The sequence below is a fragment of the Sciurus vulgaris genome, assembly GCF_902686455.1.
Source record: "Sciurus vulgaris genome assembly, chromosome: 5".
NCBI lineage: Eukaryota > Metazoa > Chordata > Mammalia > Rodentia > Sciuridae > Sciurus > Sciurus vulgaris.
The window spans coordinates 16,481,307-16,542,254 of record NC_136465.1 but is presented as its reverse complement, the minus strand read 5'-3'; the positions used below and the strand labels follow the sequence as shown (position 1 = coordinate 16,542,254).

Sequence of the window (60,948 nt, the reverse complement as noted above, 5' to 3'; positions counted from 1 at the left end):
GAGTCATGTGCCCCTCACCATAATGTAATTTTAGAACATTTTCATCACCCCCAGCCAAGCTTCCCAAAACTCTTAGGTTTTCTTTAGCCCCAGGCAACCACCAATCTACTTTCTGTCTCTGTAGATTTGGAACCACAAACTCGCTTCTTTCACTTGTAACTCAGTATAGTTTTAAATGATCTGATCTTGAGATTCTGCCTCTGAAGGTAAATGTTATTCTTGCATCCTTTGATGAATTTGAGGATTGAGTATAATTTGCATGTGGTAAAAAAAATCAGAAACTAGTTACAGCAAGTGGGCTTTTTCTCCACCACATAAACTAATCTATACTGCCAAAGTTAAAATGCCAGATTGTAGAAGCGCAAGCTGGCGAGCAGTGTGTGTCCCCGGGGGCCCTACATTGACTCTCTTTGGGAGGCAGGCAGAACCGGACATTAACAAACAGAGGATTCACACACACAACACACACACACACACACACACACACACACACACACACACACACACACACACAGGAGTAAGCTGTTGCCCCAACGTAGTTTAAAAGCAAAACTTCCTTTCCTTGGAAAACTGGGGATCACTGAATATTTAACGTGTTCAGTGGCTATACAGGAGCCCTGGAGAGCAAACCCCTCGGGGTAGGCAAACGGAGAGCCTAACAAGCAAAATTTCCCTTCTGCCCTTTCCCCCTTTTCTCGCTGGCAGGGTTGATCCTCATTACAGTTTGCTTAAATATTTGGAAGTGAATTCAGGGCCCTCCCCCCAACTTATGATTTTATAGCCAATAGGTGATGAGGTTTATTTGCATATTTCCAGTCACATAAGCAGCCGTGGAGTGGAAACAGTGTCAGACTCAATTCCGCCTCCTCTTTCTCCTCCTCAGAGGAAATCTGCCACTTTCAGCTGCCCTGCCCTCCCCTTTAAAGGGCGACTTGCTCTGAGCTCCACCGCGGACCCAGGCTTCTCCCGCCTGCTGCTCAGCCCGTGCATCTGCCGGTCCGTGCACCAGCCCGCGCCGAGCAGCTTCTACAGAAAGACGTCCGAAGATGGAGAGCAAAGCACTGCTCCTGGTGGTCCTGGGCTTGTGGCTCCAGAGTCTGACCGCCTCCCGCGGAGGGGTGGCCGCCGCCGCCGGTATGTTTTGCGCTCAAATGCCTGTCCACCTGCAGACCCCGCCAGTGGCCACTTCCACACGATCTAAGGATGGGAAGGAGAAAGTTGAAAAGGGATGCGGATGCGCACCGGGGACCTGGGAAGGGTCACCAGAGTGGGATCTAGGAGGGGCAAGGAGGGAATTAGCTTCCTATTACGCTGCAGCGGTTCCTAGTTCCCGCTTTCTCTCTCTCTCTCTCTCTCTCTCTCTCTCTCTCTCTCTCTCTCTCTCTCTCTCTCTCTCTCTCTCTCTCTCTCTCTCTCTCTCTCTCTCTCTCTCTCTCTCTCTCTCTCTCTCTCTCGGGTTCCCGCGCTGTCCCTCCCTCTCTGGCTGCAACCGCGTTCCCGGGCACTGGGACTAAACCGGAGAGGTCGGGGGTGTGACGCTCAGGACGAACGAGGTGGGGAGAAAGGGCACTGTGGCGGTGACCTGCAATCACCTCTCGACAGGGGAGGGACTGGCATGAAAGGCACGCGGGCCAAGGTGACCCCGGCTTGGCTGGGAACGCGTTGGGCCCCAGCTTGTGAAAGCGCGGGCAGGCAGTGACCCATTCTGGGAGAGCGGGCCAGGGGCGGGCGCATTGTCCGAATGTTGGCTGCACAGGGCACTTTGGCTCTCCGAGTAATCTGGGCTGGGTTATCTGGGTGAGAGTGCGGGAGAACGCGGAGCGGGGACGCGTGGCGCGGAGTGCTGGGGACGCAGCGTCCTGCACGCGTTGGGGCGACGGGAAGCGCTCCAGCTTCCTCGCTTGCACGCTCCGCTTTTCTTAGTGTCCAGAAAACGTGGCGCAGTGATCAGTAATCTGTGGCCACCGACTAGGGGATTGTCAGGTCTATACTTGGCCACCCCTCCTGTCCTCGGATCTGAAGCTAGTTGGGGTCGCCCAGCCGCTCCGCGTGGCTGGGAGCACGTGGGGGTTGAGGACGCCTTTTGGAGGGCGCGGGCTGAACCTCGGTCACCGCCCGGGCGCCGCCGGCTCTCCAAGCTTTGGTGAAGGCGTCTGGAGCCAGAAGCGAATTTCTTTATTGCAGGGAAGAGGAAAGCCCAGCCCGAGACCCGCCCACAGTTGAGAATCCGTGTAACTTGAACCTTGGTTCAGCTAACACACAGCATAGCTTTAAAAGCACTGAAGCAAGTCATAAAAAGAGGCGACGTTTCCTTTTCTCTCGGGTGGTGGAGTTACCACTAAGGATGTGCTTTCAGGTCGCCTGTCCGCAGCAGTCCGCATTATAGTCCAGGCTTTCGGGGATCAGCGCTGAAGCTTGTTTTATGTCTGCATTAAGTTATGCAAGAATATTTCTCTTGGGTTACAAAGGAGGAGATTCCATCAAAGCAGAATTGGATAAAAAAGACAACTTTTTTTTTTTTTTTTTTAATCATATTAGCTTGAAGGTACTGGAATTCAGGCTTAAACTCTTTAAGTGCAGGGTATGTACTCTCCATAGTGTTTGACACCGGCCAAGAAGATGGTAGGAACAAAGGCCAAATTCTTATTCCAGAAACCACGCCCTCATATAATGCTACCTTCACAGTAAGACATGCACAGAATTGTATCATTCACATTTTAACTTTTTGCTGGGCCCCCTTAGAGGTCCAGGACCCTAAATTCTTGAGCCAGTCAGTGTCATCTCTCTGGGTTTAAATTCTTCAACTCTAAAATCAGGAGTTGACAAGACTGAAAGTTCTCTCAGGCCCCTCTCATTCTTACTCTGATTTTATTAGACACTTAGTGATTACTTCAATTGGATTTACCCAACATGCGCTTATCCTGGATGTAAAACGTATTAGGGAAGATAATTTCTAAGTAGACTTTGAAAGATTCCCTCTCATCCTCCACTTTCACCCCACCCATCCTTTAGGTGTCCCTGATCACAGCAACTTTCCAGTCCTTTCTCCTCTGGGTAAATTCATCCAGGAGTGGAAGAGCAAGGTGGAGCCTGGGGAGTGATTGGCAGCTCCTCTTTCTGGGCTCTGAGTTTTCTTGTTCATTCTCCATTTCTAAGAACAAGACCAGGACAAGAAGCACTCACTGCCCACAGGTCTTTTATTCTTGGAACCAATGAGCTTTTCCCATGGCCCCAGTCAGGAAACTTGACCCGCTGAGAGAGGGGAACCTGTGGAGTCCTGCTCAGTGGCTGCTGCTCTATATGAGTTTCCAGGCTAACACTGAGTTAAATATAATGGGGGATGAGAGCAAAATAGCAAATGTCACGGGAGCAGAGCTCTGGCAAGGGAGTGATTGATTAATCGCTGTATTGAAAGGTGGGAGTCAGGTAGGGGAAAAGAGTTGCAGAGGAAAATGTTCACTTTTTTTAAAGCAGTGTATTTTTAGCTCAGCCCTCCATTCTTGCTTTATTAAGAAGTTGGACTGTACAGATTCTGCACAATGTACTGCCTGTTTTTTTGAACAGATCGTTCAAAAACGTGCCTTGAAACATGCCACATTTTGCTGTTCATTTCTTTTACCACCACCTAGTCCCACTTCATTACCACCAAGATTGTATTGCCTTAAATGTGCAGGTGTTTTGGCCATCAAAGTGATGGCTGAACATGACTTTGAGTCATGAGGTAGAGGGAAAGTAGTCAAGACATGAATATCATTTGTCAGGTCTGGATGGAGGTATCATTTGAATTTATATATAATGTACTTTCCAACCATAACAAAAAAAATCACCATCATAAAGTATTAAGGTGGTCTGTTCACAAATATAGTTTGTCATCACAGTGAGCTAAATATTTTTTGGTAATAGAGACTTTTTAACCTGTAAGTAAATCTTTGTCAGGAGTGGTTCTTGTCACATTCTCTCTTTGCACAAGTCAAAGGCTTTGCTAATTTCTGAAGGAATTATATAACAGAGTTCTAGTTTACTCAGAGACTAAGACTTTGAAATTTATTGTGTACAGTCTGTCCACTGAATGGACGGAAGTAACATTGCTTCTTGTGGTCCCTTTTGAGAATGTCTCTTTCTGTTGAGTGACACCTTTTGGATGTGAACAAATGTCAGTCCATTCTAATGGAGGAAATGTGTATCTACTGGGAAGGAATGCGTGGGTTACCTTAGGACACACACACACACACACACACACACACACACACACACACAGATGTACAAACATAAAGTTCTATGGAAACACGCCTATTAAACTTGTGCCAACTTTCTTTTCTTTTCCCAGTCTGTTCTCTCAGAAGGATCAAATTGTAACCTAGGTGATTTAGTGATTTTTGACTTTTGAAGGAATAGAAGAAAATGTACTCATTGCTAACTAGCAGCAGAATATGACAAAGATGGCTCAATTGGCATGACCACACTTGGTCTATCCAGTTGCTATGTTCATGGCACATACTCCTTTGCTGTGTGTGTTCATCTATGTGTCTTTCTTGGGTGATGAAGTCTGTTTCTATGTTTTCTTAGCCATTGTGGCTAAGATTAATTTAAGTTTGGTCTATAAGTTTACAGAAGCTTTTAAACAGTATGGAAAGTCAGATTCCTTTGGGGAGATGGTAGTAGTGTAGGTGAAAGGCTCTGAATCTAGCATTTCTCAGTTGCCCTTTATCCAAGCTGTTGCTATTTTGAAATTGGTAACTTACTTTTGAAAAAAAAAATAGTTACAAAGTTAATTATGGTGGAAAACAGCGTAACACTTGCATTTTAATTAATAGAGTTCCTCTCTTTAGCCCACCTTCCTTCAAATATAAGAATTATTAACAAAGTCACCTGTGACTTTCATTGTGTTAGTTTGAAGCATTTGAATAGTTCTATTTGCTATCTCTATCAACAAGGAAAAGGTAACTTAAGATTAACAAGAATTTTGTATATCAATTAAAAAATCTTAATTTAAACATGCCTGCATGATGACACTCAACCAAAATATTTTGTCAATCAGTCCACAAGATCCCTAGAGTCATGATGGTTTGTACCTGTTCAGCTTTGATGGTCTAATTCAAGTGGGCAGTTGTAACACACATCTCAGAACCGTTCTGTAGATCTGCTTTTTGGTAGTGTTAAGGTAGTGTTTGGTAGTGTTTTGGGTAGTGTTTATTTTTGAACCTATTTTTGGAGAAAATTCAACACAAAAGTCAGGTAATAAGTACAGGCTTTCTTTTTACTACCCAATGAATAAAACAGTTTTTTTTCTTTCTTTTTTTTTTTTTTTCTGTAACAAGGAAAAGTAATTCTGTTGGTTAGATAAGTTGAGCATTGTGTACTTTGGAATATTCAACTGTACTACTTACTTTAGTCAAATGGCAATATTGATGTTTCCTCTCTCCAAACTGACCAGTTTGGTAATTGAACGTGTTTTCTTTGGCATCCTTCAGATGCTGTTTGTGTACAGATGAAATCCTATAGGTGTGTGTGTATGTGTGTGTGTGTGTGTGTGTGTGTGTGTGTGTGTGGTGTGAGAGAGAGAATTTCAAAGATTATTGCTCAGTAATGGGGCTCTTCTATCTCCTGTCTCCATCCACCACTCACCTGATGACTGGGATCTGCCTTCAGTGTCACCCGTTAATTCCTAGGATGTTCCATACTCCTTCTTTTCTAGCAACACTAATATCCCCTCTGTAAAAAATTTCTCTTGGTGCATCAACTTTGCCTAATTTTATCTCTGTGAGTTATTAATCACATTAAGATAAACATCTTCTCTTTTGTTTACACATTCAGATTTTGGTGTATTTAGGAACTTTGGAATAAAGATTATGTAGGAAATGCATTAAGTTGTAACATGCTTGGTTCCCAAAAATCTCGCCGTGGTGCTCAATGAGGCCACATCTGGGGGCCCTGGCCAATAGGATGATGCTGAGTCTAAGTCAAATTCAGGAGGGATCCGTCCCAGGCTTATTCTCTTGGCTCCTTTGTTTGTTCATTCATTTGTTCCTTTTCTCCTCTAGTCCTCAAGGGACTGCAAACACAGGTAGAGTGAAAATTCCCATTAGCAACACCAAAGAGAAGCATAGCCTGACTCGGTGATGGTAAGATTTATGATTTCATATCTTCCACAGTATTGACACCATCACATAGCGCAGAGTGGCGCTGTTTTTCTGTCAAACTTGAAATGAAAAATCTTTTAAAAGTGAAGTGAAAATCTCCAAAATGAAAATTTGAGAATGTATGAGTTTTCTGTTATTTTTTTCTACAAGCAATGGACCCAATAGCAATATTGGCTGTAGGAAATTGAAGCTGTCAATGAGCCATATGTATAATCTAATGCAGGATCTGTGGATTGAATAAACCTTTTTTTTTTTTTTTCGTGGAAATATACAAAGCCAGTCTTAGTAATTTCAGAGAATATTCTTGGCCATTTCAAAACCACCAGCAATACCGGGGCCATCAAGTTGCATAATTCTAGGGAACTGGCCTCTCTGGAGCTGTACAAGGCAATAGTCTTAAATGGCAATGTGACAAATAGATGGTAAGCCAGATAGATCTGTCTGCCAGGTTATTCAGATCATCTCTCCTTAAAAAAAAATCTGATAATGAAGCATGTTAAAATAAGAAATAAGATTGTTCAAGAGGAGGTATGAGTTATATGAGGTGGAGAGATGTGGGAGCAAGTGAAATTAGTTTTACAGTTTCTAAAACACTTTCTAAAAATAAAAGAACTCCATGGGCACTGAAAATGGAATTATATTAAAAAGATGCATTCTTCTCTTAACCAATAAAGCTAGCAGCATTTTCTGATTAGGAAGGAGCAAGGAGAACTGTATCTTCAAATAAGATGAGAGATGCAGTAGATTCTTGATGGATGAATAGATCTGGTGAAATTTTACAATGTGGAAATGAAAACAGATTTGAAGATCAGTAGTTTAGTACAGACTCTTATTTGAATAAATGATCTTAGAGTGAGTAGCAACTGTAACAAAACTCACTCCTTTCTAATAAATATGAGAAATGCCTCATACATTTTGTTATAGGTGAGAGAGAGAGAGAGAGAGAGAGAGAGAGAGAGAGAGAGAGAGAGATCAACTTGTTGCATATAAGAAGTCACTTAGCAAGTAACCACAATATGGTACAAGGGATTTTGAAATATAATAAAAAGGACAATGTTTGCCAGTCCTCAGATAATGACAAAATGAGCCTGATCCCAGTGTCTGTACTTTCACTTTACTGTCTCATTCTTATTTTTACTCTAGCCCTGACTCTTGCAAGGTTATTTTGAAATTAGAGACTTCAGATTTCAAGTTGTGAGAAAAAGGATAAACTTAGATTAAGAAATTAGATATATTCCTAGTAACTTATTTATGTAGCTCCTAAAAGTCTTAAATTGTGAAGTCTAAAATATACAAATCATTGCCTTCTTATAGTAAATAAGTAGGGTTTTTTTTCCCTTTACAAGGAATTAAATCATTTCCTGAAATACAGTTTCCCTTTGTGCTCTGTTTTGTGAAGAGCCTGATTGTTTTTGCGGTATGTCACTTCAGGTGTCCCTGTGATGTTACGTGTACTGTCTATAATACCCAGGAAGATTTAGCAACTCTCAGATTTCTTGTCCATATTTTGAAAAGTTAGGTTGTCTTTCTGTCTTTATCCAGTTTGGGATACACTATGAAAAACCCAAGTGGACTCTGTACAACTAACTTTGCTGTTATTTTTAAGTTTTGACTTTGTGTGGGAGAAAAGAATGACAGAAGAAGAGTCATTTGGGGAAAGTATTTGCCATGGCTCAGATGCTGGGCAGCCTTTCTGAACAGTCCACTAATGATTTATCCAAACATTTGAGCCCATCTCTCTTGCCATGGGAGTACAAGCAAGTCCATATAAAAGCTTCCTCATAATCCAAACTTTTCTGTTGCTAACATACTCTTTTAATTATGCAAGTGAAAAGAAAATAATCTCTACAACAAGCCCAACTGCATATCATGGGAAAACTTTTTACTGTAATCAGACATGTAAAGAGGGGGAAGTCGTATGTATAATAAAGAGTCAGGAGCTGGTGTTCTCCAGGAGAAGGAACTTTGACCCAGAACCAAAAGACCTGGGTTCTGGCCCTCACTCTCTTTCCCACTTTAACTGAGCCACTTAAATTTGGGTCTTGAGAAAAGACTGAGTTATCTAAGGACTCCTCAAACAGCAGTTCACTTAGGTGGAACTGCGTGTGCATACACATGCACCCTAATGGGCCGAGAACTGGAGGAGCAAGCGGTGGGGAGACCCAGGAGAGATCAGCACGGCTTACCTCATGGTTAAGGTCATCTCCATCCACTCGCCACCGTCGAGTGTCTGTCATTCTTTTGAAATTCACATTTGATCTTTAGAAAGCACTTCAGAAACAAAAATAGCGTTGGCAGTGGTGGCTAGTTCACCTACACCGTGCCATTCCAGAAGATAAAGCAAGCAATCCTCCAGGTAACCTCCTATCTGATTTTTCCCCTTCCTATAGGAAGAGAGTTTAAGGACATTGAAAGTAAATTTGCCCTAAGGACTCCTGAAGACACAGCCGAGGACACTTGCCACATCGTTCCTGGAGTGTCAGAGTCTGTGGCCCACTGCCACTTCAACCACAGCAGCAAGACTTTCGTGGTGATCCATGGCTGGACGGTGAGAGTGGCTCTCAGGAGCGGGTGGACTGGGGTTGACCCGGCCCTGGGTCTCGGGGACTCACCCCACACTTCTGCCTACTCTCCAGTGCCTTTCCTTTAAAACTTGAAGAAAGGCAATTTTGGCTTGGGGTGGATTCTAAAGCCAAGGGTTGGCAAATGCTTCCTCTGGACAGTGCCCACCCTCCCTTTAACACAGTACCTGGCTGGTGACCTTGAGCCAGCCATTCCTATCAGGTGAGAAAAGGCGGCTCTGCTCACAGACAGAGCAGGGCGTGTTATTGTTGCGGGGAGCTGGGGGGGAAGTCTGGAGTGATCCTTCTTCATCCAGGATGGTGCCAAAGACCCTTCCCTGAAGAAGGACATCTGTCAGAGCGAGGAGAGGCTGAGGTGGAGGGAGAGGTGTGATTCCCCGTGCTGGCTTGGCCAGTCCATGCTCTGTGATGTGCTCAAGTCACTTTGTTGTCTTTGGGCTTCAGTTTTCTGATCTGTAAGACGAAGCGGTGGGACTAGACTTCTTCCCCAAGGTCCCTCCACTTCCATCGCCCCTCACCTGTAAACTTCAGGGAGCTTGTCTAGAGACAAAAGGGGACTTCCACGCAAGATAGTTAGAGAAGTGCGACTGTGGTTAAATCTATTTATTTAAAACATGAACAAAGTAGTCCTCTCGAAATATGTCAGAAAGTCACTTTGCCTGATGTTGTTCTTGCCCACAAACTTAAGTTTGTTTTTTAATTTTCAAACCCTAGTGACCGGGTAGTGTTATGGTAAAGAATTTATATGAAATGGATTGTCAAAGATAAATTATCTTTCCATTATGTCCAGTCTTGTTAATATTCTAATAGCTATGAAATTCTAATGAGAAGGATTAGCTACAAAATGATGTACATCTAGTCCTGATTTCTTTTGCTACAAAACTTAAGTGCCTTTTTTATTGGCAAGATAGGACAGTTGCCATAATTTTTATGAAAAAGAAGGCAACCGTTAAAAGAATTTACATGGATGTTTATTTTGATAGGGTTCTTTTTTTTTTGTGTGTGTGTGTGTGTTTCGGTACTGGGGATGGAACCCAGGGCCCTGTGCTTACAAGGCAAGCACTCTACCAACTGAGCTATCTCCCCAGCCCTTTTTTGGTGTTTTTAGAGGCATTTTGGGTGTATATGCAATGTGGCTTTCAATACTTTTCAAAAAAGTTGAAGCTTAATGAAAAACATTTCTCTAATAGGAATAAACTGGATATTCCAGGCAACTCAGTCTTATCCCTAAGGAATTTTGTGCTTAGAAGTTTAAAAAAAAAAAAAGTTTTCCTTTTCTTACTAAGACGACATGATTAACCCACTATACATGTCATTGACCGGACACCCCACTGAGCCCACGGGTATTCTTCACATTGTGGCCTGACATTTTGAGATCATGGCCTCAGAGGCTGGGTCACCAGCCATAGGACGGAATTTCCTATCGCACATAGCTGTTTGGTCTGCAATGATAAGCTGGCCAGACACGCTGATCTTGGCTTATCTCATGAACTCGCTGGTGAGTTCAGTGGAGCCACCTGGTACAGGTAGCAGACAGTCTCAGCTCAGCTTTGTGTCTGACTATCAAAGATTTCTAAAAGTAGTACTGATTGGAGGAGTCTCAAAAGAGAAATCTAGAAAATAAGAACTGATTTGAGGGAAGTAGGTACCTGGGTTTTTCATCCCCTTTGTTCAGGGTTACGTTTATCTATATTTTATGTTGAACCAGAAAGAAAAGGATTAGATTAGTTGTTACCTAATTAATAAAAATATCAGCCTCCATAAGAGTTAAATCAAATTACTGCCCTTTTACAGATTGACTAACTTGGAAACATTGATAGTATAGAAAAACTTAAAATAGAGACCAGAAGCAAACACAAGTTTCTCATCTTATCTGAGATAAGCAGCTAGGCCACAGACCAAGAGAAGTGAGGACACTCCCCACCTCTCAGGAGAGACCCCAATGATGCTCGGCATTAAGCACACATATAGCGCGTCCCAGGAGGCAGCTTAGAGGCAACTAGATGGGAACCTCGCCCCTCGCTTGGATTTACTAATTTTAAGTACAGAGTTCTCTTTGTGAGGCAGGAGGCCCTCAGTGCTGGCTGGAATAAGGAACCATCAACGCTGCATTCTGAAGAAGTGACATCATCCTCCCCTGATCTTAGGCGGCTACAGAGAGGGCCCCAGCCAGGAAGGGAGGCCAAGGGGTTGGACTGATCAGTTGCTCAGCAGTGTCCAGCTGGTTCCTTCAAAGACCCATTCTGCACCTGGACTTGAAGCAGCCCCCCTGGGACATGTACAGAGGAATTTTAAATAAGCTCCTAATGGAACCTTTGTGTCTTTTCTCCTTTGTTTTCTATGTTAAAACACCTGCAGAGCTGGCATTTCATCACTGAAGTAGATTGGGAACCAGAATCGTCACAGTAGAAGTGTGTGGGGTGGAGGGGAGCGTGGAGGTCACATGAGCCCAACCCCTTGTTGCATTGGTGGCCTGGAAGGTTGAAGTTGTTTACAGGAGTGTTTAGTAGATGAGGTGGAACCTGAATCAGTATCTCCTGAGTCTTGGATTGGCTTTTTCCACCACAGACCACAGCAACTTGGTGAAAAATTGTGCCATTTATTTAGTGTCAGAAGTGGAAGGTGGAGCTTGTGTTTTGATCATTTTAGTCTAGCAAATAAGTAAATGAAAGAAGTGTAAATCTGAAAGAACCCACCCTATAGAATCAAAGTCCCTTGGTTTGAGAAACCAACACTTCTGTTTTTCTAATGGAATTACACTAAGTATAATCTGGTTTTGCCAGGTTTCCCATTAAAAGATGCCTTTAACTTGAATTTCAGAATCTTCTTTGTCTTTTCAGTACTCCATTGATTAGCTTTTATTTGGCTATGATATGACCCCTCTTGGTGTCATTAGCACTTCGGTGCATGTAAATGATTTCTTATAAGAGAAAAAGGAAGCATTTATATACCCTAAAGCGGTTTTGTTGGAAAACATTGACTAGCCAAACTGCAAGCAATTAAGCTATATTTCTTTAAAAATAGCCTGTAATTCTGTAGAAATCTTAATTTACTCAGGCTGATCTTCCCACAGTATAAGTTACTGAAGTTTTACAGAGTTTATAAAACGTGCTTTTAAAATTGAAAGTGTGATAAACCTCAATCTCCCCTTCCTTTGCACTCTTGAATTTGCCTCAGAAGGGGCAGCACAAGTTTCTAATCAGTCTGGGGATTTCGTTTTTCTGCGTGGGCCAAGGGCTTCCCGGCGAGTTCGCAGGTGCGTCAGACTGTTGGCTCTAACAAGTCGTAGGTGGGTCTTCTAAGAAAGCGCCTGTCATCCTCTCCAGGTGACGGGGATGTATGAGAGTTGGGTGCCCAAACTCGTGGCTGCCTTGTATAAGAGGGAACCGGACTCCAATGTCATTGTGGTGGACTGGCTGTCGCGGGCCCAGCAGCATTACCCAGTGTCTGCAGGTTACACCAAGCTGGTGGGAAAGGATGTGGCCAGGTTTATCAACTGGATGGAGGTAAGACTGGGAGGAGGAGCCTTATGTGTCCAGAAAAGAGTTCTTGGCGAGAGCTGGACAGGGATGGTCTTTCTCCCTTTCACTTAAATAATGGCTGTTTCCTGGGACCCTTCAGATCTTCAGAATGAGCATGAGCATATTTTGTAGTCCAAGGCAGCACTATGATAAAAACGATAGACTATCAAGCCAAAAAATAGCTCTGCCTGCCCTCTGCCCTCTTCTCTGATATTTTCAGGGAATAAATCTGCTGAGACCAAGAACTAAGTGGGCAGGGATAACAAAAGCTTGTTATTTCGGGAGGGAGGGAAGATGGCGTGTTCTGCCAGATCCTTCCCACCACTGGGCGCAGGGCAGTTTCATCCTGGCTTTGCTTCCTGTGACAATGCCGATCGCCGTGACGATAGTGTTAGTATGTGTGCCTTAGTGAGATTTCAGAATCCAGATTTTTGTCGAGACACATGATCCGGCTTCATGGTTTGGGGAGGGATGGGATTGAGCTAGGAGGATACTGGCTGGAAAGGGGTAGAAGATGTGAAGTGACTCAGGGTCCAGAGTTTTAGCTAAGCTGCAGGTTTTACCCACTTTCAGAGAATAGCTCACTTTTCCAGGCCATTCTCTGAAAATTACCTTTGAAAAGTTTCTTGGGGTTAGAAGGAATCTAATACCATAACAGGGCTAAGTTATTTAAATGCAACGATTGGAAGTAAAAAATGAGTTGTGTTTATTGAACTGACTGACATCAAAAGACAAAATTTATTTTCTTAGATTTTTTTGCTAATCAGGCAAGTGAACTTGGGCAAATCAGATCACCTGTTTTGGCCTTGAGCTTCTGCCCTGTTGAATGAGAAGGCTGGACCATATGGGTCTTTGATCTCTTCCCTATTGCAGTTTCTGATGGAAGCTGTGGCTTGGCTAACCTTAAAGAAAAAAGTGGGGCAGCATATTTAGATGAGGGAATAGTGGATTAAAGTTTGTATATATATATATATATATATATATACACACACACATAAACACACATATTTATGTATATCCATATTTATTTAGACTAGTGTCCGTATTTTGAAGACAATATTTTTTCCAAATTCAATTTTTATTTTTTTAATATTCATTTTCTTTACCTGTCTTTCTTTCTTCCTTCTCTCCCTTTCTCCCTTTCTCTCTCTCCCTCCCCCTTTCTTTCTTCCTTCTCTCCTTCCCTCCCTCCCACCCTCCTCCCTCTCTCCCTTCTCTCTCTTCCTTCCTTCTCTCCCCCACCCCCCCTCTTTCTTTCTTTCTTTTTGTAGTGTTGGGATTGAACCCAGGGTTCTGTGCATGCTAGGCAAGCACTCTACTGCTGAGCTATACCCCTAGTCCTTCATTTTTTCTTTTTTTCTTTTGAAGGAGGAATTTAACTACCCTGTGGACAACGTCCATCTCTTGGGATACAGCCTCGGAGCCCATGCTGCTGGCATTGCCGGAAGTCTGACCAATAAGAAGGTCAACAGAATTACTGGTAAGAAAGCACTTTCCTTCACTTTGTCATGAGAGTTGAGATGACTGCTGTTCTGAGTCAGAGAGCCTTTGGAAGATACATGTGCGTGGTATTCATCTGCTCATGTGCCCAGTGTATACCAATGGGGACTAAAACTAATGTGGACCTAAACATCCTTTTTCCCCTTCCAGGTCTGGACCCAGCTGGACCTAACTTTGAGTATGCAGAAGCGCCCAGTCGCCTGTCTCCTGATGACGCGGATTTTGTGGATGTCTTACACACATTCACCCGAGGGTCTCCGGGCCGAAGTATTGGAATCCAGAAGCCAGTAGGGCATGTCGATATTTATCCTAATGGAGGCACTTTTCAACCAGGCTGCAACATTGGGGAAGCTATTCGTGTAATTGCAGAGAAAGGCCTTGGAGGTAAATATGACTTAGAAGCCAGTTAAATGTGCGTTTTTCTCTTAGCCCTTGTTGACCCAGTGTCTTACCCATTGTCCCCAAAATGTGGTTTTAATATATACATTAGGGACTGAGAAGGTAGCTCAGTGGCAGAGAGTCCCTGTTTAGAACACACAAGGTCCTGAGTTGCAACCTCAGCACCAGAAAAAAATATAAATATAAATATATGATAGTTCAAAATTTGTTTCTGAAGAATTCTGCGTATTCAGCATGATCACTTTAGAGGCAGCCAGCCACCTTACTTTTTATTTATGGTATTGCAGATTACATTGAGTACTGCTCTTACACTAGTAAAGAGAAAGTAAAAGTGAGGTTTAGAGAAGAAAACTCTGCTGACCTCCATAAATAGCACCATAAAATGTTATCGGCTATGTATTGTCATAATTAGAAGGGAGTTGAAAAGTCAGTGGACTGATCTCTAATTTTATCAAAAGTGAAAGAGGTATACTTCATCCAAATTTCTTTTGTTGGTTTTTTAAGAAACAGGCAAATCAAAAAATAAATCACCCCTCCCTGCAATAACTGTCACAGAAGAAAAAAAAAACTTAATATTAGCTTAATATTTGCTTTAATAATGATGTCAGCTCATGGTAAATTTATTTTTAAGGGCTCTTTGCATACATGATGGACATTGAACCCACCTGTGGCTGGTCCATATACTGTACAACTTGTGGCATAGTGTTACTGTTTTCGGTTGCTTTAAAAGCTGTGATAATCAATCCATTCTTAGGAAATTGTTGATCATTTCTATAATTCATTTGATATAAAAAGCATTAGTAGGGATACAATCCTCAAATATTCATAATATGTATTAAAAATACTATTCATTTAATGTGGTTTTAGAAGTAGGTTTCTACAGATATCTTGACAATTTCTGTAAGTATGAGACAATTTTTACATAAGAAAACGATGTGATAAACTGGGGGAAATCAACTTCTACCTGGGATGTCTCTTATTATGAATTTTAAGCATACTCATAAAATAGCAGAAAACTTAAAAGTTCCCTGTGAACTGGCAACTCTGTCCATTTTGGAGGTAGGTGAACAGCTTTCCCCCAGACCACCTCCTAAAATAGGGCCTATAACTACAGATGCATAGAACTGGATTCTAGGTCATTTATTCTAATTCTGTACCTACCCTATTTTAGACATAAAGATGAAACACCCTTCGTGGGTTTCTGCAGAATTGAAATTTTCTGTGTGTCTCTTTTTCCCAGATGTGGACCAGCTAGTGAAGTGCTCCCACGAGCGCTCCATTCATCTCTTCATCGACTCCCTGTTGAATGAAGAAAACCCAAGTAAGGCCTACAGGTGCAATTCCAAGGAAGCCTTTGATAAAGGGCTCTGCCTGAGTTGTAGAAAGAACCGTTGCAACAACGTGGGCTACGAGATCAATAAGGTTAGAGCCAAAAGAAGCAGCAAAATGTATATGAAGACTCGATCTCAGATGCCCTACAAAGGTAAGCCGGGGACTGTTGTAAATAAGGGAAATCTATTAGTCCTATTTTTATCATGCCTTCTGCAGTACATGTGCTGCTTCTGTCCACTGGAGTAGAGTTAATGAGTTGCTGTTACTAAGCCCTGAGCCCTCTCTTGTGTTTCTAATACTGTAGAGGGAGATGCATTGATTCATTTCATTGATGCTCCTAATTCCCATTGCCAGTGTGGTCCTAGGGCTTGGCCTGGCATTTGCAACACCATCCGCCACTATCCTGTGTAACTGTGACTATTAGGATGGTTCAATCTTCAGGACTGGGCTCAGAGATCATTGGAAACCATCATCCTGGGATCGGCAAACTTTGACCCTTGGGCCAAACCCAGCTTACCACCTGCTTTTGTCAATAAAGTTTTATTAGAACACACCACACACATTCATTTCCTTATGGTCTAAGTTGGCTTTCATGACACCAGTGGAGAGCTAAATAGTTGAGGCAGAGACCACATGGCTCACAGACTCTAAAATATTGACTCTCTGGCCCTGTATGGAAAGTTTACTGCTTCTAAAGTGTGCTTTATGTGAAGACAAGAGCCAGCTGTATTTTAGAATTCAACTATCTCTAGAAGGCAAGAAAATACCAAACCTGCTAAGATACATCCTTTCATTTCACACCTAAACTTCAAACGTGGCCTCTTGCTTAGAGTTAGACCTAAAGCAATGGTGGTGGGGGTAATCGGATAAATGGCAGGAAGGACTGATTTTGGGAAAGCTGGCTTCTGTGGTGTCCCCATGGAAGCCTGAGGGAAGGCAGGATATTAAAAAACAGTTTCCCAGAGGTAAAAGGTATCTGCTGTCAGTGCCCGTTTGTAAGGTGATTTGTTAGACTCTGCAGAGGTGCATTTGGTGGCACAGAGTCTGGAGCATCTGTCATTATAGGAAACCCTTCAGGCAATGAGGGGACCCTCAGGTTCCCCAATTCTTCAGAACCAGGGAGTGTGTGAGGTACAGAGGAGACTGGATTCTGAAGACACAGACAGGCTCACTCATCCTGTATCCCGCCTGTGCCTGCCTGGGCCCCTCTGGGAGCACCCGGGCATTCCAGCCTCTCCTGCCACGTCTCCCGTGCTGCCTGCAAGGGCTGCCTCTAACTCCAAACTCAATTTCTCTTCAACTTTTACTGGTTGGAGGGTTTTGTTGTTTTGTTTTTCTGTTTGTCTAGGTATCTGGTTAGTTATTTTTTTTTATTATAAAAAGAGATATAGCTAGGTAAAATAGCAGTTGTCATTGGAAACCCACAATAACAAAATGTATTGAAAAACATTTTCATTAGAATAAATGTCCAAAGTAGCATTTAAAATATCATTTGCCTCTTTTTTTTTTTTTTTTAAAGTTCATATTAAGAAATCTGTGTCCCACCGTAAGAGAAAGACAGTCGCACACATAAGAAAAAAATCTGACCAGGATCTTGAGATACAGAAGAAAAAGCAGTACAATAACTTTCCCTCCCTCGCATTAGCTACGTTTCAGGTCCATGGCCTTCCGAGCCCCTTCACCTCGCCCCAGGCCTATTTGCTCGGGATTTTTAGTAGAGGTTGGTGAAGAGCAGAAAGGAGATGTATAATTCAAATTCCTGCTCTGAGGCTGTCTCTAAGTCAGAACATGTTAGGGACTGGCTTTCAAAACAGTCCTCCTGGACTCATTGATGGTTTGCTGCAAGCCTACTGCATACCTCCCTGGGCTGGGTGGGAAATAAAGAGGATGGCTACCATGTTCTAGCCTGAAGGAGCTTGCCATCAGCCAGGGAGCGCAAATATAACCCTGAAATGAGAAGAAACACAGCCTTTCTCAGTGACTTGATAACAAATGCCAAATGTGCTCGATACAGATGCTAAGGGGCAAGATGGCCAAGACAGGCAGAAGTCCCAGAGAAAGCACCACAGGTGCTTTGGACTCGATGTGATCTCCCTAGGGCTCTATCAAAGAGGGCTGCCTTCTAGGACTGCTTGACAACTCAGATACACGTGGGTTTGCCCGTCCACTGCAACCAGACTTTTCTGGAAGGGAGTAGCATAGAAGGTCTGCACTTCTGGGGGGTGACAGTGTGTGACGGGCAGAAGTCTTTCCATGTCGGGGTTAGTGCCATGTGTGCACTTCCTGTTTGGGAGCTCCTAAGATATGTTCTGTGCGTCTGAATTGCCTGATTGTTTATAGCAGTGGTGTTTGCAGAAAGCCTGACCAGGCCTGGTTCTCATTTCCTCCCCTACAGTCTTTCACTACCAAGTAAAGATTCATTTTTCCGGGACTGAGAGTGATACGCAGACCAACCAAGCTTTCGAGATCTCTCTGTATGGCACCGTGGCTGAGAGCGAGAACATCCCCTTCACCCTGTGAGTAGCCTGGGGACACGCCTGCTGCCCATGGGCTGGTCAGGGCATGGCTTCTTGCCATAGCTGAGAAACAGAGACAGGGTCTCACCTGCAACAAGTCTCTAGCTTGAAATGGGAACTTTAGAACTGAGGTCTCAGCTCTATTTTATGTTAAAAAATTTTTTTCTAATTAGCCATTTTGAGTCATTTGCTATCCATTTTTCTTTTCTTTGATCATTTTATTGCTGCTTGCTTCTTTTATACAAAGAAAATGAAACCAAAGCAATGAAATTCCCTCAAAAGGTTTGATATTAAAAAAAAAAAAAGAACACTAGAATAGGAAACCACTTTACAGATGCCAAGATAATAGGTGTAGAAGATATAAATAGTAAGAAGCCCATGACAAAGTGTTCCCCCTCAGTACTAATCAAAGAAATATAAAATAAAGGCAACTTTTTGATATCCTTTGATAATTCCTAAATGAACGAATCCTCTGAAGTTCCCAGTACTGATGAGTTGGTGAATGAGTACAAACCTTCACTGGATGTATCGTTCATTGCTAGAACCTTCTAGGAAAGGAAAACGGCAAGGGAGTACCTTTCTGTAACTGTAAAATACAAGTAATCGAGTAATTGCTTTTTAGTTTTTATTCTATTTCATATTTTTGGTTTTTAGTTTATTTATCCTAAATAAAGAACAATCAGAAACTTCAAAAATTTGTAAAAGTATAACACATTGATTCCAGTGGCACACGTGATAGTGTAAATTAGAAATTACATGTCCAGCATTGTATCTGTGGTTTATTGATTCAGTGAGATCGATCTAGCCTTTAACAATTGTAATTATAGAAAATTAGTTAAAACATGGCAAAAAGCAGAAGATAATAGGAAGAGAGCAAATAAAATAGAGAACTGCACTTGTACTATGATTGTAACTAAGTGGAAATATGTTCACATATCAATACCAATTGAAAAGGAATACGTGAAAATGTCTATCAATAACTAATGAATTTTTTCCTCTTAAGAACTGTAGAGAGTTCATATTATTAGGATGCATGCTGGTATAGATTGAGGGGTATAGACAGCTTTAAAAATACACTAAATGCCATTGACATCCAGCCTGAAATTTTCATTGGACATTTTTTGCATTTCTAAAATATTGCCCAAACAATAAAGCCATTTACAATTTGGGAAGAGAACAAAGGGGAGAGAGAAAACTGGTTTCCAGAACTAACCAAATTTGTTGAATTTTTATTCAGGCCTGAAATTTCCACAAATAAGACCTACTCCTTCCTGATTTACACGGAGGTAGATATTGGAGAGCTGCTAATGATGAAGCTCAAGTGGAAGAGCGATTCCTACTTCAGCTGGTCAGACTGGTGGAGCAGCCCCGGCTTTGCTATTGAGAAGATCAGAGTGAAAGCAGGAGAGACTCAAAAAAAGTAATTAAATTGTTCCCCCATTCACTTCAGACTCCCCCTGGTGTAATCACCTGGTGACAGGATCTAACTAACAAGAAACGTTAGCAAAGCAAATCTTTAGTCCTGTGTGCCTGGATAACTATACCTAGGCTGTTTTTGGAGTATTTTTTTGTTATTACGGTGGGGAAGTATTGCAGGTTGAGTATTTTGGATTTTGGACTTTTTCTGATTTTGGAATATGCACATATCCATCATAAGATGTCTTGGGACGGGACCTGAGGCTAAACTCAAAATTCATTTATGTCACATATACACCTTCTATACATATAGGCGGAAGGTGATTTTGTCCTATATTCTTACTACTCTTGTATTTTGACTACAACCCATCACATGAGGTTAGTTATGGAATTTTCCTCTATGGTATCATTTTGGATTTTGGATTTCAGATTTTGGGGTTAGGGGTTTTCAAATTTGTAGTATTTGACATTTCAAGTAAGGAAAACATAAGCCCTGACCTGGTCACAGTTATTTGGAGTGACAGCTGGCATCAGAAGTCAAGATCTCAGCATTGGTTGAGTACCATTTCTTGCAAGCAGAAAATAAGAAGCAAACCCTGGAGATGTTCCTTTGACATTCAAAGTCTAACCCCAGCCTCTTTGAGAAGGTTGGAAGTCCAAGGGCATCTCATCCTATCTCCTCAACCACACTCCACATTTATGGATGTGGGTAGATGTCCACAAAATGAATTACATAGACAGTCCCAGGGGATTTAAAATTTTATACTACATACACATGCAGGGGTTTTGCAAACTCTAGTATATGACTAGTGTTACTAAAAACAACTCTTTAAATTAGAATTGAGAAATGATTTCCTTTTCATCATCTGTTTTTGGACCATAAAAGATGCTATGGATGGAAAAGCAGTGAAGAACCTTCATTTCTCTGTCAGGGCCACTTGAGGGCCTGTTCCCTAATTTCCTCACACAGATGCTAAGAAGCAGGGAAGTTGACCTGTGCCATCTCTTAGTGAAAGCCTTGTGGTTTTAAAGCTGTGCCAAGCTATATGCCTGTCTAGATTGATAAACTAGCTCAATTGCTGAACGCTGGGTCAGACCCTCAGCTAACCCTTGATTCCAATGTGCCCTGAGTAAAATTAATTATGGGCAATATCGACACAATGCTGGGCATGCTCATGTAGGATCTGAACAGTCCTTCCTGAACGGCACGTTCTGAACAGCTGTTCTTACTGCTCCACATGGTGGGTTCACATTCATTTTCTTCCACAGGGTGATCTTCTGCTCCAGGGAGAAAGTGGCTCATCTGCAGAAGGGGAAGGGATCCGCGGTGTTTGTGAAATGCCACGACAAGTCTCTCAATAAGAAGTCTGGCTGGTGAGCATCTTGGACCAAGCTCTCTGCTGCATGTGTCAGTCTTCTGCCATAGCTAGTGGCCTGCACTGTCCTGTGGGCAGAACCTCAGGCCTTCTCTCCAGCCCTTCTCCTTGCCTATCCCCTGGGTCCATCTGTGTTTTGCAGTACTCCCTTTTTTTCCTTCCTTCTCTTCCCCTCCCCCCTTGTCCTGACGTTAGTCCCAAGTGCAGAATTTAGGGTTTATTTGCTTTATTTTACTGGGGGTAGCCAGGCTACCCCTGGATCAGGGCTTTTTCTGCTGTTCCTCTTCTGCAGCCCTCACGGGGGCTGTATGCAAAGAAGGTACTAGAGGCTTAGTAGTTGCCTGTGTCCTGTGGGTGCAGTTCTTGCTAGGATATTTCCAGGGAAGAAAATCATCACACCAGTGGTGGCCACATGGTCCAGTTCTCCAAGGGCCAGCAGACTCCAGGACACAGAACCAAAGGGGAAGGTCCAGCACCTTCCTCAAAACCCTCAAAGACAGGAGCTAATGGGATGAGAGTGTGGAGATTCCCCTCCTTTCTGTCTCAAAACAACTGCTGGCTCTTTCCTTCCTGACCTTTAAGGCTAATCCGCCCGGCAGCTGTCAGCGGAATCTTTCCAGAACGTCAGTGCTAAGTGGGGACCAGGCATGTGACCGTCCCCTCGCCCCGCTCCAGCTCTCGGGATCTGCCATTTTCATTCCTGCCTTGGCTCCCCTGCCAGATGCCAAGTGCTAATGGCTCACACTTACAGAGGGGAGGAATACTAGATCATGTCACACAGCCAGTGACACAAGAAACAATGGCAAAGGCCGGTCACTGAGTCATGGGGAGATAGAAAAGGCAACTGACTTTGGTTCGTTCTCTTTTCCCAGTTAGGCTTATAGACAAAAGTGCAGAATAAGAATGACTTTTTCAGGAAAAGTCTATTGAAGACCTTGCATGGCACATCTGTATCATTTTCAACTTCTACTTTATCATTTATATATGCTTACTGTGAATACATTAGGAAAAATAGACAAAAAGAAAATCACTATGACCCTATCACTCACCGACAGCCCCCGTTAACATTTTGATTTATATCCTGGCACACTTTATAGATCTATGTTATTCCTATATGTTTCATGTTTTATGAAAACGGAATTATGGTATTCCCATTTTGAGTGGCAAGGTGAGTCTATCTGGATCAAAAACACGGACGGAAGGGCACTCCAGATGAAACAGAGGAGAGTTTCTGGCTGCAAGCCCAGCAGAATAGCTCCGTTCTTAACCAGGGGAGGCTTTTCTAGTGATCGGCTTATTGCTTCGTTTCTATTCCTCACACATCTGAGAAGGAACTCCACCATTCCTTCTATGCTTAGAAAGGCCATCTGCCGTGAAGTTTTCACATAGGCACATCTGTGCTACAAACAACACACACACACACACACACACTCACACATGGATACATTCTCCCCAGATTGTCTGCAACTTTAAATCTACCTGGAAATATGAAAACAAAGTCCCCAGTCAGGAAATTACTCCAGCCATTTATAAAGTACTTCTGGCCATGCTATGTACAGGTGACAAGAATTTACCTGAGAAACTCCAAGGATACATTTTTTTTTTGGTCTGATTATAGGATTACTGAAACAACATGTATTCAGGCAGGATTTTTTTCCCTTTTAGTAGATCTTAACTTTAGGAGGTAATTATGAATCAGACTAATGGCTTCTGCAGTTTCTTTCCTCTGTGACCAAAATCAATCAGTCGAACAAAAGGCTCTTTTTAGCATCCTCTGTTAACTCTTCAGAAGGCTCAGATCACAGGAAAAGAATGAAATAGGCTTTTCATTGGATAAATTTTGGAAGTAAGAAAACTTCCTAACTTTTGAAATCATTTGACTCAGGCAACTGAAAATGACACTTCTTGTTGGGACTTAGCTAAATAGATGTCGGAGTGTCTGTTAGTCCTGGGAGCCTCGCTGTCTCTGATCCTTTATCTATGTCTCCCAGGGGCTTAGCCTCAACAGCCTTTGTTCTGAATTTCCGGTTGAATACTTTTTTCTCTTAAATGGTGGAGAGGGGTTGAGAAGGGCTTGTAAAATACTAAGCAGATAATAAATTGCCTTTCTTCCTTTGTTTTTCTTAGATCCTGGAAAAGTCTACAGAAAGAAGACCACATGAATTCTGTGAAGAATAAAACGAACGAAGTAAATTTTACAAAAGATGCCCAGTGCTTATGGTGTTTAAAAGTGGGCTTGTCCTGAGCATTAATCCCAGCTCTATCCTTGTTAGTTCAATTAGAAAATAGTCTCAAATACTAAAAAAGCGGCTAACTGAATTTGAGACACAAGCTGCACACCCCGCAGCATTAAAACACAGTACATGTGAAAAGCACTGTATTCTGTCCTCTGAGAAAGAACAATCATTTGTGTGTGTAATAAGATAAGTTTCCTCCATGCAGTGTGTTGGCCATAGCCTAAAATTAGTTAGAACCTCCTATTTTAACTAATATTCTGGATTTTTTTGGACTGAGGACTTCTCAGAGTTTTCTCTAAGTCTGAATATAGAAAATGGTTCCCTGTGGCATGAGTCAGATCTGTTTGTTTAGCAGTCAAAACACCCGGTCTTTTGAAATAGTTCTCTTGTCATTGGGATGTGACCCAGGAGTTAACCAGGGACATGTGACTTGGAGAGGGACAGAGAATGGGGCTGGTAAAGTCCTAAGCCTTGGCCCCACTGTTGGTTTGCATCATGGCAGAGTTATAAGCAAAAGATACGAAGTTCAGAACCATTAATTCTTAATAGATTTTACATTTAATTGCTTAATCTCTCTTCCTTTTTTTTCTCTGTCTTAATATTATAGTTTTACAATGTTCTCCAAAAACAAGCCTACAATCCTCAGCGGACATATAATTGGGTGCAGAAAGAAAATGATACCATGATTTTATTATCACAGTTTTCAGATTATTTTCATTGATTTGAAATAATTTCCTACCCAATGATTGCTGTTGAGATTCGGGTTCATCTCAGTCATGCCTCAGTCATACCTGAAGCGTGAAAAACTTTCATTTCTGGCTCAGATGTGTTAAAATTCAAATTCCGTGTCACGCAAACTGCAAATTTTAAACAAGTATTGTTTTTCTTAAGTATCAAAAGCTGGAACAGTTGCTGGGTTCTATGCATAAGCAGTGCTTATAAACTGTTCCGTGCAAGAAAGAATAGCAAGAAAGATTGCTATTGCAGTGCTGGAGGGTTGTTATTGTTTTTAACAACTAATCAAGAGTGAGTGAACCATTATTTATGAACTAGAACTCCTATATTCTGAATGCTTTTCTGTATATTAATATAAAATGATTAAGAGGTCAGCTATGTTGGAGGCTATTGCTGGGAACCCAAACTGTGAAAAAGTGTGTGGGTATCTGAACACATGCCTAGAAAGCCCCACCTGTGTTTGTCATGCAGTGTGATTTGGAAGGTCAACAGTCAAGGGAGGTACTGGAACGTGTCAGAGTAGAAATAGTTCCAGATGCGCCAGAATATCAGCCCTTTATTGGAGAAAGATATTGTGCCTATAGAATGTAGGACAAATGTTGTGATTGACTACATCAGATTTGGAATGAATTCTCTCTGACAATAAAAAGATGTATGATTTGTCATCGGCATCCCCCTTTATTGCTAATTCACTGATTTTTCTGGATTTGGGTTTTGATCAAAGGTGCATAAACTTAAAGATTTCAGCAAATCAGTGCATGGCTTGGGAACTCTGCTTCTAAAGACTTGGCTATATATATTTATATCAGTGATGCTTTGCCTTTAAATTTTATTTATGAGCTGTAAATATGTGTGTGGATGTGTACAGGAGCTTGTACATACTGGAAAGCTCATTGTGGCTGCCTGCATTTATAGATTTATAGACATGTGGTGCTGACTTTGTATGTGTATGATCAGTGATGGTCTCACTGACCCAAATCACTCTTATGAAATAATATGAAATGGGCTTCAAATTAAAAAAAAAAGGAAAGAAACTATTAACTATGTGAAGAAATGGAATCTGCTTTTAATAAAATTGACAAAGTTTTATTACAATACTAAGTCATTATGTTGTATCATTTTAGCCCCCTATAAAAGGAAATTTACTCTTAGGGCAGATTCATTGAGTAAATCTCAACTAAGCAAACACTATACTTAGTAAGAAATATAGCTTCTAAGAATGACAGTGCACATTTTTGTAGATCTATTTGTATAGAGTACCTAAGCTGTAGATATCCTTTAAACTAAATGTAAAGGAAAAGGATGTAGAATTTTTTCCTGAATAAAATACCAAGACTTTCCTGGCCTGCACTATGTTTTATCACAAGAAAAGTGTTAGATTAATATAAAATACCCCTTGCAAGCACAAGGCCCTGGGTTCAATCCCCAGTACCAAAACCAACAACAACAAAATATATAAAATACCTTTGACCACTTTCTAAGATGCAGTGTATCTACTTCTGAGGTCTCACTGTTAGCCACAATGCAGTGCTTGTGCAATAAGATGAACTACTTGAGTTGGTAGGTAAATGTTTTAGGACTTTACATTGGGTCGCCTTGATTATTAAAAAGAAGTAGCATACAGTCCACCCATGAAACTAAGCAGGAGTTGCTTCTTTGGAAAGTGTGGATGAATTTGGCCCAGAAAACAGTTGCTTCCTTGGCCACTGACCGAAACTCTTACTGTTAGTCAGGCTAGGGTCTTCAGGACCAGGAGTCCTCCCTGACAGCAGTACTCTCCAGTTTACACTTTGCCACTGTCCACCCATGTCTGTTGATATAATCAGGAAGGACAAACAATTTCAAGGTTGCTGAGTGTGTTGAGCCTGGGTACAGTGCTGTGTGGACTGTAAAATGGTGTGTGGCCCCTCAGGACGTGTGGGGCAGCTTTTTGAAAAGTTAAGCATAGTGTTTAATCCCTGTGACCCTACAGTCCTGCTGCTAGGTGTAAATCCAGGAAAAATGAAAACAGGCCCACAAAGCTAGCTACACAAATGTTCACAGCAGTAGTATTCCTCGGGCCCCAAGCGAAGAATCCAAATGCTCATCAAGTAGTGAAGAGAGAAAATGTGAAATATTCCTACAATGGAATAATGTTTGGAATAAGAAGAGCCACCTGCTTGCTGCATGTGCCTGACATGGATGTGCCTCAGAACATTTCTCTATGGGAGAGGAGTCAGATGCTGAAGACTCCATTTTTAGGACATTTCCAGATAAAGCAAACTTGCAGAGACCAACAGACCAGTAAGTTGCCAAAGGCTGGGAGATGGAACAACTGACTATGGATGGACTCGAGGGATCTTCGGGGAGTGATGGAAATTAGGTTGCAGTGACGTTTGCATGACTCTCTAAATTTACTGAAAAACTCACTCCATTGCACATTTTCATGTGCAGTAGGTGAGTTTTACGGCATGTAAAATGTATCTCAATAAGGCTCTTCAGAATGCAAACACAGGCGGGGCACGGTGGCACACATCTGTAAGCCCAGCAACTCGGGAGGTCGATGCAGGGGAATCACAAGTTCAAGTTCAGTGTCAGGAATTTAGTGAGACTCTGTCTCAAAATAAAAATTAAGGTCGCCAGGCCACTGTTCCCGGCATGCAGCGCGAGCCCGTGCAGAGCCTTGGGAGGCGCGCTGCGCGTGCCGGCATCACCAGGCCTGGTCTGCGGCCGACTGGGGGCCGGCCGCCCGAGCGCCTGCGCGCCGGCCGGGTGGCGGTCACCGCTCTCTCCGCGGTTTATTTAGGGCCCCACACGTGTCGTGAGCAGGACAAATGGGTGTGGGGTCGAGACAGAACGCGCTGAGCAGGAAGGAAGATCACTGTCTGCGGGAGGCCAAGCCCCGCCAGGGAAGGCGCCTCGCCGCACCCTTCACTCTGGTCTCCGGAGCGCGTGGGTCCGCAGTTCGGAGCCGCTGAGGTTTTGGGAGGGTGGTAACGTGGACATGGACCAGGGCAGCACGTTCGTGACATGTGTCCGCATTTCTGAAGGAAAATGCGTGTGGGACGAAAAGCCCGCAAGCGTCCGATGGTCCGTCAGGGTTGGAGAGCAGGTGGACGAGACCGTCCACCTTCGCAGTCTGGAGCTGGCTGTGCGGAAGGCCGGGGCACTGCGCGCCCCGAGGGCACGGGTCCGGTGCCTGGACGGCGGTTCACTTGCTCCCCGGCTGCACTTCCGACATCCGTCCCTTCTTTTCCCTACCGTCCAGGGAGAGTTTCGGTTCCTCACGTGTAATCCCGGTGTCCTGATTAGGGTCAGTGCCAGTGAGGCCAGAGCGGAGAGGAGTGCGGGGGGCATGGCGGTTTTCAGGTGGCAACACTGTCTCAGGGAGGCCCGACTTTCTGAGCTGTGCCCTTCGCCTGCCTCACCAACCAGCTGTGGCCTCAAGGACAGCCACAAGGACACTTCATCTTACAGCGTTTACGAAAAGACTCAACAGACCTAAAACTACAGAATTCCTAGGACGGGGAAAGCTTCGTGACTTTGGACTTGGCAACGATTTCTTTATTATGATGTCAAGACCAGTGATTTGTTTTGATGTCCAGCAAAAGTAAAAGTAGCCCAATTGGACCACATCAAGTTTAAGACTTATGCACATCAAAGAACACAACCAACAGTGAAAATGGAATCTGTGGAAGGAGAGGAAATGTTTAAGAATTTTCTGTTATTGGGGTTAACATCTGGAATATATAAAGTCCTACAACTCAAGGGCAATAAAACAAATACTCGGATTTAAAAGTGGGCAAAGGACTTGAGTAGATATTTTCCCCAAGATGGCATATGTAAGAAATGACCAACTGAGCACATGAAAATGTAATCACTGATCATTAGAGAAATGCAAATCAACAGTACAACGGACTGTCACCTCATACCTGTTAGGGTGGATACTACCAAAATAAGTATTGGCAAAGATGTGAGAAATCATGGGCACTGTTGTTGGCGATATAAAATGTTGCTGCCAGTGTGGGAAATGATGTTCAGGTGCATGAGAATTAGCACGTGATCCAGCAGTACAAGTTCTGGACTTCTAGAAGAATTGAAAGCAGGATCTAGAAGAGATGAGTGCACCCCCACAGCAGTGTTACATAGTTACATAGCAGAAGATGGAAGCAACTCAAGCCCAGTGGATGGGTGTATTATGAGCAAAATATATGTGCATACCATGGAATAAATATTATTTAGCCTCAAAAAGCAATGAATTTGACAGGATGCAATATTGGAGACATGCTGAGTGAAATAAGCCCATCACAAAAGGATGATATGTATGATTCCACCTGTGAGGTGCCCAGAATTTAGAAACGAAAGGTGGAGTGGTTACCAGGGCTGGGGGCAAGGGAAAAGAGGTGTACTTTTTCAGTGGGACAGTGTGCACATGGTGTGAACAGACACAGTACCACAGAGCTGTGCACCATGGTCAACGTAGCAACTTTTATGTTTATAGCCAAATTAAAAATTTTAAAGGAATACTGAAAGTGGATAAGATGATTATTTTTCTGATGTATTTTTTGAGAAACACTTTGTAGTGTCCTTCATTTTTGGCATAAAAAAATAAATATTAGTATTTCTGAATCAAAAAATAAATAAATAAAAATTAAAAAGGGCTAGGAATGTAGCTCAGTGGCAATGTGCCCCTGGGTTCAATCCCTGGTACCAAAAAAACAAACCAAAACACACACACAAACACAGAGAGACACACAATACAACCACAGAGTCCTGTGGGGACAGACACAGCCAAGGGCTACAGCACCTTCTTCCCCATGATGCAGGGTCTCTGCAGTGATTGTCCACCACCCCTCACTCCAGGCTCACCTATCACCTATCACCCTATTGCACTTCACAGTTTATCATAAGTGAATTCTGTCATAATCTTACTCTATTTAAAATGTCACTCAGACTGTAAGTCCATTTGTAAGGCATCTCTCTTATTTTAGAAAGGTAATTAATTACACAGATAATTTTCCTCTGAATCTCCCTGGGAATGTTCTACTATCATCAGAATATCATCGAACATTTTTAGAAGTGGCAGTATTAGTATAAATCACCTACTAAGCTCAGAGAAGTTAACTAACTCACCTGCTATTGCACAGTTAGTTCATAACACATGAAACTGCAGTGATCCTAATTAATAATTCAGTGTGTCTTACTTGGTTTATATCATCCTACCTCTCAAACATATTACATACTATTTGCCTAGTTATGAGTTTGCTTCAAATACAAAAATGACAGAATAAATTTACCATTAAAATTGAAGTGACTTGATCTTCTACTGAGATAAAATGAATTTACCTCAATCTCATCTCACCCCCTCCATGACTAGTGACCCAGTATGTGGGGGGCTGAGGCTTCTGACTGGGTACCGATGGCTCATCCCTTCTCAGGTCTTTGTTTCATTCTGTGTCCTGGACAGATGACCCCCACCCCGCATGTGTGCAGAGTAAGCAGGGTGGAGTAGTGACCAGCTACCAAACTGCCTCAACTTCCCCAGCCTCCAGGTGTGCACAGTCGTGTGCTTCACCCGTGTGGATCCATGTAGCCAATAGTGTGCAGCAGAAGCCATGGTATTTCATTCCCAAAGTTAGGCTCTGAAGGCCTGCGACTTTCTGTGTGGTTACTCTCTCAGACTGTGTGTTTGTCTTAGGTCACTCCCTTGGGGAAGGTCACCAAGTGAGTGGCCCTATGGTGCAGAACTGGAGCCTGTGAACTCTCTCCAGCCACATGAGGGTTAAACTTAAGGTAGAGGGAAGGCCTCATCAATGGCTCAGGTGCAACCTCAGGAGAGACCTTGACCCCTCGGAAACACCAAGATTCATGACAATAAATGTGAAATAACCCTAAACTATACTACAGAGCAATAGTAACAAAAACAGCATGGTATTGGCACCAAAATAGACAGGTAGATCAATGATACAGAATAGAGGACACAGAGACAAATAACATAAATACAGTTTTCTCATACTAGACAAAGTTGCCAAAAACATACAATGGAGAAAAGATAGCCTCTTCAACAAATGGCAATGGCAAAACTGGAAATCCATATGCTGCAAAATGAACCTAAACCCCTATCTCTCACCCTGTACAAAACTCAACTCAAAATGGATCAAGGACCTTGAAATCAGACCAGAGACCTTGCACCTAATAGAAGAAAAAGTAGGTCCAAATCTTCATCATGTGGCTTAGGACCAGACTTTCTTAACATGACTCCCAAAGCACAAGAAATAAAAGTAGGAATCAATAATTGGAATAGATTCGAACTAAAAAGCTTTTTCTCAGCAAAGGATACAATAAACAATGTGCAGAGAGCTTATAGAGTGGGAGAAAATGTTTGCCACACACACTTTAGATACAACACTAATCTCCAGAATCTATAAAGAACTCAAAAAACTTTACACCAAGAACACAAATAATCCAATCAATAAATGGGCTAAGGAAATGAGCACTTCATAGAGGAAGATCTACAAGCAATCAACAGATACATGAAAAAATGTTCAACATCTCTAGTAATAAGAGAAATGCAAATCAAAACCACCCTAAGATTCCATCTTACACCAATTAGAATGGCGATTATCAAGAATATAAGCAACAACAGGTGTTGGCGAGGATGTGGGGGGAAAAGGTACACTCATACATTGCTGGTGGGGTTGCAAATTAGTGTAGCCACTCTGGAAAGCAGTGTGGAGATTCCTCAGAAAGCTTGGAATGGAACCACCATTTGACCCAGCTATCCCACTCCTTGGCCTATACCCAAAGGACTTAAAATCAGCATACTACAGAGATAGAGCCACATCAATGTTCATAGCTGCTCAATTCACAATAGATAGACTGTGGAACCAACATAGATGCCCTTCAATTGATGAATGAATAAAGAAACTGTGATATATATACACAATGAATATTATTCAGCTATACAAAAGAATAAAATTATGGCATTTGCAGGTAAATGGATGAAGTTGGAGAATATCATGCTAAGTGAGATAAGCCAATTCCAAAAAACCAAAGGCTGAATGATCTCTCTGATAAGCAGATGATGATACATAACAGGGGGTAGGAGGGAGGCAAGAATGGAGGAAGGAGGGACTGTATAATGGAAAAAAGGGTGGGGAGAGGGTGGGGAAGGAAAAATGACAAAATGAGGCAAATATCATTACCCTATGTACACGTATGATTACACAAACGGCGCGACTCTACTTTGTGTACAACCAGAGAAACAACTGTTGTACCCCATTTGTGTACAACGAATCAAAATTTTAAAAAAACTGTGAAATAATAAATGATGATTGTTTTCACCTGCCAAATTTTGGGGCCACTTGTTACACAGCTATAACATTTGGTTTGCTTTACCTCCTCAATTGATTTTTTATAAATTGAACATCTGGAAAACCAAACTTGAAATAACAAATGGCATCAGAGACAGAAACTTTTGAGTGGATGACAGAACAAGCAAAATTGAGTCAGGTGAGCACAAATACACAGGCAGGCCTTATAATTGGGGCTTCAGCTGAAGGGAGAGAGTAGTGATGGAAAAGGGGATGAGGATGCTCCTGAACAGAGGGAGATGCAAGTGTGCATTGATTTGCTGGGGCGGGTTGGAGTGATAATTTCCACTGGCCCGGGGAACAATTCAAAAAGTTGTTTCTTCTTGCGGGAGTCTCAGAACACTGGGCAGTCAGGCTCAGCTTGTGCTCTTGGAGTGGGCCCCAGCATCCTGTCCACAGGCTGTGTGCCCAGGCTCCTTCTGGGCCTTAGGACAGAGCCGGAGGACTTTCCATGCTTGGGCTGCCATACCTGTGGAATAAGCTTAAAATGTGGTGGAAGAAACATACCAGGTCCAACAGGCAGTCAGCACTTCTACATACAGGGCTGAGTAGAATCTAACTGAGGCCAAAGGGGACGGACATAATAGGAAAACAGATTCCATTTCAGTCACCTGCCGGACATATGGTGGCCCAGGTGAAGAGTCAGTGTTCAGCAAAAGCAGCTTTTGTGTCCCCAAAAAGTAACTCAGGCAACCATCATTGTCATCATAATCCACACATCAGGTAAGAAATGTGATCTGCAAAAACACTTAAGACCCCAAAACCAAATAACCCAACTAATACAGGGACAAATGAACTAAAAGACACTTCTCAAAAGAAGAAATACAAGTGGTCAACAAACACATGAAAGAATGTTCAACATCATTGGCAATTAGGGAAATGCAAATCAAAACAACATTGAGATTCCAACTCACTCCAGTCAGAAAGGCAGCCATCAAGAATAATGACCAAAGCTGGCTGGCTAGCCCAGTGTAGAGTGCTCACCCTGGGTCCCACCCCCAGCACTGCAACAATAACAACAACAACAACAACAAGAACAATAATAAATTGAATGTGGAGCAAAGGGACACTTTTATACATTGTAGGTGGGATTGTAAATCAGTGCAACCACTATGGAGGGTCCTCAAAAGACTAGGCATGGAAACACCATATGACCCAGCTACACCACTCCTCAGTATTGAACCTGAAGAACTGAAGTCATCATACTACAGTGACACATGCATACCCATGTTTATAGCAGCACAACTCACAATAGCCAAACTATGGAACCAGCCTAGGTGTCCATCGACGGATAAACAGATAAAGGAAATGTATACATACATAATGGAGTTTTATTCAGACATAAATAAAAATGAAATTATGTCATTTGCAGGGAAATGAATGGAATTTGAGGATATTATGTTAAGCGAAATAAGTCAAACTCAAAAGGTCAAGGGTAATAAGTTTTCTCTCACATGTAGACACTAGAGAGGAAAAGGTCGGTGGAGGGGTCTAGAGGAAAGGGAACAGGGAGGGAGTGGGAGGAAGGGAGCGGGGGAGTGATATTGGTCAAATTATATTGTCCTATTGTGTGCATGTATGAATATGTAACAACAAATCTCACTGTCACGTACAACTGTAATGCACCAACTAAAGATATGGAAAGAAAAGGAAATGTTATCTGCAGCAAACTTGGAAAAGTAATGATGTATTGCTGTATGACCTCCAAAATTAGTGATTTTACGTTGACTAAAAATAAGTGAAGCAGGAGAGTTTATTTCAGCTTTTCCCTGGTAACAATTTCAACTTGGACAAACACTCTGCTTCTGTGGTTTTATCAGGGTCTCATGATAGGTCTGTTGGAAGGAGCTCAGGGTAGAGAAGCAACATACCGTGCTGCAAAGGGGAGCAGTTCACTGTCCCCAGGGGGTTATTTCACTGTCCCAGGCTTTGTCCCTCTTTGGTGGACCCTCGCTGTCTCACCAGGGAAGGCGACACTTGAAGGTGCCCCTTGTTTCTGCAGCTTTCTTTGAGTCAAGGTGAAAGATAGTGGATAATCTGTTCCACAGTTTTTATTCTGGAACTGCTTCACTTTTGTATTTAGCAGTAGTGCACTTTGTCCACAGAATGGGATTGTTTGTAAAGAGTCGGTCGTACTTACATCCAGTGAAATTTGGGGCTAAGAACAACCAAACCAAATTCCTTCCCAGAGTTTTGCCATCCAGAAATCCGGTCCCACATTCCATAGCTCATGAGTGTGTGTGGTTGGACATTCCCTGTGTTTGAGCTGGCCCTTGTGACCCTGCTGAGTCAGCCCTAGTCCAGTAGTCACAGCGAGCGGCATTGCAAGTCACTCGGTGGTCTCTCTTCTCTGCCTACAGTCAGTTGCACTGTCAGGTCCTGCTAGGCAGGGGCTCAAGGCTTTCTGAAGAAGCAGCGAAGTCTCTGCACACAGGACGAGGTGAAGGAACAGAAATGCCAGCAGGCCTTGCCTTGCGTGTGCCAGCCACATGTAATGAATACTGTCCATGTTCCAGACACCCTACTCTGTGCAGTAAACTGTTCTGCTTAGGTTGAATCAGAGGCTGGGGCCACCTATAGGAAAGCTGAGCTGGGCCTCAGGCTCTGGAAGTTTTGGGATGTGAAAGACATGGGAAGAGAGCAACTCGAACGATCTTTTTTTTTTTACCTGGCCTGACAAATGATACCAGCTCATTATTTTTCTGACTAATCATAGGAGTTTGAACTCCATAAACCACCAAATGATGAATGTAACAAATCCAGCAAAAATATGTGGGACATAATAGAAAAGGAAAAGTAGTACCTTCACCCATCACAAGGTTCACAGCTGAGACACCTATAACAGAAGACTGATCAATACGAGAAAAGCATACAAACATATTTAATGCAAACTTTATGTGATATGGGAGTCTTCAAAACGAAGAGCCAAAGAAACGGGGCCATGCACATTTTTATGCTTAGGTTTGATGAAGGTGAACTGTCATGGACAAGGGCGATGGGATGGCAGAGGTTGGAGCCAATGGAACAGACTGGAGGGAACTTAGCAGGGCCTGTGTGCTCTGGTCCTTCTTGGCCTCTCAGTCTTTGAAGATAAGGAGGTCCCTTTCCTCTAGGTCTAGGGAGGGCACCTCTGGAGTGAAGGTCAACTGATTTTATAGCTGGTCAGGGGAGAAGGTCCGAGAATTCTTTCAAAGTTTTGGAAAGAGTGGGTTCTTATTCCTGTTTCTGCTGTTTTCTCAAAAGTCAGGTTTCCTGATTTGGGGGATGGTGAGTTCTGGACGTCATCATACCAAGACCCTCCCCCTTAAAGAAAAAAAAAAAAAAAAAACTAGAGAAAGAAAAGGAAGAAGGGAAAATGAAGATGGGAAGGAAGGAATGATGTCGGTTGCATTGTTGTATGGGTCCATTCTATTCATAACTGAGAAAATTCCTTGGCATTTGGTCCTTTGGAATTTACAATATTAGAGGTTTCATAGAATGGTGGTTACTTAGTTTTAGATTCCAAATGTATGCCAAAATAACTCATTTTCATGCATTTGAAGCATCAAGGGTTAGTTAAAAGAATGTGGTGTGGGCTTTGGCAAAGGCACACCTGGGTTTAAATTAAGCATCCATCACTTGGTACTTATGCAATTTATTTAATCTCCCTTCCAGTCTTCTCATTCATAAAATCAGGGTTCAGAAGGAATGGATGACCATTCTGAAGCACATCTAACATCCTACTCAAGGGGACTGAAATTTGTTTCCAGAGATTTATTAACAAATGTCACACCACAGACCTTGCTCCCCCAATTAAAAAAAAAAAAAAAAAAAAAAAACTTTATAGACTCTATTTATCTAGTCAAGATGGAGTAATCCTTATTGAACAAGGAAACAATGAGAAGAAACAGACAAAAACATATGAAACAATGGTTTTCAAGACTGGAATTTAGCCAACAGAGAACTGCGATCCTTGAGAGAAAGGAAACATGATATAAGCCTTGCCATTATCCTAGGTTAGTACCTAGGGAATTTCCAAGCTGCAATGCAAGCCAGGAAGCCCTGGTGCCACCCAGCAGGCTAAGATGGAAACAGGAGCTGAGTGTCCAGGGAGGCACAGAAGCTCCAGTTACCTAAAAGGAGTAGCAGACATATTACCTTTGCCCCACCCAGGCCTAACATTGTGTCTGTCTTCTCACTGACCAGAAAACCTCTTGATGAATGCATTTCCAGAGAGAACACTCAGCAAGCAGGGCCTTACCTCAATAGCCCAGCAATATTATCTCTAAAGTAAAGGCTATAGAATATTTATAAGAATTTTAAGCACCCACAAAAATAAAGTTCACAATATATCCAATAAATTATAAGGAATGCAAAAAGCAGAAAAATATGACCCATAACTAGGAAATGATGTAAGTAGACAGATGATATAGACATTTAAATCATCTTAATGACTGTTTTATGAGATAAAATTAAGCATGTTAAATAGAAACATAGAATTTATTTTTAAAAAAATCAGACTTCTAGAGATGAAAGCTAAAATGTCTAAGACGGGAAATAAAGTGGATGGAATTATTGGCAATCTAGGCATTACAAAATAATAGATTAATGGGTTGGGAGACATGACACAAAATGAAAAAGTGAGAGAGTAAAAGTCCAAAAAATTAAACAAAGTACCAGTGAATCATGAGACAATTTGAAGTGGTCTATTATGTGTGTAATTGAAAAGAGGAGGCAATTTTGAGGAACAGAAAAGAAATATATAGCAAAAAAAAAAAGAGATTTTAAAATATGATGAAAACTACAGATTCGAGACACCCAATAAAATCCAGGTACAAGAAAAATAATATCATATCACATCATCATCAAGGTGCTCAAAACAAGTGAGAAAGATATAAAAGAATTCACATGAGCAACATCTTTAAAGTGCTCAAAGAAAAAGATGCCACCTGGAATTCTATACATAGTCATTACCTGTCAAAGAACAAAGATGATAAAAGACTTTTTCAGACATACAGAAACCGAAAGAATTTATCCGTGATGCACAAGGAAAAAGTTGTTAATGAAATCTTGAATGGCTCATAAAGCCAAAAGAAGGAATCTAACAACATAATAGAGACTGGGGAAATGGTAACTGTGATGGTCTGAATAAGAATAGTGTTCCCCAAGGTCCATGTGCTGAAGGCTTGGTCCCCAGGGAGGTGCTATTTGGAGGTGTTAAGGAGCATTAGGAGGCGGGGCCTCAGGAGAGGCCCTTAGGTCCTTAGAAGTGTGTCATCAAAAGATACTGTAAGATGCTGCCTCTTCCTCCCGCCTCTCTCTTTGCCATATAAAGGATTGAATCAGAAGCTCTCCACCACTGAGCTCCATCCCCAGTCCTTTTTCTCTTTTATTTTGAGACAGGGTCTTGTTAAATTTCTCTGTCTGGCCTCAAACTTCTAATCCTCCTGCCTCAGCCTCCCAAGTAGCTGGGATCACAGGCATGTGCTTCTGCTCCCAGTTTTTAAATATGTATTATTTTCATTTTGCTTCCTGGTTTGTGATGTGAGCAGTATGCCTGCTCCATGCTCCCCTCCATTGCCCTGCCACCTGATGTCCTCCCATATGCCGCAGGAGCACATGTTCCAACTATCGATTGTTACACATCAAATCACCTCAAAACTTAGTTAAAATGACTTATTATCTCTTTTAATCCTTGGGATGAATGGGCTGAGCTGTGCAGTTCTCCACTGGGGTCTTCCATGGGGTGCCATCCAGATGCCAGCAGCAGTTGCCGTCTTCCAACCACTTACCTGCTGGAGGTCCACAATGGCTCAGTCACACCTGACAGTTGATGCTGCCTATTGGCTGGAAGCTCAGCTGAACTTCTGACAAGAATGCCAAAACAGGATCGTTCCATGGAGTTTGGACTTCTTCCTTCCCCAGTGCTGGGTTCCAAAGGGAAGGGTCCCAAGAGGCAGAAAGCAGACGCTATGAAGCCAGCTAAGGGCTGCACCGCAGGCTGGCACCGTCTCATCTATATCCTGTTCTATTTGTAGAACCAACATTGAGGCCCACACAAACTCAAAGGAGTGGGGAGATTAGATTCCAGTTCTTGGTGGGATTGGCAAGGGAACACTACAGAAGCACATGTGGAATGGATGGTATTGCTGTGACCATCTTTGGAAAATAGAATCTGTCACAGTGTGGTTATTGAAACCAGTAAGGATAATGAGAGACCTCGAGTCGGAGGGAGAGAGAGTGGTCCAGATGTTAAAATAATCATCAGGAGAAAACTCAAAGTTATCCTCATGTCGACAAAGAGGAAAATAGAAGAAAATAGTTCATGGACATAAGTGTCGACCAGCTAAGGATTTTAAGGAGGAGAAAGCAACAATGATCAAAAACGGCAAGGAGAAACAAACATGTTCTCTATCTCACTCTCAGGACAAGAGATACAAGGGAAACAAGAGAGCTACTGGTTGAGAGGAAAGCTGGAAAGATGGTACTCCAGGGACCAGGTCTAGGAGCAAGAAGATGGAGGATGTGTTCTCACAAGAGACTGAGTAGATGATGGATTTGACTGGTGATGAGTAAAAAACTCCAGGGAGTGCTTTGGAAGGAAGAGTGTTGAGGAAGGGTCAGAGATGGGGTCAGATTGAGGAATACACAGACTCGTAAGGAGGTGAAAGCCAAGGAGACAACTCGGGAAGTCCAGGCTTCTTCAGTGGGTGTGATGGAGTTAAGGCATGGTGGTCTCTAAGACAGACTGCTGCCGTAGAGCTGTGAGTATTGGGTGAGGGATAAGGTGTTCTTCCCAGAGCACAAGGATCTTGGTGAGATCCCTCTTCTAATATGGACACTTTCAGCCCCAGGAGTAGGGGAATCGCTCTAAGAAAGAAGCTGATCTTGAATATATCCATGGGTAAACATGATGTGGCCTCTTTTCTCCTTTAGTCTGCTTGGTTATTAATATCAATTACCTATCTGACATGCAGAATTTAGTAAGTCCTGTGCTAGTGGCCCATCGATTCATCAGGATAAGAAACGTGGCCACCACTCCAGAGGTTTTCCTTTGAAATTGACTTCATAAGGATAAAAATAAATATCAATACATTAAATAAATCTATGAGTAAATGGAGGGCGACTCTCATGAATGAATAAGTACTTCTAACTCTGGCCAAGAGCACAAAAATGAAAATTTGTCTTCACTCTCTGTCTTTACTTCTGTATGTTTCTACAAGGAGTGGGTGTAATCGAACTTGATGAGTATGCTCATTCTCCTTCCCAGGAACAGAGCATGTAGGATGTTCTAAAAATACATTCTATGATTCATTAAAATGGATTTCTTAAGAATGTGACAAACATGAACATTTTTAGCTCTAGGAAGAGTTTTTTCCTGTATGTCCTAAGAAGACAAAAGGGAACTGAGATAGTGACCAAAAAATCTCAATAGGAAAGAGTGGGTGAGTGGAACTGGAGTTAAGAAAAAGGAATAAAAAACAGAAGTTAGAAAGAAGGAAGGAAGATATTCATGGCACGATGCCATGCCATTTTAATAGCTTAATGTTGATTTTAAAAGAAAAGAATAACTTTCTCTGACCACTGTATGTGCCAACATCATGTGAGACAGTGTCATTCCTTGACGACAATATGGTAGTACCAGTTAAATAATGAGTCAGCTGAAGTGCTTAGGTAATATTGCGAACTCAGTACTTTGATATTCAAGAAAGGGCAAGAAAATTAGAAAGTAAGCTCTTCTATGCCTCCAGGTTGGAGGTGAGCCTGGGACTCCTTTGCTACCACATGTGATTTGGCTAAATGTCAGTCAGTGATGAAGTTTTCCTCAGAGGCATGGAGCATTCTGTCTGAGATGAAGCTGCTAATTATTTCAAAGTGACCACGTGTCCAAAGGCACAGTTTAATCCAGACACAACAAATAGCATCACCTTGCTCTTCTACCTTGGTCACTGTGTTCACACCAAAGGGTACAATGTGAAGGAGTGAGGATGGTACCTTTATCCACACCAGTGAAAGAAGAAGCGTTCCTGTTATGTGGGGTAATTTTAGCAAAAGAAATGAACAGCAATCAGCTTGCTATTTTTATAAGTTTCACCACCTGTAGACATCTTTGCACAAAGTAACTTGTCAAAGAAATGGATAAAACTACAGTGTTTCCTACATTTTTTTCGTAAGCCACTTTCCTAAAATCCCATTAGAAATGCAAATGGGAAAAAAATGTGACCATTGAAGATAAGCTGAAAAATGGCTTAAAACACACACCAAAACCAAAGTTAAAAGACAATAGTGTCCCCCTACCCAAGATTGATAACATAAAAAACAAGTTCCTAAAGATCAACAAGAAAATCACACACACGGAAAAAGGGCAAAAGATGGGAACAGAAAAGTAAATATAAAATCTACCTTCTGTCTATGAGAAAATCGTCACTGTCACTCATAATAGGAGACAGAATTTAGTATACTGAAGTGTCACTTCTTACCAGTTTAGTTTAAATCTCAAGGTTTAAAAAGTATGCTATGCTGGTATAAATCTCAAGGTTTAAAAAGTATGCTTATTTCTCTAAAGAGAAAAAAGAACTGTCTTACTTTGCTGGTGGGAATATACATTGCTATAACTCCAAGGAAAGACAATTGGCAACATCTATTGAAATTATAAATGCATACCATTTTCTGATAGTCTTGCCCCTTGGATTTAACTTGCAGATTCTCCTCTGTAAAAGGATATTAGTATGTTACCATTCTTGACAATTTTGTTGATAATAGTAACTTTGTGAGCAGCCCATGTTTTTCATTTAGGATTGCTTTGTAACCATAAACAAATTGGGTATGAAAAAGCAAAATTCCATATCCATTCATGATTTTTAAAATAAAATTCCAGTTGGATGTGGTAGAGTATGTTTGTAGTCCATGCTACCGGGGAAGCGGGAATGGGAGGAAGCTTAAGCCCATGAGGTCAGGACCAGCCTGAACAACATACCAAGACCCTCTCCATTCCCCTCAAAATAAATAAATAAATAAATAAATAAATAAATAAATAAGGAAAAAAAAGGAAAACTTTCAGAAAATCAGGAATAGAAGGATGTGTCCTCAAACTCATAAAAGGCACCTATGAAAACCCTACAGCCAACATGATGCTTAATGGTGAAAGACTGGATGCTTGCCCCTTAAAATTGGGATCAAGAAAAGGTTGTCCACTTTTACCACTTGTATTCACACTGTATTAGGGGTCCTATCCAAGGCAATTGAACTGGAAGAAGATATAAAGCCACCCAGAATGGAGAAAGAAGCAAATCTCGATTCTTAAATGATACATATAGAAAATGTCAAGGGATCCATTAAAATGCTACTATCTAAAATAATGATCTTTCCAATTCGTGGAGCTGCAACAATGAGAGGGCTACATGCAAAAGATTAATTTGAGTCCTTACCTTACTTACATTTTATACAAAAATTAACTTGAAATACTGAAACTATAAAGCTTCTAGGACTCATGTGGATTAGTATGCATGACTTTGGATTTGGCCAAGGATTCTTCTAATGTTCAGCAAGATTACAAGATAGAAGACCAAATTACAAAAATCAGATCTCTCTACACATGTAATAAACAATAGGAATATGAAACAACAGAGAGTACCATTTATAATTGTAGACAAAACAAAACAAAAAATTTAGGAATAAATTTGCGGGGGGGATGGGGAGGCAAGGTGGTTGGATATGATGGTATATGCCCATAATCCTAGCTATTCAGGAAGCTCAGGCAGGAAGCTCACAAGTGCCAGGCCATCCTAAAAACTTAGTGAGACCTTGTCTCAATAAAATAAAAAGGACTGGAGATAACTCTGTAGAAGAATGCCCATGGGTCCAATCCCCAGTACAAACAAACAGCACCCCCCAACTTATACATTGAAAACTAAAAAATATTGTTGAAATAAGTTAAACAGATCTAATTATTAAGTAAATGAAAAAAAGCACTTCATGTTTATGAGTTAGAACGTTAAACAGCATAAAATGGCAATATTCCTCAAATTGACATACAGATTTAATGAAATTACCATCAATCCCAGCTATCTGCTTTGTAGAAATTGAAAAACTGATTCTAAAATTCATAAGGAATCATGAGGGTCTCAGGATAGTGTAAATAATCTTGAAAAAAAAGTAGGAGGACTTGTGTTCCCTAATTTCAAAAATCATTGCAAGGCAATGATAATCCAGACAATGTGGTATTGACACCAAGGACAGAAATATAGATCAATGCAAGAGTTTAGAATCCACAAATAAACACTTATATCATGATCAATAAATTTTAACAAAGTTTCCAGATCATTCAATGCAGAAAAGAATAATCTTTTCATAACTGAATGCAATGGCTTCAGCCCTTGGTGAGTGCAAAGCTTATAAAACACAACCAGGAGAAGAAGAATTTTAAAAAGGTATATTATTTAAAGCACATAAGGAGAACTGTAGGGATCATTCCCAAAGCACTATCTCCCTGAACAAAGAAAACGAGAGACTTTTCTCAATGGTTGGTGTAACTAATTACGTAAAACAGACACTACTCAACTTAAAGACTCATATAGAACCCCGTATAATAATACTGGGTGATTTCAACATTGGTCTCTCATCAATAAACAGGTCACCCAGACATAAACTCACTGAAGACTCTTCAGACCTAAAAAGTAGATAAAAATCAAATGGATTTAACAGATATTGGTAGAATATTTTATCCAATAACAGCCAAGTTCACTTTCTTCTCAGCTGCTTATGGAACTTTCTCCAAAATAAGCCATAGTCTAGGTCACAAAGCAATTCTAAGCAAATACAAAAATACCTGTATAATTTCTTGCATCTTATCTGATCATCATGGAATTAAATTAGAAATAAACACTAAAAAAATACTACAGAAACTATATAAACACATGGAGATTGAAGAATACACTTTTGAAGGATGACTGGATGATAGAAAAAATAAGGGTAGAAATTTAATAATTCTTAGACTCAAATGAGAATAGTAATACAACATATCAGAACCTTTGGTACACTATGAAGGTTGTTCTGAGAAGAAAATTTATATCTATGAATGTCTGCATAACAAAATCAGAAAGATTCCAAATAAACAACCTAATGATGAAACTCGAGGCCCTTGAATAACAAGAACAAACCACTTCAAAAACCAATAGAAGAAAGGAAATAAGATCAAAACCAAAATCAATGAAATAGAGAATAATAATAAAAAAATACAAAGGAACAATGAAATAGAGGAGTTTTTTTTTTTAAATAAACAAGAATGAAAACTGCTTAGCTAAACTAACCAAAATAAAAAAAAAAGAAGATCCAAATTAATAAAATTAGAGATGAAAAAGGAGAAATCACCATAGGCATTCAGAAATCCAGATAATTTTGAAAACTTATACTCTGATAAATTAGAATATATAGAAGAAATAGACACATTTCTAGACACATATGATTTGCCAAAACTGAATCAAGAGGACATGGAAAACCTAAACCAATAACTAGCAGTGAGATAGAAACAGTAATAAAAAGCCTTCCCACGAAGAAAAGCCTAGGACCAGATGAATTCTTAGATGAATTCTACCAGACCTCTAAAGAAGAACTAAGGCCAATGCTCCTCAAATTATTTCATGAAATAGAGAAAGAGGAGAAACACTTCCAAATTTATTCTATGAAGTCTGTATCACTCTAATTACAAAACCAGATAATCACACATCAAAGAAAGAAAACTATAGACCAATATCCTGATGAACTTAGATGCAAAAATTCTTAATAAATATTAGCAAACTGTATTTAACAACATATTAACAGGCTCGATCATGCGTCATGACCAAGTTGATTTTATTTCAGGGTTGCAAGGATGGTTAAACGTGCAAATTAATAAATGTAATTAACCAAGAAAGTAGAAATAAGGGCAAAAATCACATAGCCATCTCAATAGATGCAGAGTACACTTTCAACAAAATTTCATCACCCATTCATGATAAAAATGCTGAAGAAACTAAGAATAGAAGGAACTTACCTCAACGACATACAGGCTACATATGACAAAACCCCAACATCACAGAGAATGGGGACAAACTGAAAGAATCTTCTTTAAAATCTGTAACAAGACAAGAATATCCATTCTCACCACTCCTATTAAATACACTACCAGGATTTCTAGTCAGATAATTAGGCAAGGAAAGGAAACAGAAAAGAAATAGAAAACAGAGGAAGAAGTCAAATTATCTCTGTTTGCAGACTGTTAGAGCTAATAAATTCAGCAAAGTATCGGGTTACAAAATCAACATTTAAAAATGGATTCCTTTCCTATACACCAATAATAAAACTGCTAAGAAAAGAATCAGGAAGACAATCCCATTCACTATAGCCTCACCAAAACAACAAACAAAAACAGAACAAAAAAAATAAATAAAACAAGGAATAAATCTAACCAAAGAGGTGAAAGACCTCTACAATGAAAACTATAGAACAGTGAACAAAGAAATTGAAGAAGACACAAAAAGATGAAAAGATCTTCCATGCTCATGGATAGGTAGAATTAATATTGTGAAAATGGCCACTTTGAAAAAAGTAATGTATGGATTCAATGAAATGACCATCAAAATACTAATGACATTCTTCACAGAACTAGAACCATCCCAAAATTTATTTGGAAGAATAAAAAAACCCGAATAGCCAAAGCAATTTTAAGTGAAAAAAGCATTGCTGGAGGCATCATAATCCTGAATTCAAATTATACCACAGAGCTATAATAACAAAAACTGCACGGTATTGGTATAAAATCAGGCACATATACCAATCAAACAGAGTAAAAGACACAGAGAAAAACATACCCTGATACCCAGTCATAACCATCTGCTCCTTGACAAAGGTGCCAAACACATACTTGGAGAAAAGACAACATGTTACCAGTTGTGCTGGAAAAACTCATTACTCATATGTAGAAGAATGAGACCAAATCTTTATCTTTCACCCTGCCCAAAAGACAACTCAAAATGGATCAAAGATCTATGAATTAGAGCAAAAACTATGCACTCCTAGAAGAAATTTAGGATCAACACTTCAACATATAGATGCAATAACTTTCCCAATAGGGTCCATAATGCTTGGGAAATAATGCCAAGAGTTAATAAATGGAATGACATCAAATTAAAAATCTTCTGCATAGCAAAGGAAACAATTAAGAATGTGAAGAGAAAAACCTACAGAATGGGAGAAAATATTTATGACTTCTGACAGAGTGTGAATATTCAGAATATATAAAGAAAACAAAAATCTTAACACCAGAACAAAACAAATAACCCGATTAACAAATGGACAAATGAACTAAACAGACACTTCTCAAAAGAAGAAATACAAATGGCCAACAAATAAATGAAAAAATGTTCAATATCTTATGAATCAGGGAAATTTAAATCAAAATTACACTGAGAATTTATCTCATTCCAGTCAGGATAGCAACCATCAAGAATAAGAACAATAAGAAATGCTGGAGAGGATATAGAGAAAAGGAAGACTTTTACACTGTTGGTGGGATTGTAAATTAGCGCAATCACTGTGGAAATCAGTATGGAGGGTCCTCAAAAGACTAGGAATGGAATCTCCATATGACCCAGGTATACTACTCCTCAGTATTTATCCTGAAGAATTAAAGTCAGCATACTACAGTGACACATGCATACTTGTGTTTACAGCAGCACAGTTCACAATAGCCAAACTATGGAGCCAGCCTAGATGTCCATTAATGTACGAATGGATAATGAAAACTTGTATATATATATACAATGAAGTTTTTTATTCATTCATAAAGAAGAATGAAGTTATGTCATTTGCAGGAAAATGGGTAGAACTTGATAATGTCATGTAAAGTGAAATAAGCTAGACTCAGAAAGTCAGGGGTCATATGTTTTTATCTAATATGTTGAAGTTAGAGAGGAAAAAGGAAGAGAAAAGTGGGGGTTGGGGATCTCATGAAAATTGAACAGAGATCAGTAAAGTAGAGGAAAGGGTTTTAAGAGGCCTTAAGAGATGAAGGAAAGAGGTTGTCTTGGAGGCAGCTCATACCTGGCTCAAAGGCACCCACTGTTAAAATCTTCAGGAGGTTTCTAAGACACTTGTTAAATGCATCCATTATTTTAAAATAAATTATATTAACAAAGTTAAATGCATCATATTAATTGCTAATTGCTATGGTTTATTATTATCTACGCACTTGGGTCGTGTTGTCGTATATAAGTTCAGTATGATGGTATGCTACTGCACAGATTTTAGCAGCTCTACTCAATCAAGGACATCATGTTGGTAACTTGAAATTGCCCAGGTAGAAATGTGAATGCTACAGAAATCAGTAAACACCACAAGTCAGTGATTGATCCACTGTTTGTGGATTATCTAGACTGAAGAATGTGATGAGAGATGTTAATAATGAAGACTTAAAGTAAGCTGTGACAATTGCCATTCATTGTAAATAGCACAAAAATCAAGTTATAGCCTTCCAAACTTGTGATCTGATTTGGCCAAAAAGTTACTTATGTCACTTGAGAAACAAGTGATGCTATGACCTAATCTTCATGATTTCACTTCATTTCACTTGTCAAATAAGTGAAAATATCAACTAATATTCATGGCAGAATTGTACTAGGAGAGTGTTATGGTTTGGATGTGAGGTGTCCCCCAAAAGCTCATGTGTGAAACAATGCAAGGAGGTTTAGAGGAGAAATGACTGGGTTGTGAGAGACTTAACCTAATCCATGAATTAATCTCCTGATGGGATTAACTCCATGGTAACTGAAGGTGGATAGGGTGTGGCTGGGGGAGGTGGGTCCCTGGGGGCTTGACTTTGGTGTGCATATTTTATATCTGGCAAGTGGAGTGTCTCTCTCTGCTTTCTGATCATCATGTGAGCTGCTTCGCTCCACCACACTCTTCCACCATGATGTCCTGCCTCACCTTGAGCCCTGAGGAATGGAGCCTGCTGTCTGTGAACTGAGACTTCTGAAACCACGAGCCCCCAAACAAACTTTTCCTCCACTACAGTTGTTCTGATCGGGTCTTTTAGTTGCAGCACCAAAAAAGTTGACTAAAACAGAGGGCAAATGGTTAATTATTGGCTACACAAGGTTGGTCCTAATCTAGGGTCTGCACCCCCCTCCTAGGAGGTCTTTGTTCATGGATCCTTTTCAGAATGTTGAAATATATGTAACACTTAGCAACTAGCTTTCTTTTCTGAGAGATGGGTCATGGAATTCAGCAGATTCTCAAAAAATATAAGCCAAAAAAAATTTTTTTTTTTTTTTACAAACCACTGAGTGTAAGAGATAAAGTACCAGACTAGCAGGACAATTTTTAAGGAGACATGTATTCTAAAAACCAACTCTACCCTTTATTAGTCCCAAGTTTGGGCTAGGTATTTCACTCCTTTGAGACCCATTTTTCATATATAAGTAGATGTATGACCTACCTCTTTTCTTAGGAGAAATAAGGAGGAGCACACAGACACCAAATTCAGAAGCCTAGGGTCCCACCTAACTACTTCACTAACTGTGTAGCCTTGAACAGTCATTTAAATTGACTAGACCTCTCTTTCTCCCAATCAGCCTATCTACCTCCATAAGCTCTTGGACTCTGGGAGACACAGAGGAATGGCCCATTCAAGTTCTGCCTAAATTCCTAGGCCACAGAATTTAGGAGTACGAAAAAATGATTGTTCTGAATCACTGAGTTTAGGAATATATTGCTATTTAGCAATTTTCATTTATACATAAGATGAAAGCAGTGGTAGTTTAATCAAATAAGTAATTTACTGGCTCTTATAGCAGAAAAATCCTAGTTTTAGATACATGTGGATTGATGCTGGTATTCCCATTTGTTCAATTCCCCAACTCTGTGTTCACACCACTCTTTGACAGGACCCCTACATTGGGTATAAAATGGGTACTGGCCAATCTTACCTTCACAACTTCAAGATCTGTGGGAAGAGAGGACCTCAGACTGGCCCAGGTCCCCAACATCACTGGTCACTACTCTCAGGTAGGTGGGCTGTGCTGACCAGCTTTCAGCCTGAGCTTTATGCTTTACTCTTGGAGTCAGAGTTTTAACCTATATTAATCGTATTTTTGTTTTCTTTAATTTATAATAATTTGGTATCGTGGGACCTCAGAGATTCCATAAGTGGCTGTCTTTCGAGGATTAGCTAATTCCTAAGGAAAGGAAACAATATGCCTGTAAGTATGCTTTTCATAGGCAACCTTGGCAATCCTGGGATACATCACAGACCTTAATCCATGGAACCTGACGTCAAGGAGCTGCTGCTACAGATGGTGATGAGATTCTGGTTCAAGACAAGGGCATGAGATTGGTTCCTTGGTTAATTCATAAAGGCCAGTGTTGACTCCTGGGACCAGGTCAGGATACAATAGGTGGTGTGGCTCACATGGTATGTTGAGAGAAGAAATGGATTGGACAGCACTGAGCAGGTGCTAATTTGAATATGGTTTGTCACCTCTGAAACTCATGTTGAAGTTTTCTATGGTGGATAGGTTGGGAGGTGCTTAGGCCTTTAAGAGATGATTAAGTTAATAGGAATTAATTCCTTTCTCCTGGGAGTCAGTTTGTTCTTGAAAGTGGGTTATTATAAAAGACCACACTTTGCATGGGCGTTATTGCCCTTCTGACTTCTTCCATGTTGGGAAGCAGCGCAAGGCTTTCCTCACATGCAGCTGCCCAATGCTAGACTTCCCAACCTCCAGAACTGTGAGCCTGACTAAACTCCTTTCCTTTCTAAATTATTCAGGCTCAGGTATTCTTTCACAGTCTCAGAAAATGGACTGAGACAACAGGCTAGCAATCCTCAACAGACAAGATTCCCAACATGCAGATAAGCTCCATCTGGGTTACAGGTAGGTACCTCCAATCACAGGGTCTATTCTGAAGGTAGAGGGCTTTAGGAATGTTGTGAAGATCCAGATTAATGTTGGATGTGGCCCCTGTTAGGTTAAAAAGAGGGCAGTTATGGTTCGTCGCTAGCTCCCAAAAACGCTCCACAGATACAGGTCTCATACAAGGAACCCTTTATTTTGCGCAGACGAATTCACATCTGCACAGGGAAGGGGGAAAAAGAAAAGGGAAAGATGGCACACGGTTCCTCTCAGACATAGGAATTTTCGGGCTGAGAGGAACCAATCGCGGAGGAGAATTCTTACAGACTGATGGACCAATGACATATTAGGACATAATACTGGAGGCAGGAAGATTACAGCAATGTAAGCCTGAAATTCCTGTAATGTGAGAGGCGGGCTAACGCAGATTGACAGGTGGTGGGGGAAGCCGGGAATTCCTTACAGCCCCTGCCTTAGGAGAACTCTAGTTTTATGTGAGATGTGAGTATAGCCTGGGAAGGACTGTAAGGTCCCTGCCAGTGAGCGTGCTTCTGTTGGCTGCCCGGTCTCGACTCCTTGGAGGACCTTACTCACATTCTGAAGAGTCTCAGCTGAAGGAGAGGCTAGCTGGTCCCGTCATGGAAGGTAGGTGAGAAGACTGAGGCCAAAGCACTAGCACTCCTCGATCGAGGGATTTGTAGACATGGAACAACAGAAGACTCTTTCTGAACTTCTTGAACAGGTGGAGCCAGCCTGGCTGAGTTTTCTCAGCACTCGGGAGAGACATGGGTAGAAGGGTCCCAGCTGGCTGTCAAGACCTAAGGCATGCCAATGCCCACAGCTGGGATGGATTTAGAACCCAGGTCAGGTGAAAATAGTCGTAAAGCAAGGAAGACCCAAGGCAGTGCTTTCAACATTCACTTGGCTTGGGGCCTGCAATTTTCCAGCCAGTCATTTTTCCTAAGGCTTCCTGAGGAATTTGGACTTCTAAATCTTCTATCAGCATGTTAACAGAAAGCAGAATTTGGTGCTCTCGCCGGTCTCTGTTTTAAGAAATATTCTGCAGAAACTGTGTTTCCTGTGAAATATTAGAACTAACATACTTTTATGATTCTTAAGGATTAATGGAGACTTGATCTCAATTTCAATGATATTTATTCATTTTCAAAGATATAAACAGCAGTTAAAAAATCTTTGCCTTTAAATTATTTCTGTTAACATTTAATCACCATCTGACCTACATTGTGCTGACTTCTGGATCTCGACCCTCGTGCCTTGAGGGCCCTGGAGGTCAAAGGTCAGCCTTATGCACTGTGCCTTCCCGTTAGCATCCAGCCTACCATGGATCTAGAAGCTCAATAAATGCTCTTGAATTAAGCTGACCTGGCACCTGGACAGCATGGACAATGGTTCATGTTGTCTCTCTCTGGCTTCTGTAGACAGGACATATGTCAAGCATGGATGACATCAACCCAGCTTTGATGCTGTTTACAGCTACAGTGAACATGAGCAGGTGGGCAGCATGTCAACAAGCCAAGGCCAAAAATACAGAGGGAACAGTGTCAGAAGGCTGCCAGTTATCTGGGAACACTAAGGCACTTAAAGAGATATATTCCTCATTGCCTTGTAAATTGTTTCCAGGACTTGAGATAATACAGTTAAATCCCCAAGCAAAATGTCCAGCTTGTTTGCTGAAGAACCAGTAGTGATTATTACTGTTGTAATTAGTCATGAATTAATAGCAGTAAGCCACCTGGTATAATAATAGAATGCTGGAAAACAACTTGGCCTCTAGCACAGCCAGGAAAATTCTTTTTTGAGTAACAGTGTTCTGGATTTAATAAGTGGCAACCAACTGGACAGATGAAGGATAAAGTCATCTATTAAGGGTACTTCCACAGGCTCACACGCAGCTAAGGAAATCCTATGTGTCCTACAAGATTCAGCTCCACAGACTTCTGAACACCCTCCCTCATCTTCCTCTGCTCTTCTCCATGGTGGTCCATCCCTAGGGCACCCCCTCCCCCACCCCAGCACTGCATGTCTGAAACCATTGCCAAGATCTCATCTCCCCCTAGGGGACACTACCTCTCCAATTCTTACCAAAGACAGCCATGGATGCTTGGACATTTTATAACCTTGGCAGGGATGGACAGAGAAGACAAGCGCATTGAACTTGAAAGTGTCTCCCAAGAGACACACCCCACCAGCCCATTTTGAGAAACGATGCTTTCTTCTGTCTAGTTCTCTATTGAAGACTTGATTCAACTTTATGTTATTAAGCATATTAGATATAGTATTTTATTATGTACTATTATGTACTGATGTTATGGATATATAATAATACAGTAGCACATATATTATAGTAAACAATAGCTAGACTCAATACAGTTTTTAAAACATGCTTCCTCCTTGGCTAATCTGCTAGTGCAAGTGCATTCCAGATTCCACAAATGTATTATCTACAGAAGCCAGGAAGAAACAGCTAGGTTGAACACTAGTGCGTGCAACTGGTCATGAGGGAGAGTCTTTTACGCCCTCTCACGCCTCACCCTCGTGGCTGCAGGAGGCGCTGACTGTGTCCCAAGTCCCCTTTCTCCCCTCTGGTATTCTGAGATGGGAGTCTCTAGAGTCCATCTTCTGGCCCCGGTGTGCTCTGAAATTTCTGCTGTGTCTTTCCTGGTTCCTTTCAGAGCCCCCCTAGTTCTCTGGCCCACCAAGGCGAGGCAGGCATAGTGTAACGTTAAAGCCTTACGTATGTACGCAGCTGCTGAATTTGGCAGGTCTGATCCTATAGACGATAAAGACATTCTCTTTGTGCAAGGTAGTGTTTATTTTAGTAATAATATGAAAGCAAAAGTGAAAGGTGAGAGAGAAAAGAAAATATATTACTATATTGGGGAAACACCAACACTCAAAGACATATAGCTAGGGAATCCCGGGCACAGTGTCCTCTCCACAGGTGAGACTCCAAAGTCTTATTCTCAGTGGGGCTCTCTAAATACAAGTTAGAACAAAGAAAGCTCCCTTCTATCAACCTGTGCAAACTACTGATCCCCTCAAGGACACTTCATCTCCCTAAGGACTGGCCAGATCCCCCAAGGGAGGGAGTGTTTGCCTTGAGATTAGTGACTGACTCTGAGTTCCTGTGAGGGAGCCAATCCCACAGAGAAGTCTGCATTCTTTAGATGTTCTGTCCAGGATGTGCAAAGGTCAGGGCAGAAACATGGACAGGGAAGATCTTTGAAGTGTCCTTAGCCCTTCCCATAGAGAAAGAGCTTGGAATGTGGAATCATCAGAAAGGCTGGCTCCTCCAGAGTGCTTGCATGACAATAGATGCATTTCTTATCAGGTGAGGAGGAGAGTCCTCCTCCACTTAAGATGCTGTACAGGTTAGGGGAGGCGTGTCTGTGGTGTGCGCTTGGTCCCTGCTCCTCCTCGTCCTTTCTCTGCTCCCGGATCTGATCCAGTCTTGGGTTTCAGATTGCCCTGCCCTCCTCTTGGAAGATGCCTACCTCACCCTGGAACTCTTGTGACTTCAGTGCCTGAAAAAAACCAGTACTTCTCACCCTGGGGTGCGGTGTCTTAATGCAGTGCTTTCTAAGATCTAGAGAGGAACAAGATAAAAGAGATCGTCTCTGTCCTTGGGGTACTTGTAAAGACTAAAAAGAGAATAGGAAAGCAATGGAATGTTAATATAATACAAGGCACATGCGCTATAAGAAATGTATGAATAAGATACTATCCAAGCACAGAGAGTGGGAACGTTTCATGGTTGGAGGTGGTTGAACTGAGTCTTAGAGGATGGACAGATGTGGTCAGACAGATGACAGAATGCATTCAGGATGGCTGAGGCAATGCCCAGAGATGTAGGAAAAGACCTGGCATGTCTGGTTTGGTTGGAGGGACTTAAAGGGCCCAGTGAAAGATTCAGCTGAAGAAGTAGGACAAGACCAAATCCCAGCAGGCTATGCTATTGCCTGCTATGCTGTTGCCTCTGTTGAGAAACTCATTTACCCCTTTCTCCCATATCTAAACTGACTGTGGTGCTTGCCCAACCCTGCAGAGGTCATTGCCCACAGGCACTCTCCTGACTCCCAGGTGAGGCCCCTCTTGCGTGTTCATGCCGCACCCCTGTTTCTCCCCCACAATGCTCGCACCTTCTTTCCATTGTCTTGCCTACTAGGCTGTGAGGTACATGCTGTAGCCACATCCAGTGCCTCATAAGACGCCTGCCAAATAATAGGGGCTCAGGAAATATTTGCTCAGTGAATAAACTAAAGTCAAAGCCCTAGCCAGAAGTTTGGACTTCACTTAGTAGATACTGGGGAAATATTTTTTAAAAATTCAAGAAGCTTTGTTCAGGAAGATTTCTCTGGAAGAATTATATAGAAAAAGTTTGCAATTAAAACAAGATGGAAATTGAGAGAATAGTCAATTCTACAGCATGTCAGGAAAAATATGAAAGTAATCTGAGGAGGGAAAATAGAGTAATTCAGACAAGAGGCAAAGAGTGAAGCAAGGTTAGTAATGAGAAGAAGGGACAAAGGAGAAGGGACATTGATGAATAGCTTTCAAGCCTGAATGACAACATAGTTCTGCATAGATAAAACTAGAAAGTTTTTTTATTGTTTAGTTTTTATTCATAATCCATAAACTTAACTCTGTAATCCAGCTAGACTTGGGAGGGAAATAAGGAAAATATGGAACCCAAAGAACTGCAGGGAGAGCACAAAATTCTGGGATATTGTGAGCAGATGGGGCGAAGGGTGCTCTCCTGAGCTACAGAGGAATGGTTTGGTGGTTAAGATAAACACAAGTCAAATGCATTAGAGATGTCCACAGTCGGTAATGGTGATCTTCTTGCTGGTTTCGCCATTCCTGGACCCAAAGCACTCCATGGCTTCCACGATGTTCATGCCCTATTTCCCCTTCCCAAAGGCCACATGCTTGCCATCCAACCACTCAGTCTTGGCAATGCAGATGAAAAACTGGGAACCGTTTGCGTTTGGCCCAGCCTTTGCCATAGACGAGATGCCAGGGCCTGTAGGCTTCAGGATGAAGTTCTCATCATCAAACTTCTCCCCATAGGTGGACTTGCCGCCAGTGCCATTATGGCGAGTGAAGTCACCACCCTGGCACATAAATCCTGGAATAATTCTGTGAAAGCAGGAACCTTATAACCAAATCCTTTCTCTCCAGTACTCAGAGCACGAAGATTGTCTGCTGTCTTTGGAACTGTGTCTGCAAATAGCTCGAAGGAGACGCGGCCCAAGGGCTCGCCATCGACGGCCATGTCGAAGAACTTGGTGGGGTTGACCGTGGCTGACAGAGAACGACCACGGCAACAGCAGTGTCTTGAAAGCCAACTAGAAAGTTTTATAGAGGATGATGGGCTTAACAAGTCGACGCGATGGGGTAGAGGGAGATGACCCTCAGGAGCTTGGGAGAGAGGCCAAGGAAGAAAGAGCAATGAGAGAGAAATGCAGAGCAAAAAGGAAGCTCTGTGGATAACTAAGTTAAGAAAAGAAAGTGTTGAGAAAAATCCACAAAAGAGACTCAAAGAGACGGTAAGAAAAAAGAAGTGACGGATGTCAGATACATGGAGTGTTCTGCCAAACAAGGAAGTCAGCCGACAATGTCAAAAGAAACTCCTGCATCTGGCAATTCTTTCAGGAATACTCCTTAGAGAGTCAATTCTACAGAGAGACAAGAACCAAAACCAGATTACGAGGGGCAAGGAGTGAAAGGGATTTTCACAAAGGAGCTCAATGGCCTTTAGAGAAGTTTGCCAAGAAAGAACTCAGGAGGAAAGGAAGATGGCAATCCAATGGGTAGGATAAGAGAAGTAAGATTCTTGTTCTATGTTGAGAAAGAGGAATTTGCGCACATTTTTAGGTTGGCTCACATAGTACTGAGGGGAAAGAGAGATTTCAGAGAAAATATGGAAATAATTGGTAGAGAATTGAAGAGTCATGGATCTGGATGCCACGCAGGCATGGGGAACACATAGGGCTTGATCTTGACAATTGTATCATGTGCTTCTGGAGAGATACCTTGACAGACAGATATATATATATATATATATACATATATATACATACATATAAATTTCTGTATTTCTATATTTGATATCAAATCTATATTTGATATTTGATTCCCACTGCATCATTTTGAAAAGATGTTATTGTCATTTTTGTTCCTGCCGCTTCCATAAATATACATGACAACACCTGCATCAAATTTCACCTAAAGCCAAAAATATACATACTTACTCATGTTTATTCAAGCATATCTGGTTCCTAAAACAGTCATTTAATCTTTATTGAAAGTCTACAGAGCATGTCACACTGCCACTGCGTTTGACTGTTTTTCATTATGTTCTCAAGTGACAAAATATACACCAATAAAAAACAGGCCATGTGTTTCTCTTTCTGTATTGATGTGGATATCTGCTTTGGAGCTAGGAACTGAATACCAACCAACTCAGAATAAGAGAAGGAAACTAATAAATCATACCAAAGAACAGTTGTTAAAGCACTTCCCTTACAAAAGATAATTGTTCACTTGTTTTAACTTAAGCCTGTGCTTTAATTACAGAGGTTAGTTCATAAAGCCTGGGCTAAGACTATCTCTCCTGTGAAATTTATACAGGGTACAACATTAACAAAATTCTTAAGTATAAAGAGAATATAAAAGGCTAGAAAATAAACTAATAACTGTGGTTATCCACATCTGGAAGGTTAAAAACCTGGATTCTACAGAAAAAGGGGGCTCCTCTAATATATCTTCCCAATGTCCTTCATTAACTAATTTACTATATTTTGTATTCATAAAGTAGATTTAAAATATAAAATAAAACCAAACATGAACATCCAACTGTATTTTTAGTATCTCACTGTTCTTCCATCAGGGTACAATATTCTGCATAAGACAAATGATTGTCCTTTATAACAGAAGGAGAAGCAGGATTCTAAATGAATCTATTAAGTATTCTTACTTATCAGGCACAAAGTGCTATCTTCCATAATAGCATATACCCAAGCCCTGTGTAATGATAAGAAGAATAAATTGTTAGTTATTATTAGTTAGGACATTGAAAGCCCATTTCTTTAAGACAACTGTCTAAAATAAAGTTGTGTGTAGAGCATTCATTTAAGATGAATCCATATTGTGTCTCTCACACACACACTGTTGAAGTGGGCGTGGCGTCTTGGGGAGCATACTCAAATGCATCCCTCTTGCAGAGACCCAGAAAGAACCTTATGGAGATGAGAGATACTGTACAGATTATTGTTGTTCTTGAGAACTAGAGGAAGGGTGTTCCCAAGAAGGAACAGAAAGGCCATGCTATGCCAGAGGCTCATAGGAAATGTTGGCTCTTAAGCAACTGAGATAGCCTTGTGTAACTTATCAATCTTCCCTTGAGGTCTACAGTTGTTATTAGGAAGTTGGATTTCTGTAGCAAATAATAGCAATTTGCTTCTTAAATGCTTCATCCAGAAGCCTAGTTAAAATGACCTTGGAAGAGTCTTCATGAAAGCAAGAAAATTCTAGAATGTAAAAGAGCAAGGCAAGACGACAGGGCATTTTCACTCCTAAAACTGACTTTGTTCCTGAGAACTCTCTGGCTTGATGCAGCCATTTGTCCCCTGAAGGTGAAGGATCTTAATGCTCTAGACGACTGCCCACCAAAATTTCTTCCTTCTACTTCATAGGCTTGTCAGATAAACTACCTTAGTCTTGGCAGCTCCAGAGTTTATGGGGCGAGAGAAGCATGGATCCAACAAGAAGTAAGTATGGGACAGTTGAAGGTTTCCCAAAGCCAAATGGCACCCAAGTCTCCCCACTGGTCACAGACAGGAAGCTGGAATAAGGGGAAATCACAAATGATACTTACCGTTTATCATGTGTGCTCATAAATTAAGAAGCTAGATTGGTTTAAATCCCCTTAGAAAGGTCTAAAATCCAGAATCCATGGTTTACTTTGCTTATTTGACTTAGTGGTACCATATACTGTCTCTTATCACTAACTATGAAAACATTTCTTTTTAAGTCTGAAAGAAACTCTTGAATGGTAAGGAGTTAAAAGCAAGGCTTAAACAAACATCTTATCGGTGTCTTCTGAGAGTTTAGTTAACATGAGTAGGCTACTTGTGTTTCGTTTGAGATGTATGTCAAGTTCATTCCACTTTTTGTTTAGTCACCAATGAAACAGGTACTTGAATGCCTACTGTGAACCAAGCTCTAGCGAGGTGCTGGGAATCTCATGGTCAATGGAGCATAATCCCTGTCTCTCAAGAACCTGAGGGTCTAAGGGAAGACAGCCTGGAGTTAACTATGGTCTTAAATAATATGCCAAGAATAAAAAGCACAAGGTGCCCTGGACTGTTTAACAAGGATGTCAGCCTCCTTTGGGGATCAGGGAAGACGCCCTTGAGGAAGGCTGATTTAAAGGAAGAGTTGAAAGATGAATAGGAGTTATCCAGGCCAAAAAATAAAAAATAAAGAGGGACAAGAAAATGAGAGAGTACACAGTTCTGGGAACAGCATGTGCAAAGGCCTGAGGTGGAAAAACTTAGGAGAATGAAAAACTAAGAAAGCCAGCATTTCTTGAATCACATGCAGGAGGGCACCAAGGCATTAGAGAAGCTTGGAGTTCAGGGCCAGGGAAAAGTCTAACAGGGATTTGCATTTCATTTATGGTTTATCCAAAGATCAGTGGAGGCCACTAATCAATCTTATACATGTCCAATAGTAAGTGGTCTTCTCCAAGCCCAGTCCTGAACACTCATGGGAACAGAGGAGAACAGAGGAGGGAAGTGAAGAAAGCATAACTCAGCTTTGAATGGTGTTTCCTCAAAAATCTCTACCTATGTACAACTCAGTCCATAATAGCATCTTTGTCTCAAGGTCTCTGAAAATAAATATAGTATTCCTCAAAATGCTTGCTCTACATGTGTGAGTGTGTTTATATGTGTTATATATGTGTGTGTGTATGTGTTTGGGTATGTGTGAGTGTGTATTTGTGTGTGTGTGTGTGTGTGTTGGCAATACTAGAAAACATACCTCACTCTGCAACTTGGAGAGTTCAAACATTATTCCCAAACATGAGATCTCTTTCTGGCCAGCAAGTTCATTCCAGCTCCTAAGCCTCCCTTTACCTTAAATGCCCTGCCTCCTGGCTTCTCCACTTCTGTCTAAGCAGGTCAGGCCTTGTTTAGGACTTCTCCCCCAGGCTCCAACCACAACAAATTTTTGCTTTTCCTAAGCGTCAGTGGGCACTGTGGTTCTACCCTTTGTTTGTCTGGAGCATAAATGCTTTGCATTCTTTCAAAACCACTTGGCCCCTTCTGATGGATTATAGGTGTTCAAGAAATACCAGTTACTTAACTGATAAAAATGTAAGTTCAGTTGTTTCAGGTTCATTCAGTTCATGGAATAAAATTGTACTATAAACAAATAATTACCTGCATGTTAAAAAAAAAAAAAGTAATTTATTTTAACTAAAAACACAACAATGAAAACCAAGGAGTTTTCCATATCACTCAGCTATAACAGGTAAAGAATAAGAATAAAATTGAATTATATAACATTAAAATATGTACATATAGACCCCCATACACTTTGTGTTTAATTATTTTTCTTTATTCTCACTTCTTAAGACAGAAAATAAAGTAAGGTAATTGATTTGCAGCTTTTCCTCTTCAAAAATAGCATTTCATTCTCTAAATCTCCTTGTAATTATTGTTTATATCTCCAAGAAATCACCTCTATAATCAATATGTGAACATATCCATTACTCTCAAATCAAATAATGTTGATCATCTTTTTATGAGCTTACTTATTTTCTGTATTTATTTTTGAGATGGGGATTGTTCAAATCATTTGCTCATTAAAAAAATTTTACAGATAAAGGATTTCTAATGGCCTGTGATTCATTCATTTTTATATATGGCACAAGGAATGGGTTAAAATAATTGTTTTCCATACAGATACCAACTTGTTTCTTCATCATTTGTTGAGTCACTGTTCATTCTATACTCAAATTTCTTTGACTTCTTTTTTTTTTGAAAATTGATTATATGGGTGCAACCTCTTTCTTAAAACTTTTTGTTTCATTGACCTATTTTTTGTCTTGATTCCAATATTCTACTGTCTTGATTCCTGTAGCTTTACAATAAGACTTGAAACCAGGTGGTATAAGTCTTCCAACAATATTCTTGCTTTTCAAAATTGTTTAGGGTGCTTTCCATCCTTTGCATTTCCATATGAATTTCAACATAAACTAGCCAAGTTCTAAAAAGACTTCTGCTGGGATTTTTTTGGAATTGCCTGAATCAACAGATCATTGTAGAGGCCTATACAATATTGTCTTTTGATCTATGAACATGGTATACATATCTATTTATTTAGATCTTCTTTAGTTTTCTACACCATTTAATGATTCTTAGCATACATATTTTACACACTTGTCAAGTAATTTTGATTTGCAACTTTCCCCCTTCAAAAATAGCATTTCATTCTCTAAATCTCCTTGTAATTATTGCTTATATCTCCCAGAAATCATCTCTATAATCAATATATGAACATATCCATTATTCTCAAGTAGCTCAGATTTTTTATGCTATTGTGAATGATCTTATTTTTAAATCCAACTTCTCTGCAAGCTTATGGAAGTACAATTGATTTTTATATGTTGTTCTTGAGTTCAGCAATCTTACTAAATTTATTTATTACTTCTCATAGCTTTGTTGTAGAGACCACAGAGATCACATTAAATTCAAATGTAGACAGTATTGCTGCTTTCTTTCCAATTCTAATGTCTTTTTTTTTTTTTTTATCCTGTTATATTGCATGGTGGAAACCTCTAGTAAAATGTGGGAATGACTCTACTTTCTTTGTTCCCTTTCTGAAGAGGAAAGTACTTGCTAACATCCTCAGATACTGAGTACTTCCATTTCTCCAAATATTTTAGAAATGATCACATTTTTGCAATCTGTTTATCTGAATTGGAACCCAAATAAGGTCCATACATTGGGATGAGTTGGTGAATCTCTTAATTCTCTTCTAATATACAAGTGCCTTATCCATTTCTTCTTATATATATATTTTTTGTTGTTGTTTTTGTACTTCCAAGAAAACCCCATGTAAAAAGTATTGGCTGTAAGATGCTGCGAAACAAAGAAAAAAGGTGGACAGATCCAGGATTGCATAGAATGCAAATCGTTGGGAGCTTACTGAGAATCCTGGTCAAGGGCAACAGCAAGAGCGGTGTATCACCACAATTGGGGTCCGAGGAAGGAGACTTACACAGTGATGAAGACAAAAGTGACTTCACCAAAGCCAGAATACACCTTGTTTATCTCAGGCTAACATCATGTCGCTGTAGTCCTTGGGTGAAAGCCCAGGCTCCGGGGGTTCCAGCAGACAGGGCTTGGCTATTCTTCCCAATTTGCAAATCAAAGAAATGAGGAGTGAAGGACAGGAAAGGAGCTTCTAATTAGCATGGGCTCTCTAGGAAGAACAGATCCAGGGATACAGTGGCCAAAGGTCTGTCTTCAAGGGACTGACAGAGACTTTGAAATTTATAGAGAAGGGGAACACAGACAAAGCTCTTAGATCTTGCCTGGTTTGGGGGCATTCACTCTTTTTCCTCAGAGGTTGTGGAGAGCAGGCTGCGCTCTCTCTCAGGCACTCCAGGATTATCATAGAACGGCAGTTCTCGGGCTGTGCCTTTGAACCTTTGCTACTCCATTTTATAAAGCAGTAGTTTGCCATGAGCTACTTCACTTTGAATTTAAATGCTGAGGTAGGATGACTACACACTTTGTACAAGTAAACCACCACCATCTGCCTGGCACAACCAGAGGCTGATAAATAAATTAATTGTGCTAATAGGAATGACTGCCTATGAACTCATTGAATTAATCAGAAGCATTGGATGCAGGGGCATATCAAACTCATGTTGGAAAAACAAGGCCCATGAGATTACTGAACACACCAAACCACCCAGTAATGCACTCTTCTCCCTGGAGACCCATCAAAAGAGGGGCACTCTAAGACTGGATACAGTGGCACTCTGACCCTGTCACTTGGACACTCGTCACAGGCCTTTCCCAGGAAAATCACCACAGTAATGAACCTCCAAATCTGTCCTTGGGCTTCAGCAGAGGACATGCCCACGATGGCCATGCAAGTCCCGCTCAAGTGGACATCTTGAGCTGACCTTCCAGGCTAACACTGAAACTGTCATCTAGACCTTGGCCTAGAGTAAGTTCCTGTGCTTTGACAGCTCTGTGCCCTGAACAAGTACTTGGGTTGAATAGTAAACTTGTACGACCACCTACAGGGACTCTGTGTTCACATCTGCTCCCTGCCTTAGATCCCAATTCAGCCTTCTGAGCTGATTTTATATATATGCTTATACACACACACACACACACTACACACATATATGTCACACTACCCATATATGTGTAGTGTGTAGTGTGTGTGTGTATAAAGTGTAATGTGACTCGAGTGTTAGGAATTAAGATTGGAATTTAAAAAAAAAGCTGATTGCTTTTTAGGACTACTGTCTCACAAGTATTCATATTCAATAAATTCTGACATTGTGAAAAGACACAAATGTGTTGGGTCTGTGTTAATGACAGAGCTCCCTCGTGACAGATGCTCTGTGCACATTATTAATTTGTAATTGTAAGCCTTTTCTTCTGTTAATCTGCCCATTTTCACAAGTCAGTTCATGGGAACCCATGGAAAGGTAGAGGGAAAACCTTCCTTTCCCTGCTAAACTCAGTTAAGACTAACTCACTTAATAGTCAGATAAAAAGTTTTATGTAACAAACTTAACAAAGGGATGTGTGTGTGGTTAGGGCTTTTGGTGGGAAGGTATGTAAGGTTCCGTTGGTCTTTTTGATGCTAATAGAAATCTGTCTCCATGGCTGCTAAACACAGGAAAGTCCCTG

At 41.1% G+C, this 60,948-nt stretch overlaps 1 protein-coding gene and 1 pseudogene across 3 annotated transcripts; one reads left to right on the top strand and one right to left on the bottom strand.

Moving 5' to 3' along the window:
* Positions 1 to 834: 834 nt before the first annotated feature.
* LPL (lipoprotein lipase) lies at positions 835 to 24,419 on the top strand (the record flags this gene model as incomplete). Of its 2 annotated transcripts, XM_079142938.1 has the most annotated exons (10): positions 836 to 1,134; positions 8,531 to 8,688; positions 12,049 to 12,228; positions 13,612 to 13,723; positions 13,894 to 14,127; positions 15,383 to 15,625; positions 17,870 to 17,990; positions 19,228 to 19,410; positions 20,676 to 20,780; positions 22,910 to 24,419. In XM_079142938.1, coding segments are annotated over exons 1-10 (1,425 nt in total). In that variant the 5' UTR covers positions 836 to 1,046. The 2 variants fall into 2 exon arrangements, with proteins under 2 accessions (XP_078999063.1, XP_078999064.1); XM_079142937.1 differs by lacking the exon at positions 22,910 to 24,419 and having other exon boundaries at positions 835 to 1,134; positions 20,676 to 20,784.
* Positions 24,420 to 52,742: 28,323 nt separating this feature from the next.
* LOC306663049 (peptidyl-prolyl cis-trans isomerase A-like) lies at positions 52,743 to 53,285 on the bottom strand (annotated as a pseudogene). Its single transcript has one exon. The product of its transcript is annotated as a peptidyl-prolyl cis-trans isomerase A-like (transcript).
* Between the last annotated feature and the right edge of the window lie 7,663 nt (positions 53,286 to 60,948).